Below are 69,857 nucleotides of genomic sequence, written 5' to 3' on the forward strand. Positions count from 1 at the left end.
GGAACGGCAGCGCTGAACAAGTCCACCCCAGTTTGGGGAGGATTTGAAATCCTGTTTATTGAATTATAAAGAACCTTAAAGGATAAAGGATATTGAAGTAGGGATTTTAATACTTTGTGGTATTTGGGGGAGTTATTCGATCACAACAAATCATTTAAAAAGTATTTTGTTGCTTGGGTGTTTGGTTTTTTTTTTTTGGGGGGGAGGGGCAGGGAGGGGCTGATGGTGAAGAGTTAATTGAAAAATAGGACATGGCTCTGATTGCCGGATCGATCTGGGATCCGACAGCTATAAAGAATATATTAACTCTGTAATTATATGGACAAATTAAAGATGAAGCCTAAAGGCTTTGGTAGATGCTCCATTAACTGGAAAAGCCGAGCAGCAGCAGAGCCCTGCCTGGGTTCCCTGCTCAAGGGAACCCTTGGGTGAAGTTGGCTCTGGAAGGCAGCTGGAGCTGAGCCCTTCCTTGTTGGGAGTCACACAGGAAGGTGGGTCAGTCCTTCCTAAGATCTGGGGGTGGGCAAATCTCCTGGAGGAAAAGAAGTGACTCAAAGGCCAGAAGTTTCACTCGGAGGTGGTCCCAGCACTGCCAGAGTGGGGCTGGGGCTTTGCCTCCTCCCAGCCTCTCCATCCCCCGCCGTGGTGAGCACTGGCAGGACTGGGATTAACTCCAGGGTTTGCTGGATGGGGGGATTTGCAGTTCCTAAGCAGTCCCGTTGTCTGTGATAACTTATGCTGTTCTGCTCCGTAAGAGGATTGGGCAGATTAAATGAAATCATGAGACATGCTATGCAAATTACATCCCAAATCTGATTTCTGTCGGGGATTAGGGTTAAAATATTGGGAACTGTAAATTTTTCCCTTGTCTGGTCCAGAGGTTGCCCTTTCCAAATGAGTCCATGAGTGTCCACTCAAGACCCTCAGTTGGTGTTTTCAAGCCCAGTGCAATAATAAAATAAAATGCTCCTTGGACACTTTATACAGAGCCTGGCAGCCCTTGTGCCATCTCCTGTGTCCCTTCAGTGGGATAATCTCCCTGTGGAGTCATGGAATGGTTTGGGTTGGAGGGACCTTAAAGATCATCCAGTTCCGGCCTCATCCAGGATCCCATCCAGTCCTGCGCAAGGGGATGCGGGTCAACTGGCTGCTCTGGCTTCCCCGTGTTGTTCTGGCTCATTTTTGCTGCCCTGGATGGGGGTGTTCGCACCCCCCAATCCCATTGGCTCCAGGAGCAGCCGGAGAAGGGGAAGCAGGAGCCTTTTGATCACATTAATCAAAAGTGGGATTAAAATGAATGCAAAGGGTGCTGTGAACCACGCTCCCTCCCCCATGCCCCTCTGATCTGCCCGAGCACTGGAGCAGCGTCTCTCTCCAAACCCACTTTAAATTATTCCAGAAAATGGCTTATTGCTTCTTTTGTGTCTTGCAAATTTACGGGGAGGAGGGGGACGGGACTTTTTATTTTCAGGGGTTAATCATCGCAAGGCAAGCATGAAGGTTAAGTCATAATAACGTGGGTTTGAATTAAACTTCTAAACTTCAAGCCCCTAAGGCTAATGAGATTAGAGCCTGCATACCTCTGGACCACATGAAAAGGTCACATTTGCTGCCCACGCCCCTCGGCAGCGTCCTGCCCCCACCCCCCATCCACCATATTAAGTGGGACTTTAATGAAAACTTGCAAGGATGTTTATATTAATTCCAGAGGGGGAAAAAAAACCTCGTAGCACGAAGGATGCAGGGGGATGATGCTCTGGTTAGGGGTGAAGCTCAGCAGCACCGGGGCGGTGCTGCTGGTCCAGCCTTGGGTTTTTGCAGGGTGGCTTTGCCACCAGACTGGGCAGCTGGGGATGGAGAAAGGACCATTGGGTCCAGAAATCTCCCCTCGGAGCCCTCTTGGCTCTTTGCTGTCAGATACCGAGTGTTGCCACTTCTCTCAGAGAAAGCTGGTAGGTGGGCCCTGTGAGGAAGGATTTATTGGTGCTGTCAAGGTGCTTGGTGATGTCCAGCATGGGTTTCCCCAGCCCGGATGTCTCATGCCCATCTGGGGCAGCCACATGCCATTCAGAAAGCCCTGGAGAAGAGACTCAGCATTTTGTTTACCTCGTGGACGTAGGAGGTAAAACCTCCTACTACCAGGAGAAGTGCAGGTCCTGCCAGTTTGTTTAATCTCCAGGATTTTCCCCTCCAGCCCCCCAAAAAATCTTTCTTTTAACCTATATTCAGAGGCAGTAACAGAGTTTATGCACTGTAGTTTTTCTTCCTGTCAAACAGACTAAGGAGCTTACTACGCTGCAAATCTGATATAAAAGATTTCTTTTAAAGTCACTGATAGAGCTCAATAAATAATGAGCTCTATGTCTGCAACTGCTTCACAGAGATATTAGACTATAAAAAAAATTTAAATGGCTGTTACTTACAGTTAAAAAAAAAAAAAGAAAGAGAGAGAGACCCAAACTGTGTTGCATAAAAACAATCCTGGTGGGAGAAAATGTGAAGTTCTGTCTACAGGAAGCAGAAACATTTCCAATTGCTTTCTATCCACACCTGAATGCCTAATGGGTTTGAGCTGCAAGTTTACATACATTTGCAGGAAGAAGGCTGCATTTGACAGAGGGAGCCAAGAATTTGTGCCTCATTTCCAGGAGACAACAAGAAGGCTTCACGAAGGTTTCCGTGCATCTCCTGTGCCTTGCCATGGGGCTGATAGAAGGGGACAGAGCTGAGCTCTGCTTGTCACCGAGCCGTGCAAGGGCATCAGATGCTAAGGGGTATTTTAAGGGGTGCTCAGAGACACCTGGGTTCTTTCTTCAAGGAGATGAGGAATGGCCCTGCTGGGCATCCCTCCTTTGGGATTGGGAGCTGAGGGCCCGCTGGGCTTCGGGGATATGAAGGAGGCTGTGGTGGGAATGCAGATTAAAGTGAGCACAGGGGCTGGCTCAGCCTTGGTGTTGGGAACCAGCTGCCAAATGGGGGGTCGGGAGGCAGGACGGCCCCCAAGGGTCCCCATGTGCTGGGGAGAGGGGAACTGGGAGTGCTGCAAGTGTCAGGAGATATGGGAGTGCTGGGGGGGCTGGGTACCTGGGGTTGTGGGGCTGCCTGAGCCCCCCGGCCAGCCCCTAGGTTGTGCTGGGCAGCTCTGGCTGTAACTCCTGATCAATGGGATTTGGTTTGTGTCTCTGAGAAGTCGATTAGTCCAGCAGCATCCAGCCTTAACAGGGAAATAACTGGAAGTGTAATTAAAAGCTTAGAAGAAAAGAAAGAACACAGAAGGAGCAGCATCTGCAGGGCAAAGCCTGCCCAGCTCCTCGCCCTGGCATTCCACCCAGCTCCACTCAGGGCTCAGCCGGATTTAGCCCCAGCAGCAACATGACTTGGTTGGTCTGCCTGCCCATGGTGCTGGGCCTTGCTTTTGGGGCTGTTCCTGTGGGTTTTGTGCCATGCCCGGGGCTGGCACAGCCACAGGACAGGGAGGGTTCCTCCTCTCTCTGGTGCTGCAGCCCTGGGAGGGAAACCTTGCTTCCAGGGTCTGGGTGCAGGCAGAACTTGTCTGCCAGTCCCCAAAGAAGGACTTTTTTAAAAAAAAAAACACAACAACAATACTAGTTTTGCATCCTTGCACCAGCCACAATGACACTGATGTTTGCAGCTGACACAGTTACAAAGCTGCTGCTATAAGGAGGTAGCACTGAAAGGAAAAATGGATTTTTCTCTCTATTTTGCTGCAGTTCCTTGGTTCTCTATCGAGGTTATCCCCTCTGCTTGTTTGAGGGCAAACAGCCAACCATGGGGTCTGCTTTGGGGTGCTGGGAGGAGGAGGAAGACGAGGAGGAGGAAGAAGAGGAGGCGGAAGAAAAGGAAGAGGAGAAGGATGAGGAGGAAGAAGAGGACCCCCATTTCTGAAGGCCACACTGCAGGATTGGGGCCACCCAGTCTGGAGCTGACAAACCCACACTGGCTGCCCAGATAATCAATATCCTCCTCCTTTCTAATGTACAGGAAATGTGGCTGCTTTCCCCCCCCCCCTCTTTGTTTTTGCTTTTTCTTCCGAAGGAGGCAGGCGTTGGGTGTCCATTGTAACCCGGCCTGCCCTGGGGGATTTATAGCCTCTATCCAGTTTTATTGTTGATACAGATCTTTATCTGCCCTGGGCTTATAACTGACATTTAAATTACACTGCAAACAATGAATCAATATTTATGGATTACTGGTCGAATACATTTGCCAAACGAGTTGTTATGGGATTCTGTCTCCCAGCAAACAGGACAATGAGGTCAAGGTCAAGGCTTTGTCTAATGAGAAATAGGCACAGACAGGAGCTGCCAGCCCAATATTGACTGCCTAATAGGAATGCATTTATGGCAGTCGTTTAGCCCAATGTATTGAGCCCTTTGTTAATTTTCTCATTCTTGTCATTTTCCCGCTGATAATTGTTGATAATTTAAAGCCCTGAACCCGACGTGTTTCCCCCTGCCCGTGGCAACCTGCAGGGTCCCCTCACACCCCCACCCCGGCCTTGCCTCCTGCTCCTTTTCTGCCAGCCCTGCTCTTTGGTGGGATCGGGGAGGCTGGGGGGGTTCACTGCTCCTGGGGCTGGAGATCAGCCTCAGAATCTTTTGGGAAATTCAACCCGGAGCCTGGGAAATTCCACCTGGGCTCCAGGAAACCAGAGGAGCTGGGCTCATCCCTGCCTCCACATGCCATGCTGCTGGTCCCTTGTCCCTCAAGTTACTGTGATGCCCATCCCTCCAGCTCCGTGATACCCATCTCTCCAGCTCCATGATGCCCATCCCTCCAGCTCCATGATGCCCATCCCTCTAGCCCCCACAGTCCATGCAGCTGTGGCCATACCCACGTCAGGGGAACAAAGCTACTGCAGAAGAGCTCCCCAAGGAATTAAAACACAGCAGAGGCAGGGGGCAGCACCCCCCCCCATTCCTTTTACAACACAGCCCCCCAGCTCAGCCCCAGCCCCCTGGGGAGCAGCCCCTTGAGTGGGAGGGGGTGACCTGCTGGGCAAAGTGGGAAAGGCGGGGTTGGGTTGGGTTTTTTTATGGCATTTCTTTTGGAAGCCGTGTTTATCCCCCTTGTTAAATGCCAGATGAAAAGTTTCAGGCCTAAATTAGTTTTGTCCTCTTCCCTTCGTTTATTTACATTATAATAATCCTGCGCCTGCGAATTGTGTCAATTATTCTTTCCTCTGGGCGAGCCAAGAATTCTTTGTTCCTCGCTAGTTTACAAAAGTGAAATATAGGTGAGGTTTAGGACCTTTTAATCCTCCTATGTAATTACTGTTCCCTGCAGACATCGCAGCATTTTACAATCGCTGCGTGTAGCTGCTGGGCTCAGATTAGACACACAAAGTCCCTTCACTTCATCAAAGGTTTCCTTATCTGCCCAAGACAGCGAAACAACAAACGATCCACAAATCTCGCCGGACCTGGTGTTTATTTGACCACCGCAGAAATAAACGGCGGCGCTGGCGGCGCGGGGGCCGGGGCCGGTTTCCCGGAGAACGGGGCTCGGCGGGCGCCGGGCTGGGAATTCTCAAGCGCGTGAAGGGCCGGGGACTACAGTGGGGCTTTTGAAGTGCTTTTTCCACATTTGATGAGCCCAAATGAGGATGAAACTAAAATGACACGAAGAAATAATCCCCCCATTCAGCCCTGAAAGGATTATTCTAATTACTTTGATTATTAAAGATCAGACAGAATTTTTTTTTTTCGATTTTTTTTTTTTTTTTCCTGCTATTCACCCCCCCCCCAACCCCCCCCCTCCTTCCAGCCTACCAGCAGAAGTAAACCAACCCCAAACACAAATCCTCGCTGGGAATTCAGGAACGTCTTAAGTAAACAGCGGGAACAAACGGGCTGTGTGACGGATAGCCCGGGTGCTGCCGGGGGGGCCCCTTTGTCCCGGCCTCAATAGGGGCTAAACGCCCCCCGGGACCCCGCTCGGCTCCCGGGCGAGGGGCCGCGTCTCGCCCCTTTCAGATGCAAATGCGAGCGGGGTTTGCCTTTATCTGGGCGCTGAGATGGTGGTGTCAAGCTGGGGCCGGATGAATAAACCGGCGGATTTCTGCTTTAGCGAGAGCTGGGCTGGGTGGGTTGCGCCGTGTTTCCGCCCCCCCGGAGCCGGCGGTGGGGAGGGGTGGGCAGATGGTCCCTCCAACCCACACACCCCTTCGCCCCCCTTATTTATCACCCTGCAAAGGCTCGCTGGGCGCGATTCGTTTAAGGATTCTGTTTGTTTCTGCTGATGAGGACTGTTAATTTGCGCGGCGGTCTCATTAGGCCTAAACCACCAATTAATTTCTTTTGTTCCCATTAAACGGCTGATTCCTAAACCATTCCTGCAGCCACAATGGACGGCTCAGAGCTGCAGCCCCTCCATCCTCCCTGGCAGCGGCACCGCTCCTCAGCCCCCACCCCAGCACCGACATCAGCACCCACCCCGGCACCCACCCCAGCCCCCACCCCAGCACCCACCTCAGCTGTGCACTTGATGCTCCGGGGCCCGATCCCAGCCGGCAAATCCAGGGTTAAACGCATCCATCCTTCCAGCTGCCACATCTCAGAGCTGGAAAACGAGCATGGGTGAGACCAGGGGGGTGTGAGGGATGCAGAAGCCAAAACACTGAGCTTTTCCCATCAGTTCAACAAGTTGAAAATTAGGGTTTTGGGTGTTTTTATATTTTTTTTATGCTCCACTGTGGTTTTGTCTGATTATGGGTGTATTCAGGCCAAGAGGAGCTTGTGGGTTATGTTTTCCAGCTTGGCCACACAATTTGCAGCTGCATTGAAGAGTCCTTGACTGTCTCTTAGTGATTTAATGCCAGAAAGTGTCAGCTTTTGTCTGCTGCTAACACTGGGGCAAGTACTTAGCCTTGTTTGACACTCCTGCAGCCCAAGCTGGCTTCTGAGAACTAAATACCCAAGGTGAGCAAACAGCCCGTCTTGACAAAAAAAACCAAAACAAAGCAAACAACAACAATTAAAAATACAGATGCTGTGTGGTGATCACTGCTTTGTGATGGACTCACCAAAACCTGCTGCAAGTGAAGTGTGAAGTTGTCCAGAGAAGCTGTGGCTGCCCCATCCCTGGCAGTGTTGAAGGGCAGGTTGGATGGGGCTTGGAGCAGCCTGGGCTGCTGGGAGGTGTCCCTGCCCATGCAGGGGGGTTGGAACTGGATGAGCTTTAAGGTCCCTTCCAACCCAAACCAGTCTGGAATTCTGGGATTCCCTGACAGTCTGTATCCTGCTGTGATGTCCCCAGTGTGCTGTCACCTGAGGTGCAGCCAGCACCCATGTCACGGAGTCACAGACTACCACCAAAGGTGTGCCCAGCCCAAAGCAATTAGCCCTTATAATATAACCATATCCACCTGTGGCTCTCCATTACAGCCAATTAAAAGCAGCTGTGGCCAGATATAATTACCACCAGGTCATAAAGTAAGCTTTGAGTAGGCTGTCTCTCTGGAAAGGGACAGGGATGAGGGGTGGTTGGAGGACCCTGGGTGGGGTGACAGCCCCAGCTCCCCACCGTGGCAGATCACACTGAGGGTTCAAAGCAGTCGATGCTCTCAAACAACAATTGCTCATTGTGTTTGCTGTCTTTGCCCAGATTTATGGTGTCGTTGTGGCCCGATGGTGTAAGCAAACAGCTGCTGGGGGAAAGGTTTACAGCACCCTGGGTTCGGCAGAAACCCTGGGCTCAACCCGCTAGGGACCTATCTGGGGCCAGGGGACCCTGGCAGGGTGATGTCACCTCCACACCAGGGATGGTGGTCAGCACCCACCACCATGAAGCACCCACTGGCTCTCCTCCTGCTGCTCCCAAGTCCGTGGGACCAGCCTCTCCCCTGCACCTCAGCAACTTACACACCTTCAGAGCCATTTCCATTTGTCTCCATTACCTGGAAGAAAGGCACAATGATCCTTGAAAAGGGCCCCTTGTAGGGCTGCACCACTGCTTTTTCCCACATTTCCTGTACCTAATGAAGACAAATGAATATTATCTTAACCTGTTCCAGCAATTCCGGATCCCAACCAGTGCTGGGAGAATGGGCAGTAGTAACCCTTTGCTTGCTGTCCTGCCTGCACTGAGACATCAGAAATGAGCTGAATGTCCCTGTAGGGCTCCCGGAGGAGTCCTGGCTCTTTGCACCACAAATGGGGCTTTGCTTTGTTGCTGATGAGCTGATTTATTTTGCTCCCATTGCTCTAAGGCAGGAGCTTCAGCTCCGTTCAAATCCCTGCTGAAAATGGTGTTTTGCAGCATAGAGGAGCAATGTGATCCTTGCCAGGAGAACAGCAGTAACACCATGTAACATCAGGAGACAAGAAAGGTCTTGAACACAAACCTGCAAATTGTTCGAAGCCAATGGGTTAAAGGAAAAAATTATGCCAGAAGAGATAAAAGCTGAGAAGAAGACCTTTCAGAGCAGGACATCTTGATGATGTCTTCCTGGTCTCCAGGAGGAGGTTGCAGAGGTGTTGAGGAGCTGTTAGTTGGGTGGTTGGGAGGAAGCCAAGGTCGGGTTGGGTGGTTGGTGATGAAAGACTACCCAGCCCCACAGTAACTGGCACCAACGTTAAGCAGTTGCTAAACCCAGGACATGTGGAAATCAGTGAGGCTGGTTCAGCTGCAGCCAAGGAGCTTGAAAAACAGTTGGCCAAGGAGAACGGTTGGGCCATTAATGTTGATTTTCAATAAGTCTTTGAAGACCAGGGTGGGTCCAGAGGGCTGGGAGAAAGCTAATGTTGTGCCAGTGTTTTAAAAGGGCAGCCAAGATGACCCAGGTAATTACAGGCCTGTCAGGCTGACATCGATCCCGGGAAAAATAATGGAACAGCTGATACAGGACTCAATTAATAGAGAGTCAGAGGAGGACAGTGCAATTAATGCCAATCAGCGTGGATTTATGGGGACAGCCCCTGTCAAGCTCTTGTGATATCTCCTTGATGAGATTACAACTTTGGTGAATAATCATAAATGTTCACACGACAGGTTTTGTGCTGTCCTCAAGAGCTCGTGATGGGGACACAAGTAACATGAAGGGCCAGAGTGCTCAGAGGGTGTCCAGGGGGCCTGGGGGCTGGTGCTGGGGACTGCTGGACATGTCCATGTGAGCTGGAGGAAGAACAGACCTTGTTCCTGGGGGTATCCACGAAGGAACAGGGAGCAGCAGGTGGAGGAGGGACCGGTGTGGGTCAAACCAGCCCAGAGCAGGTTGGGCTGCTTCAAAAGCACAGCCAGGGACATCTGAAACTTGCTGATTGGCCTAGGAGGAAACATGCTGCTTTCAGGATATTTCAGCCTTCTTTAAAAGCTCAGCCAATTTTAAATCTAAAAAATTGAAAACAAGCATCATTTGGAAATGCAAAGGCTCAATCCCATTTTGGAAACGTCAGGAACAAAATGTTTCAGCATCTTCAAAAGGTAAAAATCCCTGTTCAGGCTTTTGTTTCTCAGCAGGTTTTGTACCGAATGCCTGGGGCTGCTGATGGCCTTCCCACCCCAGGCCCAGGGATGCTCCAGGCACACACAGTGCCAGGGGGAATCTTGGAAATGTGGATCTGGGGGGTCTCTGGGGCTGGGGACTGGCAGGGGATGATGGCTCACTCTGGGCTCTGCTGGTCCCCAGAATGTCCCTGAGCATGTCCCCCCAGACTCGTCTGTCTGGGGGGATATGGTGAGATGGGCTCCTGCAGGAATATCCCTAGATGTTTCTGCCCCTGCTGCCCAGCCCCATTAGCCACTGAGATGCTGCTGGGCCCAGCACCTTTTATTTAAAGTATGAGGCAGGTTATAAAAAATGTCACTGATGATTTGTTTGTGTTTTCTAAACCGTTGTTAAAAATTTATAGTCAGGACAAAACGCAAAATGGGGAGGGGAAAAAAACCCACACCAACAAACCCTAACACAGCAAACAACGACAACAACAAACCCCAACCAAGCCCTGCATGTTCTAGCTGAGCCTCTCCATAAATGAAAGGGATTTGCTTTTGAGGGTGGTCCGCGGAGCTGCGTGCCAGAGCCCTGTGCGCTCAGAAGAGCGAGGATCAGGAGGTTAAGTGTTGGGAAAGGGGAGGGGAGAAGCAGCTCGGCGGGGCGGGGGGCGCGGTGCCTGCGCAGGGGCTGCGCGGGGAGGGCTGCGGGACGGGGCTGATCCCCCCCTGCCCTGCCATTAGCATGCAAAGCCGGGGGTTTTGCTTGGAGGAATTTGCGAGCTGCTTTGGGGGATTACGGGAGGGGACGCTGGCGGCTGCGGAGGGAGCGCACGGCTGAGCCTTCCCACCCCCCCTGCTGCGCCGGGACGGGGTCTGGGGGACTCGGCAGGGGACGAGGGGGATGAAGCAAGATCTTTGTAGGGAAAATATTTCTGCCGCAAGAAGCAAGCCAGCTGTAAGGGAGCACGGCTGCAGCTGACAGAGGGGCACAGGGGCTGCTGTCTCGCCAGGGCTTGCCTGGCTTCGCTCAAGCTGGGCAGGCTCAGCTCCAGTGCAGCCTTGGCCCAGCCCTTGCAGACAGCAGCAAGGGTGGTTTAGAATCATGGAATCATCACATTGTTTGGGTTGGAAAGGACCTTGAAGATCATCCAGTCTGTTATCCCAGCCCTGCCAAGGCCACCACTGCCCCATGTCCCTCAGCACCACATCTACAGGGCTTGGAAATCCCACCAGGGATGGGGACTCCACCCCTGCCCTGGGCCTGACAACCCTTTGGGGAAAAAATTGTTTCTAAAATCTAATCTGAACCTCCCCTGGCACAACTTGAGGCCATTTTGTTTTGTTCTATCACTTGTTCCTTGGGAGAAGAGACCAACCTCCTCTCAGGCAGTTGCAGAGAGTGAGCAGGTCTCCCCTCAGCCTCTCTTCCTCCAGGCTGAACACCCCCAGGTCCCTCAGCCACTCCAGCCCCTTCCCCAGCTCTGTTACCTTTCTCTGGACACACTCCAACCCCTCAGTGTCATCCTTGTTGTGAAGGGCCCAGAACTGATCCCAGGATTCCAGGTGTGGCCTCAGAAGTTTGATGGCTCAGGAGAGCTCCCGGGTTGTGTATCAGCAGGGACGTTTGCTTTGCCATTCAGACAGCTCCTGTTCTTGGGAAGGTATTTGTCAGAAAAGAGAGAAATCACATTAAAGCTGGCCATGGGGGTGTAAGTTGGCTGGTTTCAAAGGAGCATCAGTGCTTTTGGGAGGAGCAGTGACCTCCAGCACAGCCAAACCAAAGCTCCCCAGGAGCCCCGGTGCCAGCAGCGTGGCCCCCACCACATCAGGCATGTCTGCCCTTTGTTCTTGCAGTGCTAGTAGGAATAAAAAGGCTAAAAAGAAGCCCAAAGCCACCCAAGTTTGCCCCAAGGGAGCAGCAGAGCCTCACTGGCCATGCTGAGGTTGTCCCAGGGCGGCTGGGCTGGCCAGGAGCTGCTGGCAGCGCAGGGAGAGCCTGCAAGAGAGGGAGGGAGGGAGGCTGGAATTGCCCCAGATGTTGCTGCCACAGATGTCCTGAGCTCGGGGACACTGTGCAGAGCAAAGCAGCTGTGGGTGGGACTGACTCAGCCCCAACCAGGGCTTTGATGACTACAAACCCCCAGCAGTGTCCCCCTCCAAGGCAGGGTGCCTACTGTGTGCTCACAGCCCAGGCAGCATCGCTGCTTCCCCAGAGTCATGTTCCCCCCAGGGGGCTGCCCCCACTGTGGCACTAGTCACCCTGGGAGCTGAAGCTGCTGGCCAGCCCCATGCAGCTGTGACACTGCAATGTGACCTGGCTGGCTTTGAGCTTGCTTTGAAACTGGGACGTTTGCAGAAACGCTCTGGCTTTGACAGCTTTGCTTCCCTCCGGAGAGCACCTGGAGGCAGCCAGAGAGACCCATCCCATGTGCTGGCTGCTGGACCAGCCACCCCCACAGAGAAGGCAGTGGCACCAGGAGCAGCTCTGGCTGGTCCCCAGCCCCCTCAGATCCCCCTGGCAGAGATGTGACTCTCCACGGAGGACAGCTGGGACACCGAGGATGTGTCCCTGCCACACTGGGATCAGAGTGACGAGCGCTCATAAATACCACTTGGTGCTGGCTCCCCCAGCCAGGCTGCACCAGGGGATAATGCATTTATCTGCAAGTAAGGTATAAGGCCACAAGTCCAAAGCTACAAATCCTCACAAGTGAGTATTAATGGATTATGCCTCCGCAATCCATTGCATGTTCTAGTTATACAACAAAAATTGGGATAATAAAACAGCTCTTAGTGTCAAAATGTAATTAAACTGCTTCAATAGGCCTTGAGAAGAGCCCAGCTGCTTTGTGCTGCCATAAAGCATTTCCAACGGCTGCGCCATTTGCTCGCCTGAACCAGAGCCCCTGGATCCTGCCGTGGCTGCGGCGCCGCGGGGAGGTCACAGTCTCCCCCCCATAAATCAGCCCTGACGTGCCTGTGCGTGGCAATGTCCCCAGGGCCTGCCCGTGGATGCTCTCCCTGTGCTGGGCCAGCAGCAGAGCTGTGCTGGCTGCGGTGGGGAGTGGGCTTTGGGGGGGTCCCACACCCCAAAATGTGCAGGGAGGGGCTGCTGCCCAGCCCTCCAGCAGGAGAGTAAATGCCGAGTGAGCAGGGCCTGTCAATAGGCTCCTGTTTGGTGCTCCTGGGATAAATGAGCCATTAATTAACCTCCCAGCAGAAGCTATCAAAGCTGCAGGTATGAAACACCAGTGATCAGTCACCCTGTTTATCCTCCTCAGCCTCATTAGTGTCCTGTGAGCGCCCAGCGAGGTGCTGCCCGTGCTGCCACACGTCCCCAGGGCCCCACAGCTTTCCCACTCCTGATCCCACCTCAGCCACCCATGGGAACAGCCCAGCTGAGCAGTCCCACCTCAGAAGGTGCCTGCTCTGCAGGCAAGAGACATTATTCCAGAAACACAGAATCATTAATGGTTTGGGTGGGAAGGGACCTTCAAGATCATCTAGATCCAACCCCTTCCATGGGCAGGGACACCTCCCACCAGCCCAGGCTGCTCCAAGCCCCATCCAACCTGCCCTTCAACACTGCCAGGGATGGGGCAGCCACAGCTTCCCTGGGCAGCCTGGGCCAGGGTCTCTCCACCCTCACAGCAAAGAGTTTCTCCCTCAGGTCTCATCTCAATCTTTCAGCTTCAAACTGTTCCCCCTTGTCTGCTGGGGATGCAGCCTGGGACACAGGGCAGAGGAGGCTCCAGAGCTCCCAGGGGCTGCAGAGGAAGGTGTAGGTGTGTGTAGGTGTGTGTCTATCTGTGTGTGCACACACGTGCACTCCTGCACGCACTTACCTTTATCATCTCACCCATCTTCACCCCGGGGTGCTGGGGGTGGGGGGAAGCAGATTTGACTTTTATGTTTAACAATAAGAACTTTCATTGTAGCAAAACGTTGGCTGGTCAAAATTAGACTAGTTAATTCCAGAGAATTGTTTCATCTCAGCTCAACAGTAATAATGAATCTTTTTTTTTTTTTTTTTTTTTACAAGATGAATTGGTGAGCAGCCAACTTCCTCCAGGGCAACTCCTGGGTTGTGTTGATCCTGCTGGAATTTACCTTGGGGAAAAAAAAAAAAAAGAAAAAAAAAAAGAAAACGTTTAAAACTATCAAATGCTACTATTCATAACAACATGTTATTTAGCTCAGCCATTTACTGACAGCGTGCAGATGGAGCCAAGGCTTTTACAAAAAATGCTCACACAACACTTTTCTCCTAAGCCAGACACAGCTGAAAAGAACTTCCAGTCCTGCCCCCCCCCCCCAGGTTTATCCTTGCAGGAGCCAAGAAGCCCGACGGGCTGCTCGGTGAACACGGAGCTGCCTTGAAAAATTAATCTGATCTTGGCCTCTGCCTCAAAAATAAAAAGGGCTCCCCTGGAAGGCTGGGTTTTCTGCAGGGTCCCCATGGAGCTGTGCCCCTTGGTTGTGGCTTCAGAACCTCAGATTTGCAGGATTGGTCCCTGGGGGAGGTGGGGCTGGGATTGTCTGAGCAGCTGAGCACTTGGAAGGTATTTATCAGGAAAGAGATAAATCTCATTAATGAGATTTTTGAGACTTTTCATGCTTTAATAAGATTTTTCATGGATTTTAGGGCCAGGAGAGCAGACAGCAGCCGCCTCATTCAAGGTGTTTGCAGTGAGGCAGGGGCATCTCAGCCCCTGCACTCACGGAGGGACCTGGAGGCAACAGAGCATCTCACCCCAGCCCACTGCTTCCCACCCATGGGAACACTGGCTGGGAGAGGCCAGTTTCCCATGCGGACAACATCCCTTTTCTTGAGCAGCAGAGAGCCCTGAAGTCACAGCAAGTCCCCAGGTTGAAGCACAAGCAACAGCACAGAGGAGTCTGGCTGGTTACAGTGGGTTTGGCTCTACCAGGGGCTTCAGAAATGTCCCAGGTCAGCATTCAGGTGTCCCCATCAGGAGCAGCCCCATGGGCTGGCCTCAGGCTGGCCCCAGGGGGGGACCCTGATGCTTTCTCACGCTAGCACTGCAGGAGCAGCCTGTCCCCAGCAGTGAGGGCAGCTGCCTGCACCAGCACCGTGGCCGTGGGCAGAGTGGGGCCAGGCACCTTCCCAGCTCACCTTGCCCTGTCACCTGCAGAAGGGAGAGGCTGGCACCCCTCTGGGAGAGGCTCTGGGCACCCCTCCGTGCCCTGGGCAGCGTGTGTCAACACAGGCTGAGGATTTTTCCAGCCAGCAAAAGCGCTGCAGGGTTTTTATGCTGGCGTGGTGTTTGTGTTTTTTGTGCCGGGTTTGTGTTGTGTTGGTTTTTTTTTCAAGAGGGATTAAGCCAAATTAGTTTTTATCTGTTTCTGCAGTTTTCCGCTGGGATTCAGTGAAGCACCAGTGCCTGAGAAGAGAAAAACGATAACCATCGCCAGGCAGACACTCTGAGTACTGTTTTATCTCTGCCATTTGGAGTGATGACACCCTTCAAGCAGATAAACAAAGCAACGAGGAGGGGCACGTTGTTAGCTGGAGTGCGTAAGGAGCAGAATGCTCCCTGCCACATTACAGACAATGCTAATGCACAATCATTCATTATAACTCAATTACAGTAATTAAAACTGGTGGGATGCAGAGGCAGAACAGACGAAGGGAGCAGTGCCAACAGAATTTACACTCCGTGTCATCAGCTAGTGATAACAACAGCTGATGGTGTCCCCGAGCCGCCTCCACCATCTGCTCCCGAGCTGGCGACAAGGGGTGGCATGAGGTGCTGGGGAGGGGGCACTGGGTGCTGGGGAGGGGGGGGCACTGGGTGCTGGGGAGGGATGGCATGAGGTGCTGGGGGGGGGGGGGCACTGGGTGCTGGGGAGGGGGGGGGCACTGGGGGCTGGGGGGGGGTGGCACTGGGGGCTGGGGGGGGGTGGCACTGGGTGCCACAGTGACCATGTCGGTGGGGGGGTAGGAGTGGGCTTGTTGTGCCCTCTGGCAGGGCATGACATGGCACAGCATGGCAAGGCTCTGTTCCTCCTGCAGCACTGCCCACTGAGGGACCAGGGCCAGAGGGTGGGACCAGCTGCTCAGCCAGGTGGGGCTGGCACTCAGGGGGGTCACCATCCTCCATCTCTGCTGCTGGGGACCAGGACACCCAGGTTTGGTAATTCTGGGTCACCCAAAGCACAGTTTGGGCTGGCAGCTGCCCCAAGAGGGGCCCACCCTGGGGGTGCCAAAGCAGTGACCTGCACCCAACCACTGAACCCTTGGCACCACCTCTGGCCTCGCCAGCAAGGACTCTAGGACCAGCACCAGTGTGGGAAACCAGCCCAAGCCATGGCAGGGGGAGCCCAAAGGGTAAGGGCACCCCAAGGGTAACAGCTATGGAGTGCACCCCAAAGGGTAATAAGGGTTACAAGGTGCACCCAAAGGGTAATGGCACCCAAAGGGCAAGGGCTCGGTTTTGACGCTCAGCAGCTGCTGGGATCCAGCACAGCAGCACGATGCTCACGGAAGGAAATCACTGCCAAAAAGTGGGCAATGCCCCCAAAAGACACTGCTGGCTGAGTGTGCCGGGCCGTGACCTCCTGGGCTGGGCAAAGACCGGGGTGCAGCCGGGTGCCCCACCGCAACACTCACCCCCTCTGCCTGCAGGTGCACGAGGTCTTGACCTGCCCCTCCTGCTGTGTCAGTGCAGCATCTACAAGGCTGGACTAAAAGCATGTTGAAAAAAATAAAAGCCCTTATGAATATACAATTAAAATAAAGATGAGCGTGCGGGGCTCAGAGCACTGTCACTCCAGAGCAGGGGCGCGGGGCTGAGAGCGGAAATGGGCCTGGGAGAACCTGCGTGGGGCTCCAACACCTCCTCCATCAGCACTCGGGGAAAGGTTGTCGTCAAACCTAATTAATTGCAAAGGGCAACAGTTTGCTGGGAACTGTTGACAGCAGAACCTCAGCGGATGCAGTGCCCGAGGGGGCAGAGCTGGGGGTGGTGCCAGTGGGAGCTGCTGGGCCCTTCCGCTCCCCTGCTCTCCGAAATCTTCCAACAAAGGATTTCTTGCCATTTTTATCTTTTAATGGTCCCCTGTGTAAGCCCCTCATTCCACCCAGCTTAAAATCAGATTTAAATGCACTCGAAACCATTTCCCGCTGTACATTACCGGGAAGCCGAGCAGTTAAAAGAGTGCTGCTCCTGCTTTTTATTTCTCCCTCGCAGCAGGCTCTGTCATGTTCAATACATCACAGGGAGCCCCCGTAGGACGGTACATATGTCCTAGTTCAAGAGAAGAGCTTTGTCTCTGTCAGGGGCAGCCAGGATGAGAGCACAGGAACGTTAGAACCCGTCTCCTGGGGGTTGGGAGCCACCAGACCCCATCCCTGAGCATCCCACTCCCACCTTGGCACCCCCAGGTTCCCTGCTCAAGCCCTTTCACCATCCCCAAGCCCTCACTGCCAGCCTGCAGGAGCTGAAACCGAGCAGCCAGGTGAGGCCCTGGGGAAGAAAAAAGACATTCTGGGGTGCAGGGTGTCCAGGGACAACAGGGGGGACGTCCACAGAGGAAGGAGCACAGCCCGGGGCAGTGGGTCCCCGGGGGACTCCACAGCAGCACCCCAGGAAGGGGAGAAGCTGAGGGCCAGGGCTGCAGGCAGCTGCTCCCATGGGTCCCATGCTCAGCTCCTGCTCCAGCTGACCTCTGCTGTCCTTCCCAGGGCAGGGGGGTCCCTGGGCCAGGGGCACCCTGTGCCCCCAGCGCCAGCACACAGGAACAGCCCCTCGCTTGCAGTCATGAACAACTCAGTGCAGGTTTTCAGAGACCAAATGGTTTATAGACACTTTGCTTTCAGTTGAGCTTCATTACATTTACTTTTTTATTCTTTTTTTCCTTTTTTTTTTTCTTTTTTTGCTCTTTTTTTTTTTTTTACAAAAACCAGTTGTAGTTATTAACAGCTGTACATATTCTGCTACATACTTTGGTGTAAAGTGGAGAGCTCTGACTCCAACCCTCCGGGACATGCAGGTCCTCTTTTTTTTTTTCTTTTAGGTTTTTTTTTTTTAATTATTTTAAGGAAAATGAAGCACCAACTTGCAAACCAGTGACCACAGGGGACACAACCTGGGGGTGACCTCACTGCTGGGGGAGTATGCCCTGGGGGCAGTTCAAAGCCATCCAGCTCTTTCCAGCACCCCCTGACATCAACACAAAGGGGGGGGAGGATGCTCCAAAGGCCACGGGGATGGAGCCTGCACCCCGGGCTGAGTGCACAAGGGGACAGAGCTGTCCCCCCCCCGCCACCTTGGGGACCAAGCCCCAAACCACACACAGGACAGTGCCAAAGCCCTGGGCAGGTGCCAGCACAGGGCTGTTGGCACGAGGAGCATTTTCAGTCATTTTGCAGAGCCAAACCACCCTTCAAACCACTTTCCCTACACACAAGGTCCATCCATGAAGGCAGCAAGCACCAAAGAGCCCCACTGAGCCCACAGCCCTTACCTGCAACATGCCCGCAAGTTTTCTTTTGAACAGAAAAGGGCAAAAATCTTACTTTGATGGGGAAAAAAAACATCATTTCCCACCAGATCTCTCCTTCCAACCCCACCTGGCCCAGAGGGATGCGATGCTGAGCATGCATTCCAGAGCAGCCAGGTACCCACCACCTCCTCCTCTCCGCGGTCTCTACTACTCACCTTTGCAAACCAGGCAGTTCTCACCTGAACCCTAAAAAGCATTATTATTAGCATTTTTGACCAGATTAAAAAAAAAAAAATCCATAAAAATGTAGTATAAAAATTCTCTTCCATATGCTACAATACAGGGTGAGCACTTCTGCTACACAAATACTTTTATTTCCCATTACGTCTTTTTTTTGTCTTTTTTTTTTTTTTTCCTTTTCCCCTGTAGTACAAAAGGCTGAGTTGCAGGCCTGTGCAAGGGAGGGGGTTTTCTTCATCAGAACCTACACACCAGAAGACACAAGACCATAGACAGCCCACAGGACCCTACCAAAGCCAGCCCCTTCCTTCCCACCCCCCCCCCACCACACACAAACCCTACTTGTTAGCAAACTTGGCTTTTAAAAAAACTGTATTTTAAAGGTTATCAATTCTAATTTCTTTACTTTCATTTGAATACAAAACACATAAGTTGCTATTATCTTTCGTGGCTCCCTGAGCTGAATTTACTATGCTTTCTTTGAAATCACTCCTCATTGCTTCTGTCCGAAGACCAAGAAGGGCTTGCGCAGACGATCCCGCAGCGTGGGCTTCCCCTTTGCTTCAAACATACGAGCACAACAAAACGAAAATAATAATAAAATCCATATATATATAAAAAAAAAAGGAAAAAAAACAAACAAAAAAAAACAAACAAAAACCAAAACAAAGGTGATTGTGTTGCTGATGTCCCATCAGTAGCCGAGGATCCGAGCCAGCCCCCCGGGGTCCCAGCAGCGTCCCCACCATCACTAACACACCGAACAACGCACGGGTACGACAGTAGGAACAACTTTTCACCAGTGGACACCTCTGCTCAGCCTGGGCACGGCAAAGTCACGTCCCCACGGACGCTTCGGGGTGGGGAAAAAAAAAATATTTGAAAACAACTAAAAAAAAAAATTAAAAAAAAAAAAAAATTGCCACCACCAAAACCATCAGTGGAATTACAATTACAGCAGACGAAAAATACACAACTAGTGTACCGGGAGGGGTCCCCCACCCTTCCAATGCTATTTACTAGTCCATTATTTACATTTTTCACAAGTCTTATGCAGGATGCACCAAAAAAAAAAAAAAAGTCACAATAAAAAAAGAAGTCCTTTATAGTGCCACCAAAGCGCAGATGGAAAGAACCAGAGAACCAAAACCAAACCAAAACAAAAAAAATCAAAATAAACCCCAAAACCCTAAAACCAACCGGAAAAAAAAAAATATATCTCCGTGTAGGGCTCCAATGTGTGCCATATTTGCAGACCTCCACATAAATCCGTGTGTGTTTGCAGGCAGAGCCCTGCCAGAGATGGCTGCTCCTTGGCTGAGCCCCGGGGGCCCCCCAGGGCAGCCCCCCAGGGCAGCCCAGTCCCGCCGGTGCCGGAGCCGCCAGCCCTGCGACACAATCCACCGTTAGTAGATGACCTCGTAGACTGTGGCTTTCTTGTCACCAGAGCCCGTGACGATGTACTTGTCATCCGCTGAAATGTCACAACTTAAGACAGACGAGGATTCCTTGGACTGTGGAAAGGAGGGAGGGGAATGAAAACCCATCAGCTGAGTCTCCCCCCCCCTTGCCAGGCTGCGGCAGCATCCACGCCAGTGGAATGCCCTCTTCCCGCATGCTGGGTACTGATCCCAACATCCCAATTGGATTGACTGTGGAATCCCAGAATTGTTTGGGTGGGGAGGAAGCTTAAAGCTCATCCAGTCCAACCCCCCTGCGTGAGCAGGGACACCTCCCACCAGCCCAGGTTGCTCCAAGCCCCATCCAACCTGCCCTTCAACACTGCCAGGGATGGGGCAGCCACAGCTTCCCTGGGCAACCTGGGCCAGGGTCTCATCAGCCCCAAAGCCCAGAATTTCTCCCTCAGATCTCATCTCAATCTCCCCTCTTGAAGCTTGAAACCCTTCCCCTTCTCATTCCATCCCTCCCTGCCCTTGTCCAGAGTCCCTCCCCAGCTTTCCTGGAGCCTCTTCAGGCACTGGAAGGTGCTCTAAGGTCTCCCTGGAGCCTTCTCTTCTCCAGGCTGAACACCCCAACTCTCCCAGCCTGTCTCCAGAGCAGAGCTGCTCCAGCCCTCGGATCATCTCCATAGCATCCTCTAACACTTGCAATTTTCCCTTCCCCAGGTCTGGCAGCCTCCCAGGACGATGCCAAAGGGGGGTTCAAGGCTCTGCCCACCCCCCTGCCCCGCCTGATGCAGATACCTGGAAGATGCTCGCTCCGTAGGGCGTCCTCCAGGCGTTGAGCAGGTTGTCTTTTCCAGTACTCACAAACCATTTACCTGTGCCCAGGAAACACAGCGTCAGCAGCCAAAAGTTGCTGCTGCCTGTCCTCTGCCCCATGGTCAGCATCACTGAAGCCACCAGCCCCCCACCCTGCCCCTGGAGGCTTCCAGCTGCTTATCCTCAGAAACTGGGGATTTTGGAAAATCTGGAACAACTAGTCATCTTCCAGAGATGCCTGTCCCAGCCCCTCTCCACCAGGATGGATCCCAGTGCTCCCACACCAGCAGACATTGGTTCACCTTCCATGAGGCCATGCGGCCATTTCCAACCATGATTGGGATCATTTTACCAGGAGAATCCTCATCTCCACCATCCGTGGGCTGGATCCTGCTGGAAGCCCCCACACTCACCCCCACCACCATGCCATGCACCATCCCTCCCTGCCGTGGTCCTTGTGCCATCCTCAGCTGCCACCGAAGGAGCTGGGGAGCCATGCTGAGGGCCAGAGGTTCTCACCACAGTAGGCGAACTTGAGGGAGAGGACACAGCTCTCGTGGAGGTGCAGCTGGTACTTGTCAGGCTTTGTGTGGTGTAGCACTTCCACGTTGCTGCTCTCCATGCCCACTGCCAGCCACTCGCCTGTCGGGCAGTACCCCAGCGAGAAGATCTGTGGGGGGGGAAGACAGAGAGGGGCTCAGGGGGGGTTTGCACCCTTTGGGTCATCCCCATCAGGGAGAGATCACCTGGGCACCAGTGGAGCTGGGGCTGACCCCATGGCTTTCCCTACAGCCCTGGAAGCAAATTAGAAGAGAAGGAGGGACACAGCATGGTCCCTGAAATCACTGAGTGTCCCCAGCTGCCAAAACACAGGCACAGCAAAGCTGGGAGCCAGTGGACAGAGAACATCTCCTCCTGCAGCACCAGCTCTTGCCCTGGTTGAGGCACCAGCCTCTTCCAGGGACAGAACTTCTGTCTTTGGTCAGAAAGTACCTTCCTGGCATCCTCCAGAAGAGGAAAATTTGGCACGGAAGGCAGTGAGACTAAATAAGCTCTAAGCAACAGCTACTGAAAATCCCAGACTGGTTTGAGTTGGAAGCACCTAAAGACAGCCCCGTTCCAACCTCCTGCTGTGGGCAGGGACACCTCCCAGCAGCCCAGGCTGCTCCAAGCCCCATCCAACCTGCCCTTCAGCACTTCCAGGGATGGGGCAGCCACAGCTTCTCTGGGCAACCTGGGCCAGGGTCTCACCAGCCTCACAGCAAAGATGATGCAGAGGACCATCCAGAGGGATAAACAAAGCCCTGTGTGTGGGGTCTCCACTAGGAGCTGCACAACCAGGCGGGGGCGTGGGGGCCGAGGGCACCCCGAGCTTACCTGGGAGGTGAAGTCGTGCTGCTGGAGCTGCCGCCCTTCCCGCAGGTCCCAGGAGCGCACCGTGTTATCCAGACCCCCCGTCCACAACTTCGTACCATCGTGCGAGATGTCTATGCAGCTGGCACCGTCTGTGTGGCCTTGGAATTGCCTTTAAGCAACGCAAACAGCAGGTAAACCAAGGGGAAGGCAGCACAGCATGAAGGCTGCTTCCAAGGGAGCTCGTGCTTGGGCTGTGCTTATGAGGTTTCCCTGCACCAAGCACACCTAGAAACCTGGCCAGGGAGCATCTTTGGCCAGGGGGCACCAGCCTGTAGGGCTTGCTTACACACAAAGTCTGCCTTTTCCTCAGGAGAAAAGTCTTTTGGTTTGGAGAAAGGTCTGGACAAAGTCTTGAGAAAAGGAGGCTGAGGGGAGACCTTCTCACTCTCTACAACTACCTGAGAGGCGGTTGGAACGAGGGGGGGTTGGTCTCTTCTCCCTAATAATCAGCAACAGGTCATGAGGAAATGGACTCAAGTTGTGCTGGGGAGGTTTAGACTGGGTATTAGAAGAAACTTCTTCACCAAAAGGGTAATTAAACAGTCGAACAGACTGTCCAGGGTGGCGGTTGAATCACCATCCCTGGAGGTGTTCAAAAGCCAGGCAGAGGTGGTGCTGAGGGGACGTGGTTTAGCACTTGGTAACTCCATAACCTTACAGGCCTCTTCAACCAGAACAATTCTGTGGAAGCATCAGGAGACAGCATTCTCCTCACCATCCCCAGGGTGTTCAGGCCAACAGCATGGCCAGTAAGACCCTGGCTTTGGAGCAGAGCAAGGCCTGGCGCTGCCAGCCCACGGCCACTCACCTGACGAGGGTCTGGTTGTGCAGGTCCCAGACGGCGATGTTGCCATCGCTGCAGCAGGAGAAGCAGACTTTGGCGTCGGGGCTGATGGCCAGGGCGTAGCAGGCGGGGGCAGAGGAGGTGAGCTCGGCCTTGATGCGGGGCGTGGGGGAGGCCAGGTCCCAGATGGTGAGCGTGCTGGCCTCCCCCCCCACGATCAGCGTGCGGCCGTCGGGGAGGAGCTTGCAAGAGCGGATGTAGTTATCTCTGTTCTGGAGGGGGAGAGATGTCAGCAGGAGGGCAGGGAATGATACACCAACAGCAGGGTGGTCACTAGCATCCTGGCTTGTGGCAGCAATAGGGTGGTCAGCAGGACCAGGATAGAGATCATCCCCTCAGTGCTGGGCACTGGTGAGGCCACACCCTGAATCTTGGGGTCAGTTTCAGGACCCTCAGGACAAGGACACAGAGGGGCTGGAGCGTGTCCAGAGAAGGGCAATGGAGCTGGGGAAAGGGCTGGAGCACCAGTCTGAGCAGGAACAACTGATGGACCTGGTGGTTTTCAGCCTGGAGAAAAGGAGGCTGAGGGGAGACCTTCTGGCTCTGCAACTGCCTGAGAGGAGGTTGGAGCGAGGAGGGGTTGGTCTCTTCTCCCAAAGAAGAAGTGACAGAACAAGAGGAAAGAGCTTCAAGTTTCCCAGGGGAGCTTTAGATTGGATATTAGGAACAATTCCTTCCCCAAAGGGCTGTCAGGCCCTGGCCCAGGCTGCCCAGGGCAGGGGTGGAGTCCCCATCATGGAGGGGTTTCCAAGCCCTGTAGATGTGGTGCTGAGGGACATGGGGCAGTGGTGGCCTTGCCAGTGCTGGGTTAATGGTTGGAACTGATGACCTTAAAGGTCTTTTCCAACCAAAACAATTCAATGATTCTATGACTAGGGGTGAGGGAAAGCAAGGAGGACACATACTTGGGGACCAGGAGCAACCCACTGTGACTTGCTTTGCTTGTGCACACATGAGGGATGCTTACCAGGCAGTCCAGCTGGGAGATGGGGCTCTTGCTGCCCGGCTGGCTGATGTCCCAGATCTTCACGCAGCCCTTGCCCCCGGTGTAGACGTGCCTGGTGGGGTTGCTGATGGTGACAGCACACACCACCTCCCCGTGGCTCAGCGTGTTGATCTGCCGGGCGTGCCGGGGGATGCCGGGACCAGCCAGGGCGTCGTGGGGAAAAGGGACCGGCTGCATCTGCCCGTCAGCGCTCACGTGGAAGGAGTAGGCTCTGCCAGGGGTGGGCAAACAGGGGGATCAGCCCCAGAGGCAGGGGCTTGCTGCAAACCCAGGGGGTTGGGTGGCTGCCAGGCGCCACTGCTGCTTCTCCAGGAGTTCAGCTGGAGAGCCAGCCCTGGGTGAAGCCCCACGCTCACCCCCTCCTGGGCATGCTCACCCCCACCCAGTGCAGACAAAAAAATCCAAGGGCTTACGGCTTCCCTCCTGGGATGGAGGCCAGGCTGGAGGGCAGCCCAGGGGCTCTCATGGGCGGGTGCGGGTCGAAACCAACCTGCCAAGAAACACACAGGTGGGTGAGGCTGGGCAGGAGCCAGGCACACCAGCAGATTCCCATCTTCAGGCAGGCACAGGGATTCTCAGCAGCTCCCTCTTTCCCCTTGCTGCTCAATAGCTAGCCCTTATTTTTTTCCCCGGGCAGAAAGGGGAATGAAAGGTTTCTGGTCTGCAAGGACCAGCACATGGACATGCTCACCCTACCCATGCTGCTCCCAAGCCCCTAGGGAGAGGAGCAGCCAAGCTGTGCTGCAGAAACCCTCATCTCTACATTAACAGCAGCATTTTGCTTCTTGTTTTGCCTGTATTTTGCTTTAAAGTGTACAACTGGAACAGGCTGCCCAGAGGAGCTCTGGCTGCTCCATCCCTGGATGTGTTCAAGGGCAGGTTGGATGGGGCTTGGAGCAACCTGCTCTGGTGGGAGGTGTCCCTGCCCATGCAGGGAGTGGGACTGGATGGTCTTTTAAGTTCTCTTTCCCACCCAAACTAGCCTGGGATTCTGTGAGCTGAGTGACTAGCAAGAAGACGGGGTCGGGGGGCTGCACAGCCGGTAAATCCCACCACAGCAGCACACATGGATCACCCCATGGGGAAGCATCTCCCCACCCAGTACCAGCTCTGACAGCAGCCGTTTCAAAACGTGGCCAGTGAGGAGCCCTGGTGTCACAGCCCCCCTCCCAACACATCCCCCCTCCCCTCCCCTGGACCCTCCCCACACGCCCCACCCCGCCGGGAGCAGAAAAGGAGCTAAAAGTGCTACGTACAGCTCCAAAGCTCACCATTGGTGACCGGCCGTAGGCAGCGGCGGCGGCGGCAGCGGCGCTCATCTGGGGGGGGATGTTGTGGAGGCCGGCGTAGGCGCCGGGGCTGGTGAGCGAGCCGTTCATCTCGTGGTGCCCCATCATGGCAAAGGGACCCGGGTAGGAGCCGGCGATGGAGATGGGCGTCCGCAGGGCTGAGGCTGCAGGGAGGGGACACAGTCAGAGCCCCACAAGCAGCCAGCCCCGCTCAGCCCAGAGGAGATGGCAACAGATGGGCCTCCCTCCTCACCCTGTTCCCTGAAGTGGGGACCACCTGAGCTGCTGGTGCCTCTGTCCTCTGCTGGATTAGCTCCCCAATAAACCTGAACCCCCTCCCCAAGCTGCTGCCTTCCCAATGGGTTGAAACTATGACGGGGACTGGAGCAGAGCGGTGGCACCAGGGGACACCCAGGGGACTGGTACCCATGCAGGGAGACCACAGAGTACCCAGGGCACAGGCACCCACCCAGGGGACTGCAGAGTACCCACCCAGGGGGTCCATGCCACTTGGCTTGCCAGGCATTGGCCGCAGCCCCGGGGTGCTGCTTGTCCCTGGGGTCGGAGCGTCATTCCTTGGCGTCGGAGTGTTTGACTTCAGCCCGGGCGTCGATGATTTGTCATTCTGGGTGGAGAAGGGATTGGGGAAAGGAAAAAGCAAATATGAGGTTCATCCGCAGCCCCTGCTCAGCCAGCCCCCAGACCCAGCAAGCACCCAGCCCCCTGGCAGGGCAGAAAGAAGGACGTACGTGGCTCAGGTCCTTAGTCTTGGAGGAGGGAGTGCTGCTGGAGGAGGCAACCGAGGCTGGGCTGTTGGGCGCGTCCCCCTTCTTCATCCCGCGGGCTTTGTCGATGCCGTTCTCTGGGGGGGAGTGGGCTGGGCTGACCCGGGGGGTGGCAGGGTCCTGCGAGACAGGAGAAAGCATTGGTACCCTGGGCAGTGTGTATGTGGGGGGGCTCCCTCCAGCTCCTCCTCCGGGCAGGAATTGGGCCAGGGGGTCCCCAAAGCTCAGCCCCCACCATACCATGGGGAGAGGAGGGGACCTGCCAAAAACAGCCCACGACTCACCTCGTTGGAGACATCGACCACCAGGTCATCACTCTTGTCACCATCGCTGTCCTGAAACACAAAGTGAGTCTCAACCTGCTGAGAGCTGCCAAATCCCAGGTGGGAGGGGGGAGTCAAATCCCTCCCCGCCCCCCTCCCCCCAGCAGCAGGACACCTGTCACCCATGCCACATTTGGGCAGTTTTACCCAACCCTGCGTTTCCCCCACCCAAAGTCCTGCCCGAGCCTCATGCCAGCGTGTCCCCACACTCACATATCTGCTCATGCTGTCCTTCTCCTCCGCTTTCCGCTTCTTGGAGTCGATGCTATACTCCGTGGAGCTCCGGTGCTTCTCGCTGGCCCGCAGGCTTTCCGAGGGTGAAACTGAGTTATTCTGCAAGGACAGAAACAACTTCGGAGTCGGAATCAGAAGGAAATGGGACTTGACAAGCAGCAGCTTAGATGGTGCCACAAAAGCCTCATCTCTACCATCATCTAACCCCCACGGGGAGCACCAGTCCTGGCTCCATCACCCTCTAACCCCCATGGGGAGCACTGGAGCTTCGTCCCAGCCCTGGGCAGGGGTTTGTACAAGGGCTGGCACCCACGGGTGCTTCCTCTGGCATCTGCAGAGCCACAGAGCCAGGGCCTCGTCCCTGGCGCTCATCAGGGAGCAAAGGAACCGCTTAATCCCGATCCCAGCTACGCCATGCCAGCAGTTGGGCTCTGCCGAGCCAAACGGCATCCAAAAACCTTTGGAAAAATCCACGTGATGTGGAGCAGCAGAGCTCGGGGGGGGAAGGTGGGTTCTGCATCCGTTCTGAGCAGCAAAGCCCAAGAGCCTTTCCAGGAAAGCCCCTCACAGGCTGGGATTGGGTCAGGAGCAAAAATGGCAGCAGAAAACCACCTCAGGAGAGCCCAGCCCTGCATCGCCCCGCGCTGCCCTGCAATTAATTTTTCCAGAGCAGCAAAAGAAAACGACTGTCATTTCGTGCCTCGTAGCAGAGCTGCCACCCCTGCTAAGCAGGAACGTCCCCCGAGCTCCTCTGCTGCCTTTCTTTCCCGACTGAAAGGGAGAACTAAAGCAGTTCATGTTTCTCCTCGGTACCCAATAAGCAGCTTTGGATAACACCGGGGTCTTTCTTCTCAGGCAGTCATGCTGAAAAAACCTCGCAGCTACCAGAGAATCATGTCAAGCATTTAGAGGCATCGATCCATTCAGCCCGCCCTGGCCTGCTGCCAAGGAACTAAATATTTTTTATTGCACAGGCAAGGCCAGGAAAATATGAATGACTAACTCTTGATTATCGTGCGCGTTAAACCTCCGCGGGGAATACCCGTGTTTTATTTTATAGAGAGGGAACCTCCCCATCTCCGACAGCCCCCCCCCACCCCCCACCGAAGGAGCAGGTTAATGATGTCCAATTCCCCTCTCCCCCCACCCCTTTAAATGGCATTTTTCTTCCCATCCGCCCCCATCTCTCAAAAGGCCCATTTTGTGGGCTCAGGGATGGCAGGAAATCGCTGCAAAGCCGCAGCTCAGCCGGGCTTTGTCCTGCCAGCTTTTCCCCCAGACAGCAGCATTGTGCACCCCAGGACTGGGGGGCATGGGCTGAGCCCCCCCATGGGGAGGACAGCCCCCCCACCAGGCTCCTACCAGCCTCTGCCCACAAAAAAACCCCCACAACAACCCTCTATTCATAGCCTTCTCCATCCATGCTCAGACACTAAACCCAACCAAAACCAGCACCAAGACACTGGGGACACAAACAAAAAGCAGCCACGCTGGAGGTGACACTGTCCCTCCACCACGGTGATTTAGCTGGTTAGTTAACTGCTTGACCTTCCAAGTCCTACTTAACACGGCGTAATAGCCAAAACCCATCCCGACAGATTAGATGACCCAAGATAATAGAAGAGTGATCAGGAATAAAATAGCTTTCCTAATCACCCAAAGGATTTTTTTTTTTAGCCCTGCAGACTTGACTGTGCTCATTCACGGGGCTTAGTCAATTGAAACCGAATCTCAAAGATCTGCAGCAATCAAAAAAAGATTTAAACCAAATCTCATCACCGGCCCAGAGGAGGCAGCTCCGCTCACCCCGGCACAGCCAACAGCTCTTCCAGCCAGGGTGGGGCTTTTTCTCCCTTTTTTGCTTGCTTTTTTTTATTTTATTAAATAGGACCTCTGCAAAAGACGTCCCTGGAGCTCACCCCCTGAAGTCTGTTTTTTAAAATAATAGATAAAGCAAAACCAGGCAGCCTCCAGGAACTGAGAAAGAAAAAGAGGTAATGGAACTTACTGCACTTGAGTCTCGCTCTTTTAGAAGCAGCCGGTGTCAGAGGTGAGGTCACAGACAAAACAAAGAGAAGAGAGATAAATAAAGCAAGTTAGAATAAGTCTTAAAACAGAAAAATAAGCCTAGAAGCTCCTCCTTGCACAGTCTCCTGCCTTAACTCAAACCTATCTGGGCTCTCTTCAGCTTTGCTTCCACATTCCTGTCCCCATCCATCCGGCTCCCGCTGCCTCCTGCCCCATTTCTCTTTGTTGATGTGATTTATTTGGCAAAGCACACAAAGGAGAAATGCCCCAAAACACAAAATAAATGGCATTCTGCACCCAAAGTCACAAAGCCAGGAGAAGGTCCCAACTGCCCAGCTCTGCAGTCACATCAGCAGGAGGAGGTTTAACCATTAACAGGGGCACCAACAGCCCCATTTTCCCTGGGATCTCCTGGTAAGTGGAATCCATACAGAAAAAACTACATAATTGGGTAATTGTTACCAACAGCTTCTTCTCACTGGCTTTAACAGGGTGGAAAAACACACCAAACCCACCAGGAGAAGAGCCCAGCTGTGGATAACTGCCCTGCACACAGTGGTACTTGGGGAAGATCTCAGTGTGTTAATGGACTGGGGGAGTTGCCAGGAAAATCTTTAATGCTGTGGTTTGCAACCAAACTCATGCACCATTTCTTCTTCTAAAAATACTGTCTTACTGCTATTAATGACAAAAAACCAGCAAGTTTGGTAGTGGATGTTGCTGGTTTCCAGACTACTGAAAACTCTAGACAGTGATGGAGAGGAGGAGGAGGAAGGCTGCTGCCTCAGCATCCCAGCAGGGCTAAATGGGGATGTGGGATTCCAGGGCTGGAGCATCCATCCTACGGAGACAGGCTGGGAGAGTTGGGGTGTTCAGCCTGGAGAAGAGAAGGCTCCAGAAAGACCTTAGAGCACCTTCCAGTGCCTGGAGGGGCTCCAGGAAAGATAGGGAGGAACTTTTTCCAAGGGCTTGTAGTGAGAGGACAAGAGGTAATGAATCAAAACTGGAAGAGGGGAGACTTTGGCTAGGCATTAGGAGGAAACTCTTTAGTGTGAGGGTGGTGAGACCCTGGCCCAGGTTGCCCAGGGAAGCTGTGGCTGCCCCATCCCTGGCAGTGTTGAAGGGCAGGTTGGATGGGGCTTGGCAGCCTGGGCTGGTGGGAGGTGTCCCTGCCCATGCAGGGGAGTGGGACAGGATGGTCTTTAAGTTCCCTTCCCACCCAAACCATTCTATGATTCTGTGATTTGCAGCCTGACATAATCAAAGCCTGTGAAGAAGGAACTCTGGGACACACAAGCAGCTCTGCCCCAGAGCATAACCTGCCAGGGTCATTTCTCAGGGCAATTTGCATTCCCTGGCCTAAATGAGCAAAGAAAGCCTGCAGACAGGTCCCCATATCACCTCTCACAGACCTCACAGACCTGGAACTGCTCCCAAGCAGCATCCTGACCCCAGCCAACAAGAAAAGCAGGGAAAGCTTTGGGATCTCCTGGAAGCTGCTGCTGGGAATACCCCACAAGAGCAGCATCACCTCCCTCAACCACCCCAGCTGAGCCAAGAGGTTCCAGCATCCCTTAGGGAAAGCCACACCCCTAAGAACAGAAGCCCATTCCTCGAAGCCCACTCTCCCAGGGAAGGGGGGGGTGGGAGCGGAGCCAGGCCTGGACCAGAGCATTTCCCGCGCTGGGGGACGTGGCGATGACAGGGACGGCCCCAGGGACAGCCTCACCCCAGCCCCTCGCTCTCACCTCTGTGGTCCAGGTCATGATGGTTCTTCTCATCCTTGACAGCGAGGTGTGCCTGGCTGCCCAGGGCGCCGAGGGCCAGCAGCCCCGAGCTGCTGCCGGTGACCGGCGGGATGCCGGGAGGCTGGAGCCCCGAGGGATGTGGCGGCAGCTGGACCGGGGGCCCGTGGGCGGCGTGGGAGAGGTGCTGGGCCTGGAGCTGCTGCTGCTGCAAGGAAACCACCAGTGAGCCGGGGAGGGGGCAGTGGGACCTGGGGGGGATTTGAGGCATCAAGCCTGGCGGCAGAAGCAAGCGCCAGGAAGGGACGTGCCCGGTGTCGTCCCGGGAGGGCAGCGAGGTGATGCCCCGGGAATCTGCCTGGAAGGAGAAGCCCTGTTAGCAAGAGGGACAGAGGGTGACAGGGCCAGGTGGCACGAGTGTGTGCAGGTCACACACAGCCCAGGCTGGACTGCAGGAGTCATCCTTAACTAGAGGTCATTCCCAGCACGGCTGCAGGCTTGGCTGGCTTTGCTTTTCAGTAGATAGTAAGCAAAAAAAAAATAAATGGATGCAGAAAGCAGCTCTGGCTGGAGGGCCAAGGGCTAAACCAGATCAGAGAGAGAAACCTTGAGCATCTGGGACCCTCCTAGGCCACCTCAGAAGAGAATGTCACTCCCAAGACCCCCCTAGGCCACCACTCCAGCAGCTCCTCCACCCCAAGGACACCAATGGTCCAGCCAGGAGGGTCTTGGAGCTGGTGCTCACATTTTCAACCCTCCTGCCTGCACCCGCCTGGGCAGCACCCTCTTGTCTGCTGGTGAAAGCTGCATTTGGGCAACAGACCTGCAGCAGGAATCACAACCTCAGGGGGGACATCTGAGCTGCAGAGGAGGCCCCCACACCTCCCCTGCATCCCCACAACCAGCTGGGATGAGGTTTTCCCCCCATGGCAGAGTCTATCATCAGACCAGGCAGCTCCCTTGCTGGGCTGTGCACGGAGCTGGATCCCACTGCCCAGGGAGCAGACACATCATCACACCGTGCCCAGGGACAGACACAAAGCAGGAGAGGGCTCTTCCTGCAGGGCACAGAGGGCTTCAGCCCCAGTCCTGCACCCTGACAGCCAGGGAGCGAGGGGCTGCTGCTGTTACACACAGCCCAGCTCAAACCACACTGGGAATACACCAAGATTCTTCTCAGATATAGGGGATCCCTATATTTCCATCAAAGAAATTTGAGCAAATCTTGCTCAGCACTACCAGGGGACATGCCTGGGTGCCCCCAAACTGGCTCATACTCTGCAGCACTGGGGTGACCCCAGTACAGCCCGACGGGGTGGGTGTGACACCCCAGTTCAGCCCAACAGGGCAGCCCACGGCCCACCACACATGGGGGAAGCAGAAGGGGATTAACCTGAGGGGTCCTGCACCTGGCTGTGCCCAGGGCACAGCACAACCCCAGCGTGCAGGGGGGGTGGCTCCAGAAGTGCTCCTGCCACCCCCTAGCAAGGCTGGTGCCCTCCAGCCTGTAGCCCCCCATGCACCCACAGTGCAGCAAGGGGCTCTGCTGCACCCCCAGAGACACTGGGGGGCAGGCTGCACACCCTGCATGCCCTTGGGTGCACGTCCTGCACCCTGCACACTCCCTGTAGCCCCCCTGGTGCACCCCCTGCACTCTGCAGCTCCATGGTGCACCCCACACACCCCTCGGTGCACATCCCACACACCCCCTGCACCCTATGGTCTCCCTGGTGCACCCTGCACACCCCCTGGTGCACATCCTGCACACCCCCTGGTGCACATCCTGCACACCCCCTGCACTCTGCAGCCCCCAGTGCACTCCACACACCCCTTGGTGCACCCTGCAAACACCCTGCAGCCCCCCCAGCCCGGCTGCAGGAGCCAGGATGCAGCTTTTTCAGAAAAAGTCCCACACCAAGGCCATGTCTTCAGGGGAAGCTCCAGTCCCACTCCTCTCCCCACCAAAAGACCCATTTCAGGGAGGGACAACTCACTGTCCCAGGCTGATGGGCACAGCAGGACCCTCAGGGCAGGGCTGGGTGCAGGAAAAGGGGGTGGGTGAGCCCAGGGTGGGCAACCAACAGCTGCCAGGCTCTGGGGAGAGGGAAATCCCCAGCTGGGATCAGTCGGGAAAGGCAGGAGCTGCAGCTCCAGGAAGAGGAGATCCATTATCTCCCAACGCAGCTTCTTCCAGGCAGCACAGAGCCCTGGGCTGGGGCAGAAGCCAAGCACAGGAGGCCATTAGACCTCGGCAGCACCGTTATCAATCACCGTGTCCTTGGAAGGAGCTTTTTGGCTTCTGCTGGGCTGCTCCATCATCAGGGCAGAGCAGAGGGGGCATCTGCAGGGGCTCCAGTCAAGGAGGGGTTCTCAGACCGGTGGGGGTGCAAGGATGGGGTGCAGGGAGCACCTGGAGGGGTCCCCAGCCCCAAAGGCCCAGCCCATGGTTCCACCACCACGCTGGTGCAGAGTGTGGCCACTGCCACCCCCTGTGCCAAAACCAAAACAAGAGTAACAGAGCCTCAGCTCCTGAGGAAATCCAAGAGGCTCCTTGCAGTCCCAATCTCGTGTGATTTCCACCCATTTAAGGGAGAGGCAAGGCTGGCTGTTATATCAGAGCAACGCCCTGGGAACAGTCCCTGATGGTTTCCCAGCACCACGCACTCCTCTCCCGCAAGCTTTCCAGCAGTGCCCATCCCTGCAGGGCTGGGATGGACACAGATCCAATCTTTGATCCAACTTCCATGGTGGGCAGAAACACTGGTGCAGCACAATGCTCCTCCCAGGAGCTTTCCAGCCTAGATTACACCCTCCACAGCTGCAGGAATCCCAGAGAAGTGGGACACGGTGTCATGCTGGGGTCCACGCAGCAACATTCCAGCCCAGTGATGTCCATGGGGGTCCCACCCTTGGCACAGCCAAGGGGACAAAGTAGCTCCACCATGAGCAAACGTGGCAGCACCCGGCTGGGGCTGGGTGGGGAAGGCACAGAGAATGACCACCCTGAGCCTCACCCTCCAGAAAACAGCTGGTTTCTTCCTGTTTTTTAAAGCTGACAGCAAATACATCCATTCAAGGGCTCGGTGAGCTGCAGGGCTGGCCCCAGGGGTCCAAGCCCCCCTTCAGCAGCCCAGCTCCAGTGCACGGAGGTAGAAACAAATGTCAAGACATAACATCCCACTGTGACCCAAGGTAACATTTAAAGGTGGTTTTCTCCCCTTTGGCAGGCAGGAACTGCTGAGTAGAATCCATTTGGAGGGTCTCCTCAACAAGCAGCTCCCATTTGAAGCCTGGACCCTCTGTCCAGCGTCAGGGCTGGGCTGCCCACGGCTACATGGAGTAGAGAAGATCATCCTTCAGGGCTGCAGGCTTCATCCCAGCACCACAGGAAGGACCATTGTCCCAGGCAGGTCACTCCCACGGCAAGGAGAAGATCAGGAACCCAGAACAGAGGGTGTCGGTGCCACAGGATCCCCAGGCTCTGCTCCAGCTCCCCACAGCTGCCTCACTATTGGTGCACATCAGTCCAAGGAGCATTCCACGTGCATCCATCCTGCGTGGCACTCAGGAATCACATCCCAGAGACTCCACAGAGGGGGTAAAACCCATCCAGGGCTCCATGGCACAGAGGGATGTGTCTGAGCTCAGGGATGCTGCTCACTTGGTGTCTTCTCTGCTGGAAATCCCACCTTCCCCCCTGCCCCTTGTTCCCTGCCCCTGGAAAAGGTTGGGTTGTTGCAAACCACCTGGGGGAGGGCAGGCTGCACTGCGCCCACCCAAACCACCCCAACACCTGCACCCAGTGAATGTCCCATGCCTCAGCCAGTGGTGTGGACAAGGTGGGGTGCTCAGCTCCAAGCAGGATGAGGGTCCTGCCCAACAAAGCCATGCAAGGACCTGGAGCAGCTTTCCAGGGCCAGGGATGCTTCCCAGTGTAAACCATGCTCAGAACCCCTCAGGATGCTGCACTGGAGCCTGCCAGGACCCCAAACTGGACTGATGCTCCTGGAGAGGCCAAAGCCAGCCCTGGGTAACAGTGGGGACACCAGCACTGCCCAGCCCCAGGTCCAGGCCAGGCAGGAGGAGCCAGCTGGGAGATGCACAGACAGAGATGTTTTCCTTCTGGAGTCCCCTCAGCATGTGCCAGACAAATATGGTGAAGATATGAGGAGGTTATGATTTACGAGAAAGGCTGGCAAGGAATATCTCGTATGTAGAGTGTTTTTAATTGGATTATGTACATCATGCTTCATGCCTTTGTTAACCGATTTAATGGTTCACCACTTAAGTTCACCACTTGCGTTAAATTTAGTAAAGTAGTCTAATCATTTCCAGAGCTATAACCAAATCAAGGGCTCAATTTCACAGAAGCCTGAAGCAGAGGAACTGTGAGACAATGGCCTAGATGCATAAAATTAACAGTTCTTGACCTCAAAGGGGGCAAAAAACCGAAAAGTTCTAATGATCTTGTGTGGTTTTGTGTGTGTGGCGATTTTCTCTGCAGCACCTGCACCGAGATGCTGGTGTGGTCTGTAAACAGAGTGACTGCCTCTGGCTGCAAGGCCTGGCAGGGGACAGTGTTGGTGGCCCAATCCCGTGGGACATGGTGGGTAGGACCGTGTCACGCCCCAGCGTGAGAGGAACAAACACACACAGGTGACCTGCCCCACCCCAGCAACCCGGCAATAACAAACCAACCCTTGCAGAAAGGGAAGGAATTCCATTTGCTGGGAACAAAACCAGCCCCAAACCCCTCTCGGTTTCAGGTCTCAGGGGGCAGTGGGAAAGGTGCAGCCAACCCCCAGCAGCAGGAACCTGTGACCCAAAGCAGCTCCACATCCACCTGGAGCACATCTGAGATGAGCTCTGCCTTTCTCTTCAAGCCACTGAAGCACAGGGCACTGCTTGCCAGCCCCTGGCCAGCAGCCATCCCGGGTCCCCCCATCCACAGGCACAGCTGGAGATGCTCCCTGCTCCCATCCCATCCCAGCATCCATCCAGATCCTCCCCACATTCCCCCAGCCACCCAGAGCTCCTGAAAGTCCATCAGGCAAAGCGATTAAATGGCTGGCTGCTTAATGATGGGACGACACTCGCTCTGATCCCAGGAAGCAATTACCTTGAAAATGGGGGTCACGGGCCCTGCTCATTTACCTTAATTGAATTCCAATATCTGCCTCCAGCTGCCTGGGCTCCTGGCTGTGACTTAAAGCAGCTCAGCACAGCCAAGCATCTCCCTCACTCCCTCTCTCTGCTATGGATGCACCAGTTCACATCCCAGCCTGCAGGGAAGGTGCAAGGTGCAGGCAGACACATGATGCTGCCTGCCACCCCAGCACGGACCCCATGACACACTGTCCCATGCCCAGATCCCTTCCACTGCCACACAAGCTCCACCACAAAGAGCCCAGAGCACAATTCTATACTCAAGGCTACCCACAAAACCCAAAAAAATGTATATAAGAGCAAGTTAAACACAGAGAATCACAAAGATCCTTCTAGTTCAGGAAAGAAGAGCAAGCAGTTACTAAAAAAAAAAAAATATAAATATTATAAACCAGTATTTTCTGGAAAACAAGCATTGAAACCCAGAGCCACCTCCCCAGGATGCTGGTTGGGTACAAGCATGTCCCTGGGCTAAGGGAGCCCCAACAGAGGGCAGGTTTGCTGCAGGACTGAGACCCTTACGTCAAGTAAAGAGACAATAAAAATCATTAGTCTTAAAAAAAAAACACCTGAGATCTGCAAGAGAGAGAGAGAGAGAAGAGAGAGAGCCCGGCAAGACAGGAGCGGGTAAGTCAATGCATGGAACAACAACTCTGTCAAGTTTACAGCACATTTCACATCAACAGCACACGCAGAGACATGCCTGGGCTCAGGGGCTGCAGGGGGGCTGCTGGGCACCCGGCCCTGCTCCCAAATGCTCCCCACTTCCAGGGAGAACATCCAGTTTGGCTGGTGGAGGCTCCTGGTGCTGCACTAGCACCCGGGGAGGGACCCTGGGCTGCCCAAGCGGTGCAGCGGTCCCTGCCTCCCTCAGAGACAGATTTTTGGAAGGTTTGGTAGTTTGGGGGAGTTTTTAGAAGTTTTGGGGGTCACAGGACAACCAGGGTGCCACGAGCCGCCCTCCTTTAAGCCTGGCTGAGCACAGGATTGCCTCTGGTTATGGTAAATGATAGGAATAAAAGGGATATACACACGGTGAGAGGCAGATTGGGAAGTCCACGTACCCCGATGATAGCATTCAACTCCGTCATTGTCACTTGCTTGGCACGCTCAACAGCCTGTGCCACTTGCTGTTGGTGCTGTGGGGACACAGCCAGGTCAGAGCTGGGCACAGGGCACTAAGCCAAGACATCACCCCCCCTCCTCCCAGAGCTGGTCACCCCCTTTTTTGGTCTGCATTTTGTTCAGGAGAGCAGCAACCTGGGCACATCTCCCTGCTCCACAGACCACAGGCAGCCCCTCACAGCTTTTTTCACTCCACAGGCTCAATGCAGACCCCTCATGGGGTCTGGTTCTCCCCCATCCCAGGGTTTTCCAATGTGCATGCAGGATCTGCACCCCATTTCCCACAGGACACCTCAGAGCAGCCTCACACCCAAAATATGGGTTTGGTGGGAGCAGGTCTGTGCCCCCTCCCAAGACCCCCTGGCAAGACACAGCACTGCCTTCCTGGGAACTGCCCCTCAGGAGAAGCAGCATCTCCCACCTGGGGTGGGAAGACATCCTTACCTCTTGTGACAGAAAAGGCATGATCTGGGCTAAAATTGTATTCAGTCTTTTAGCAATTTCTGTCTGAAAAAAACAAAAAGAAGAAAAAGCAACAGTCAGTACCCAGCAGCGTCCAGCAGCAACGTGCATCCCTCGCCAGCCCCTTCCCTGCATCCCCCTCTTGTGCATCTCCTCCTTGTCCCCTTCCCTGCATCCTCTCCTGGCCACACAGGAGGAATCAGGAACACGCAAAAGAGGCAACAAAAGCACCTTTGTGCAAGCTCTGCACTCAGCAGCACAGGGACGTGGCCCTGCTCCCTCGGGACACTTTGGCCCCTTTCCCACCACAGGACCAAGCTTTTCACTGGCAGAGTTTCTTCAGAAGAAACCTCCACCAACACCCACCACCCCACGGGGAAAGGGTTTGGCCAACAGCGAGGGCTGGTGGGCGCCTGCTCTGATCTCAGCACCCTCCAGGTCCTTCCCCACCCCAGAACCAAGCCGTCGGCTTCCTTCCTCCATCCTCACATCCCACTCAGGGAATTTAACCCGTAACAACTTCCACCCATCAGCTCAAACCACGTTATTTGGGGGCTTTAACAACAAACCTACGCTGCGTCAAACCGCGGTTCCTCCAACATCTCCATTCACTGGGAAGAACATTTTCCCGGAGCGATAAAGCCCGGCAGAGGCTGGGCCAGGAGGTGCCACCCTGCCCCGGGATGCTCCAGCTCTGGCACACGGAGCTGCCCGGATCCCTGCCGTCCAGCTCCCAAGGGTTAATGCCGGCTGCTCCGGCGGGCCCGGCAGCTGTTAAAACAGCTCCTGCTCCAACTCAAACACGGCCGGTTCGCGCCGCCACAACGGCCGGAGCCCAGTCCTGGCGCGGAATCAAACGCCCAGAAATTCCTTCCGACGGGCCCTGAGCAGCTCGTTATCAATACCACAAGTGATTAACCGGCTCTCAGCTTCAGCTTCCCCCCTGGCAAGGTGCCGCCCCCCGCCCCGTGCGCTCCCCAAATCACCACCTGCACCCCGAGGCTTCAGCCCCCCACAAAAGACATGCCCTCCCCCCCCCCCCCCCAGGATGCACCCTACAGCAGCTCGGGTTTTTCATCCCAGCCCCAGTGGGTGCCAACCTGGAGAGGGGCTCTCAGCTCCACTTGCTCTCAAACACTGCAAGAAAAAAATCCAAACCATAGGATCATCGCATTGTTTTGGTTGGAACAGACCTTGAAGATCATCCAGTCCAACTGTTAATCCAGCCCTGCCAAGGCCACCACTGCCCCATGTCCCTCAGCACCACATCTACAGGGCCTGGAAATCCCTCCAGGGATGGGGACTCCACCACTGAGCAGCCTGGGCCAGGGCCTGACAACCCTTTGGGGAAGGAATTGTTCCTAATATCCAACCTAAACCCATAATTTGGAGTAAAAAAGACCAACACTCAACCCTTGCTTGGAGGACGTGGCCAGTGGTTGGGGCACACTGGTTACTACAAGACCAACCCAACAAGCACAACCCATGTGCCCTAGGAGGACCACAAGCAAGGAGTCGCCAGGAGAACCCCCATCACCCCCAGCCTAGACACAACCCACTGAGCCCAGAGATGGGGGACCTGCTGCAGGGGGTCCCCAGGAGCCACCTGCAGCACCTTCGCACGGGCATTGCTAGCTTTCCCTTCAAAGCAACAGGGATATTTCTGGCCACCATCTTTTCCGAATGTGTCCCAGTGATCAGGTTACCCCTGCTGCTTTTATTAGCCCCGCCAGAGGTCAGGGAGCACGACAAGGCATCTGGAAGTGACCCCGCTTTGGACTCCGGGACCCGGTGCCACAGCCACCGGCATGATCCTGGACCCAAAAGTGAGGACACAGGATGGATGCTGGAGCCACAGCGCTGCCTGGGAAGTGCTCTGCACCCACCACCCACCCACAGCTCCGTGCCCACCCAGCAGGGGTACCCGTGCAGACCCAGGCCAGGACGGGCTCCCGGGACACTGCGCCCGGCCTGGCGCCCCAGCAAAGCCACTTCAAAGGGACAGCACTGCCACTGATAACACGGCGCTCAGTGATAGCTAAACCTCTTTAAAGGCCTTTTTGGCACCAAGGCATCGATTAGATTATATATAAACTGCAGCTCCATTAAATATTTATTCCTTCAGATGAAGCCTATTGGATTCTGGACACAACAAGCACTCGGTGTATTGCTGCTCCAGCACGGTCGAAAGAGCCCTGCGAGCTCTTCCTTGCCAGCCCCCAGCAAATTCTAGAACAAATTCAATCTCTGTTTGAGGGGAGAGCAGAGGTGCCAGCACCAGCAGTGCCTCCAGCTGCACCTCCAAAAAGGTCATTTAGGTGCAAAAGATAAAAAAGCAGCATCCAAACAGGCAGGAGCCACAGAGGAGGCAGGGAAAGGTGCTGGGTTTTCCCTGCGCACCTTCAAACACTAACACAGCCCAGACAAACAAGGTCATAGAATGGTTTGAGTTGGAAGGGACCTTAAGGATCATCTAGTTCCAACTGCCCTGCATGGGCAGGGACACCTCCCACTAGACCAGGTTGCTCCAAGCCCCATCCAACCTGCCCTTGAACACTGCCAGGGATGGGGCAGCCACAGCTTCCCTGGGCAACCCGTTGCCTCCAAATTTAAATCCAATTCTGCCCAAACTTCCAACAGAGATTTGAGGAAAAGCTTAACACTCTGCAAAGAGAGAAACTTCCCACATGGGATTCAGTCAGCAAGAAGATATTAGACGTCCAAAATATTATGTTTACAACCATGAGGTTTCCTGTTAACACGAGATTCAATGATCTTTAAATATTTGTTCACTTTAACTTTTCCCATTCCCCCGCATATTAAACTTGAGTTGTCCCCACAAAACATTTAATCGGGAGTGAAAAGGGATCCTCCAGCACACCAGGAACAGGGGAGGGTTTCATGCCTGACACCTTTCCCCATAACAGGGCTCATTCATCACCTCGTCCCAGAGCAGCAGAGCCCCCCGAGCTGCTCCTGCCAAGAAAAACCTGCATTCCCTGCCGCGGGTTGCCATGGCAATCCCAGCCTCCGCATCCCCTTCCAGCGCCCTGCATCCACGCTGGACCACGGGGGAGGGGGGCAAACCAGTGGTGGATAGAAGACTTGGGGGCTGCACAGGGCACCCCAGGAGAGGCACCCACCCACAGGAGCAGCACCAGCACCCATGGGAGCACGTCTCTGGATGCTCACCCTGGGGCCACAGGATGCTGAGGGCAGCTCCATGTGCCTTGTTAAAAAGAGCAAGGAGTCAGGAGAACGTGAAATCCCAACTAATCCCCCACCACCCCCTGCCCCTGCCAGGAATGTGACCTGCTGCTAGAGAAGAAACACTCTGGGTGATGTTTCACGAGCGGGGAGGGATCGGAGAAAACATTTGCACTGGTTGTAAATCAAGAGCCAGACTCACAGGCTGTGAGTCCTGTCACTTCCTCTTAAAATGGCCAGGGCAGGTACCAGCACCCAAAGCACTTGAGGGCATGGAGAGCTGGAAATGAGTCAGGAGCCAGGCAGGCTCGGGCTGCAGCACCATGGTGGCATCGTGTTAAACAGCTGTGGGGCTGCTCCCCCCCAGCAGCCTCATGCCCCTCAGCCTCCCCTCTTTACACCTGGACATGGCAGAGGGAAGTTTAAAAATAGTACTGTGGGATCTGCAGAGCAGAGGTGAAAGGAGCAACCTTAAAAATGGCCCAAAGCAGCCAAAGGCGAGCACAGCCCCAGCCCTGAAGCAGTCCCCCCCCGCCTTCTCCCCTCTCAGTACGAGATCCCAGACACAGCTCTGGGTAGCTGAGATGCTGCTGGGCCAAAACAGGTTAGTCCTGGCCTCAGCTGAGCAGGCAAAGGGAGCTGCAGGACTCCCCGACCCCACCACTGCCCTAGGCTGATTCCAGCACCCCAGGGCAGGACCCTGAAGTCCAGGACCAGCCCCACACCCCTCCTGTGCTCCCTGCCCTGAACCATGCTCTGGGGATGCAGGTGCTTCCAGAAACCAACTCCACACAGGGAGCACCCCCAGCCTTCCCAAAGGCACAGAGCACCTGCAACCAACCCACAGCCTGAGCAGGACAGACCTTCCACAAACCTACATGTGGTTTTGAAGCAGGTCACACCAGCGCAGGCCACCCCAGATGCCATCTCAGAACAGATTTTGGGCCACACCAGACCAACCTGCCCTTGCTTATTGATTGGAACAGCAGGATGCAGGCTGGAGACACAGGGTTGAACACACAGAACGGCTCTGCTGACCCTTCCTCCTCTTGAAAAACATGCCAAAACATTATAAAGACTTCCCACTGCAAGCCTAATGCCCTGGAGCAACGGGGCTGGGGGGGCTGCTGAGGGGGATGATCCATGGGATGCAGGAATGGGGTGTCAGCATCACCTCACACAGGACTCCCAGGGTGAAGCACCCTACCCGTGAGCCCCCACCTTTCTGCTTGGCTCCAAACCCACCACACACACCCAGACAAGCGTTTCCAAGATGGGTGTGCACCAGCAGAGCCCTTCCTCAGCCACCCCCTGCGCACCCCCCCAAACCAGCCCTGGAAAAGGGCGGCAGGGGCGGTCGGAGACAGTCCAGGAGTAAATCACACCACCAGTGAAGCACCAGAAGCATCTGTTGAAACCAGGATATTGTCTCTTTAAGCACATGAAAATAAGGCCCTTGAGCAGTGTGGTTCTCACTCCGGCGCACAATTATGGGTACTTTCAGCTGTCTGCCGCTATTTCAAGTGCTCTCTCCAACCAGGCTGTCAATGGCATGTTGAAAGCTATTTGTGGCTGCTATCATTATTAGCAAAGTGGAGAGCTTCACTGATGAGAATTAAATTCGGGGAGGGGGTGTGGAAGGGCGGGCCACAACCCCTCATTACAGAATTACTACCAGCACCCGGGCTGCGGGCGGGCAGAGCTCACCCAGGACCCCCAAAACCTACCTAGGACCCCCAAAACCCACCCAGAGCCTTCCACAAAGCCAAGGGGAAGGAGAGGTTAAGCTGACTGACAGTTCTTTCCTTCTACCTTAGGAGACCTGACAGTATCACACTAACAAATTACTTGGCTTCTGAAGTATTTAGCAAATTATTACCTGGCACTCCTCGCTAATGAGCATGACAAAGTATACTGTGTTCTTGGAATATTCTAGAAAAAAAAAAAGAGGGGAAAAAAGCATGCTGCTCTTCCTGTGGAAGCATCAGGAGGGTTTAGGTCTGATCCCGGAATTAAGTGTTTAAGCACAAATTAAACCAAAACAACCAAGAAGTGCTTATGCGAGAAGTTCTCAGCCACAAAAAAAACCCCAAAAACCAGCAGAAAGGTTCTCCCCACTGAGGTGTCCTCTTTCCCCCCAGAAAATTAGTTTTTTTCTAGAAATCTTTTCCCCCCTCTGATTGCGTTCAGTGATTATCGCCAGAGATCTGAACAAAAACAATGCCAAAACAACAGGGGAGCAAAAGTTTTTGTAAAAATCAATTAACCTTAGCGGAAAAAAAAAAAGGTTTCACTCAGGTTTAAAAAGAAAACTCCCCACCAGCCTCAGGTTGAAGGAAGCTGAGCACTTCATGCAGCAGGAAGGCTGATGTAAGGAGCAATTCACTGTGTTATATGCAACAAAGTGGGTAGTCACTTCCTAAATATTTCCTTGCATATGGAGTTGTTTATGAAACGACTTTTTTTTTTTTTTCCCCCCCTTAACCAGAAACAAAACGCAGAAGAAAGAAGGGGAGGGAGGGAGGGGAAACCAACACAAACCCACCCGCGGCCACATATGCACACACTTAATATTCAGTGAAGAAGAGATAATCTGTTATATAAGCCCACAGACAGACAATCCCCTTTTGCTTAAAGATGAAGTATCCATCAATGTTTGTCTCAAGCAGATGTAATCACAAGCAGTCAAGTCTGGAGGGCAGGACACTGCATGAATAATTCAAGCACTTCAGTCTACTTGATTGTGTGCAGATAAACACAAGTCAACCGCTAAACAGGTCAGCTGATAAACTTGTTTGTTCAGGACTAGCCACCCTCGACCAGCTGCGGGCAGGACCACGCTGCAATTAGCGCCGGGATGCCTTTGGGGGGCTGCTGCAGCCCCAAAGAGGGGGAAACCCCTGCTCGGGGCCCAGCTCTTCCAGCCCTCCGCTCCCTCTCGCCCTATTTTTCACCTGGAAATGTGCTGGGAGCAGCTCGGGCCGCTGTTTTCCCCCAGCGCTGCCAGATAGAAGAACGCGACAGCTTCCCCTCCGAACTGCCCCCGGCCCGGCCCTAGGCAGGCAGCGTCGTCCCCGGGAGCAGGGAGAGCAGGCGGGGGGATCTCGGCGCAGGCTGGAACCATCCAGCCAACACCTCTCCGTGCAAGGCAGCAAAAGCTCCCCGAGAGACACGGGGAGCCTGCCGGGCATCCCTGGGATGCTGCTGCCGCGGTGTGGGAACGGCCAGCCGGCAAAACCCAGGCCAGGGAGGGCAGCGGTTGCGGCTCTGCCTGCACCAGCCCCACGGAAAACTGCTCCTGGGCATGCCGAGCTTCCTCAGCCACCCGCTGTAACCACCCCAAGCACTTGGCCTCCCTCGCCACTGGGAAGACACACGATGTGGTCACACCGTAAGACGGAGCCGGTGGGCGGGGGCCCCGTCCACACACCGACCACGCCAGAGCCCCGGTGGGTTCCCAGCCCCACACTCATCCCGTGGCACAAAGCACCTCAAGTCAGCTCTTGGCTGCGAGCCTGCCCTGGTGGAAAACACCCTTGCACATCTCGGGAAACAGCAGTTGCCTCCACAGCTTCCATCCAGAGGAGAGGCTCGGTATCTTGCTGTATTTATTTCAGCATCTCCCAGCCTCTGCACAGAGCGAAGCTGTTCCAGCACCCAGCACCCAGGGGGCAGAGGCATCCCCTCTCCTGAAACCATCCTGTACCAAGGCTTGTGTTACTCCAGTCCCTCCAGCATTCCCAACAGGCTGCAAGTTCCATGTCCCTCTGGACACAGGCAAAACAGGGACAGGGTCCTCACAGGAGGCCACCAGAAGCCTGGGCAGAAGTCCTGCATTCAGGAGCATTCCTGGCCATACCAAAGGCAAAACCCGTGCCCGAGGTTTCCCTGAGCCACACACCAGCCCCATGTGCCCCTGCTTGCCCCGGGTAGGGGGCATCCGGGCTCCTGCACAGCCCCCCCAGGGCTCCCCACAAGCAGCATCCCCTCCAAGAAGCCTTCTGTCCAGGCAGAAGCAACAAAGAGAAAAGACTCAGGATTATCTGCACAGAAGAAGATATTTTTAAAAAACTGTAGACTAAGCAGTAATTATTTTTGTTACCCTGTGACTATGTACGAGAAAGCTAAAGGGAAGTGTGTGCTAAGAAGCAGAGAGGCAGAATCACAGACACGCTGCTCTGAATCCCATCAGTCAGCAAAGACACTCTCTCACCGAGGGCTGTGATACTGCTATTAAGCAAAACCACTCTGGAGCTGAATGGGGCTGATTTGCGAATTGCAAAGTTGATGTCAACTTCTATCTGCCTTAAGTTCTTAATTAGAACTACTTCTAAAACCAGTAAGCAGCAGCAGCACAAATAATCAGGTCTAATCTCAATAATAACTTTATTCCTTTAAGTTTTACCATCATGTGCCCAGCCTTTAGGCTCTTTAGCTATAATCTTATCAAGGTAGCACACCACATTCTGCTATGGCCTTCTATATTTTTCCTTCAGGCAAGTTAGATATTAGAGGAAACAACAAAAACAAAATAAACAAACCCCATCTACCCAACATTGCTTCGCCTTCCAGATGCAAAGACAAATCTGTGACATTGAGCAACATACCAGAAGATATGGGTATCCCTGAAGATAATTCCCTGCTAAGTCTCATGCTACAGCAGGGCCAGTATCAGGGGTATGACCTTAGAAACAGCTGCCTTGCACCAACAACAAAACCAGAGGAAAACACAAGAGATAACAGTATTTTCCAAGCGCTGGGAATGCTCTATTCCAGGTACCGAGCACCCAGCATGGAAGGCAGGGCTATTTTCACCTCTTCTCATAACCAGCCTTCTCAAAAATCTAAGTTTATCCTGAATACAGGCAAAAAAACCACCCGCCAGGCTGCCATCAACTTGCATTCCCAATATAACTGCCAGACCACACCATCCCACCTGGAGTCACATCCCTGACTCCAGCACTTATTCCCCCATTTAGTGCAATCAGGGCCTATTTTATCTCAGGTTGAGAAAAGGCCAACAGGAGATCAATCAATCCCCATTTTCCCCCCTTTAAATTACTCACCTGTTTGTGCATTTCAATATTCAAACCATACGACATTTCATAGTACTGGGGAATAAAAAAAAAAAAAAAGGAGAGAGGCAACAAGAATTTGAATTAATTTAACATAAGGTATTTGCATAAGGTCATTACCAGAAAGCAGCCCGGTCAAAACTGTGCTTAAAGCATTTGTAGCCAAGGAAATTATGCCTTATAATAAGCAGCTGTTTATAGGGTTTAACTGGCATGCATTTAACAGGAGGACACTCCTTTTTTACTCCTGTTTTCTCCTCCTAAGCTACTTAGAAAAACAAAGAGGCACAGAGCTGTGTGACAGGCGTCTGCACAGCCCTGGCAGAACAGGTACAGCCCGTAGTCTGGCCAAAAACCCAGTTTCTCACTGGGGGGGGGGGGTGTGTGCGTGGATTTATTCCTCCCTTTTTGGGTCCAGCAGCGCTGCTGGGAGCCCTGGGAGCACCCTGACCCCCCCCCCACCCCGGGAAAAGGGGTGATGGGTCCTGCTAACCCGATCAGCAACACAAACCATCCCACACCTCAGGGTCCCGCCATGCAAATTTTACCAGGAAAAAAAAAAAAAAAAGGAAAAAGAAGAGGTTTTTGCACCAACCCGTTTTCCACCCGGGTGGGGGGGTTGGAAGGCACCCGGGTGGCCTCACCCCGCACCCCCCGGGGCAGAAAGGGGGACACAGCCCCGCTCCCCCGCAGAGCGGCAAGAGGGGCAAGCCCCGGTGTCCCCCCCAGGGTACCCCCACCCCCAGATCCCGGAGCCGCCGCTCCTGCCCCCCCCGTCCCTCCCGGGGCTGCAGAAACCGGCAGAAAGGGGTTAACAGGAAACTTGTGATGGCGCTTCCAGCCGCCCCGGTCCCCGCTGGGCACGGTGGGCAGGGCAACCCCCTCCCTTGCCCCAAGCCCGGCTAGCAGGGTCGTCCCCCACCCCGACCCCCCACACACACACCCCCACCCCTTTTTCCCAGCGCCCGGCTGCGCTCCCAGCTAATGACATTTACAGCCTGATCCGAAATCTGATTAAAGTCTCTTACCATAACGTAATGGCGCTGCATTTCTGTCTTCTCGTTCGCCAGCTTATCATACTCCACTTTCAAGCTGGGGAAGAGGCGGGGAAGGGGGGGGGTGGGTGGGTGAGGGGGGTGGGGGGAAGCAGAGGGGTGAGACCCCGCGGGCAGGGAGGGGAGCGGCGCTGCCCGCGGCCGCGCCCCGGCCCCCCCAGGCACCCCCCCCGGGGCTCACCTGTGGTACTGGGCTTGCAGGAACTGGAACTCGTCCTTGATCCGATCGCAAGATTCGGCCACGGTGAATTTGAAGCCCGGCTGGCCCGGCTGGTGCGGAGCCTGCGGGGAGAGGAGCTCAGCGCTGGGGGGGGGGGGGGGGGGGAGCCGGGACAGGGGTGAGGGGGGAGCGGGACTCACCGGGTGCCGGCCCTGGGGGTACATGGCAGGGTTGGGGCGCGGTCACTGGAGCCAACCGCGCCGTGTCTCGTTACGGCGATCACGACGTGCGCTGCTGCCCGGAGCGCTCCCGGAGAGGCCGAGAACTGGAACAAAGAGACGAGAGGAAAGTCCGTGCGGGGGGCGGAGGAGCGGGAGCGGCAGGAGGGGGGGGGGGGGGGTACAGGGGAAGGGGGGTGGGGGGGTCCGGCCGGCCCGGCTCGCTAAGCGTTCTGTGTGTGTGTGTGTGTGTCCCCGTCTCTTCCGCGCAAAGCTCCGCACCGCCGGAGAGGCGCTGCGCGCCCGCGGAGCCCAGCCCGGTCCAGCCCGGCCGCCACCGCCGGGGCCAGGTGCCGACCCCCGGGGGGGCTCCCCCCTGCCGGCACCGGCAGCCGCGCAGGAAACAAACAAACAAAAAAAACCTTAAAAAATTCAAAATCATCCCTCAAAACAAGGGGGAAAAAAAAAAAAAAAAAAAGGGTGAAGGAAAAAAAGCAACAACAACAACAACAACCAACAACAAAACCCAACCAAAACAGCCCCGGCGGAAGGAGGATCCCGCGGTATTCCTGCTGCCAGGAGAAGGGGGAAGCAAAGCCAGGAACTAACGCCGGAGCACGACGGCCATGGAGGAGAGGAGGAGGGGGGAGGAAGGCCGTACACATCCGACTTCCCGGGCGCCGCGGACATGCGAAGTGCGAGCGGTGCCTCCGCCGCGGCTCCCCCCGCCCCGGGGGCGGCCGTTCAGTTCCGTCCAGCCGGTATCGCCGTAACTCCACACGCCATGGCACCGCTCCGGGAGGGGTCCTGGGGACGGAGGGGTCGGGGGGTGGGGAGGGGGGGGGTTGGGGGGCCCGAGGGCGGCGCACGGAGCCCCCCGCGATGCCGCCGCGGAACGAGGAACACGCGGTCGGCGCCGCCGCCGCCAGAGCGATGGGGCGAACCGGGAGGGGCGGGGCGGGGCCGGGGAGGCGGGGAAGGGGGGGGGGGGAGAAAACCGGGGCGGCCGCTGAGGCGCTGACCAATAGCGAAGCGGCGAACCCACGTGGGGAGAGGGTGAGGAGGGCGCTGATTGGGCGCGGCGGGCGGCGACGTCACAATGGCAGGTTGCGGAGCGCGCAGCGGCGCCGCTGCCCCGCCCACCGGTTTAACCACGCCCACCACGTTAGCTCCGCCCCTCCCTCCCTCCCCCCCCCCCCCGCCCGGTTCCCCCGGCGGCGGGACCCGCCGAGCTCGGCCCCGGTTCGTCCCGTTGGACCGGCCGCGCTGCCGGCTGGGCGGGCCGAACCACCGCTCAGCGGGGCCGCCGTGTCACCGCCGCCCAGCCCGGGGCTGGCGGGAGGGTGAGCGGCCCTTTCTGCCCCCCCCCCCCCCCACCTCCGAGCGGCTTTCACGGGGGGACACGGATAACGTCATTGCCGTGACACCCTCCCGCCAAGCGGCTGCGGCGCCTTTCGAGGGGTGACACCCGGGCTGGGGCCGCCTGGGACGCGCCCCCCCCGTTATAACCGGGGGGCTGCGCTCCGGGAGGGGCTGTGGGGCGGGGGGGAAACCGGCACCCCGGGACAGGCGGGGAGCACCCCCCTCCGAAGCGGGGGGCCTGCCCCCCAGGAGCGGCGGGGCACCCCCGGGAGCGAAGAGCAGCGCCCCCAAAACGGGGGCAGCCGCGACCCCCCGGCCGGGCACAAAATGGCTGCTCTCGCTGACGTCACACCGAGCCTCCCCGCCCCACGTGGGGCAAACCCCACCTCCTCCCTCCCTTTAACCAATCGGAACAAGCCCAGCGGCCTCTTCCTCTCATCCCATTGGCTGAGCCGGGCCGGGCTGCCCGCGGCGGGGAGGCCGCTGTCAATCAAAGCCACGAGGGGCCGGCGCGGTGACAAACGCCGCTGCGGAGCCCCCCCCCGTGTCCGTGTCTGCGTGTGTGTGTGTGCGTGTGTGTGTGTGTGTGTGTGTATGTGTGTGTGTGTGTGTGTGTGTGTGTGTGTCCCCGCCCGCCATGGCGGCTTAATTAGCTCGGGATGGCTTTTCCTCCCAGCTCAAACAATCTGTCACTGCCGCGCGGCGGAGGCAGCCGGGCATAAAAAAGTAAGCAGAGGCTAAATATCAATTTGATTTTGTGTATCAAAGGGATGCTGGAATACGGGGGGGGGGGGTGTGGAGTTTCTCCCCAGTAATGAAACGGAGCCCTGAGAATAATAAAAGGGTGGGGGAAAAACAACACCCTCCGAAAGCCGCCCCCCAAGCCGGTCCCTCTGGCACGCAGGGTAATGCCCCTTCCACCCTGCGGGCGGGGGTCTGGGGTCCGTCCCCCCCCCACGCCGCCGGTGGGGGTCGGAGTGGGGCCTCCCCGCTGCACCCCAGGGGTGAAGGGGGGGGGTGGCGGTGCGGGGGTCCCGCAGCCGGTGCGGGGACAGGGGTGCGGGGAGGGTTGGGGGGGCTCGGAGCTGCCCACCCCCCCCGCCTTCTCGAGGTCCCGCCGCTAATTGGGTGCGTTCCGGCTGTTGACGTGACAAGAAGTGTCAGGGCCGGGCGCTGCCCATTGGCCACCGCGGGCGGCCCCGCCCTGTCCCCACGTGGGGACCGGCCGGAGGGGCGGGAGCGACGGGAAACCCGGCACGGAACCCGCTCCCGGAGCCGGAGCCACCGCGCTGCAATCACAACACACACACCCCCCACCCCCCCCGGCTTCTCCTGCCCACCCCCTCTTCACCCTTTCGGCCTCCTTTTCCTTCTAGTTTTTAAATTTCTCCTCCCTTTTGCTTCTCCTCTGCAGAAGCAGCAAATTCCCTGGGCTGGAAGGGGCGGACGCACATGGTGTGGGGGGGGCACATCGGGGTGCCAAAGCCTCCCTGGGACCCCAGGAGACCGGCTGCTTGTGTCAGGCCAGCAGCAACCGGGGGAGCGCCCGTGCAAGCCGGTGGGGGTCAACACGGGCCCACGGCGCTTCCCACCGCCCCGGGCGGGGGGCTCCTGGGACCGCCTGTGCCCAAGCAAACGGCAAAACAAAAAAAAATCAGTGGCAGCCGGTAACTCTGAAAATATGAATGTTGGAAACGGTGCTTATTTTCCCCGCGAAGTGCTCTCTCTGGCAGTTTGTTCTCCCGAGTGCATCCCAGGCGACATCTATTTAGTTGAGAAACGTGAAGGGTGCTCCCGGTGTCACAGGGTGTCATCGATCCCAGGAGGATGCTGGAGCAAAGGCAGCAGCACCTGGAAACCCTTCCCCCGGGAGCAGGAGAGGGGCTGCCCTTCCTCCTCACCCCGCTCCTCCTCGCCACCCGCAGGGCCAGCGGCTGCCGCAGCTTCCCGCGGGCTGATGGAGGACGGAGGGATCTGGGATAATTCTCCAAATTGTTGCACTTTGGCCTCAGCCGCGTGTTCCTGGGTTTGCGGATATTTGTTCATTTCTCATGGTCTGAGGAAGGTTAATTGATCTTCCCCTTGGCAGGCCCGTGGTAACCCGGGGTTTGGTGCTGCTGGGTGCTGAGCCCCTGTGCCGTCTGCTGAGCACTGACATTCCCTGGAGGTCCTCGCTCTGCGCCCAATCGAGCTGAAAATGCACCCAAACCCGGGGTGATTCCAGCAGTGGGGCTGAGCCAACCCTTCTGCCCGAGGGGCTTTAAGTCAGTGGACATGGGGACAGGAGCGGAAAGCAGCGGTTTTGCACTGAAAATTCACTTCATTGCTGAAAATAGAACACATTAGAGGAGCTGCTTCCCTCCCTCGGTGATACTTATGGACAAATTCTGATTTTTATTTAATGGTTTCCCCGAAAAGGTTGTAATTTTCTTCACATTCCCATCCAGCCGTAGCTCCCGAGCTGTTGTGGTGAACTCAAACGACCGAGAATGCCTCTCGTTAATTGCTATTCCTCGTGCTAGGACTGTACTGAAATAGCAGATGTTTTATTTTAGCTTATTAAAACTCACCTGATTGAAAAAAAAATATAAAAATCCATTAGGGGTGAAAGGAAACGTTCTGGCTCCTATTGATTTAAAATCTACTTAAATTGATATTTGCATATTCCAATTATAAACCATTATATTTTTCCTATAAGTTGTTTTTTTCTTCTTCTTTTTAATGATCCTAGAAAAGGCCTCAGTGGCAGAAGCCACCGTGTCCTCTCCCAGCCCACGATGCCTTCGTCACCACAGGCCGGGGATGCCACATCCCTCCTCTGGGGAGGATGAGGGGAGGCGAGGAGGGGACAGGGATGTTCCCATTCGCCTGCTGTGGGGGAAACCTCGGGCTCAGCTTCTGGGCAGGGGGTGTTGTGACACCCTCCCGTCCCCACCGCGATGCCGCCCTTCGGGGAAACCGTCTGAGTTGCCCTTCCTCTTCCCAAACGGCCTCTGCGGGGAAAAAGCCGCCGTGCCCCGGGTCCCGCACGGGTCACCCCGGCTGGCCCCGGTGCTCCGTGTCCCACGGCACGGCTGTGAGAAACAGGAGGGGAAGAAACCGCAGGGTGAGGCTTGTTGCAGGTGGTGGGGGCTGAAGGTCCGCACAGACACACACTTTTCACCTCCCAGCAGCAGCTTCCCAACGACTTCCTCGGACCAGCTGGATTTGCTGCTCGGGCGCAGAGAAGGCGGCGGGGGGCAGAGCACACAAACACACACATGCACACACGTGCACACCGATGCACACCCTCACGCAAGCCCCCCCCGGCCCCTCCCGGTCCCCTCCTCGCCCCCCCGGTGCCGAGCCCGGTGCTCCCCTGCGCGGCTGCGTGACGGCGGCCGCTCCGAGCGCTGCCTTTATCGGTTGACAAGCGGGTCCCGGCCCCGGTCAACAGCGTGTGTTTACATTTCAGGTGACACTATCTGCCCTCCGAGCAGGGCAGGACCCTGCCTGCCAAATTTCCTTTAGCTTTCAAGTTTATCTAAACAAGGCTTTCAGAGGCGGGCAGGCAGCGCAACGCATACCAATGCCCGGCCGCAGAGCCAGCACAGCTACCGGGGCACGTTTGTTTTGCTTTGTGGGGAAGCTCGTCTTATCTGCTTTTGGCAGGAAGGTTTTACAGGGCCCCCCCCGGCAAGAGGGTTCAATCCTGGAACCGCTTCCGGCACCAGCATCCCCCGCAGGGCTGGGGACAGCAATAGCCTCTTGAAGATTTGGGTGTTGCTGCTGCCGATGCTCTGAGCACACGGAGCCAGCCCGAGCAAAGCACCTGCACGACATACCGAAATTCTGCAGGTTTTCCTTTTTTTTTCCTCTTCAGAGCAAATCCAGGTGAAAAAATCAGCCCACCCAAACCTGCACAATGGCAGAGGATGGTGGGAAAGGGCCTGAATTCCTGCTGCATGGATCAGAGCCCTGACCCGAGCCTGCAGCCGCCGGGCTCCTCCTCAGGCCCCTCGGCAGAACTTTGGGGTCAGGAGCTTTCTCTCTGCTCCAGAGCAACTGAAAAAGAACCAGAACACCGGGCCGGGTCCCCACCAAGAAGGTGCCGGGACTTTTCCGAGCCTGGGCAGCCCCACGGGAAGAGCGTCGTTGCTGGTGTTGCCACAACAGGCCCCGATTACCCCGTCCTTTCACAAGCAAAAACTCCCATTGACCTCACCCTCATCCGCGGGATTTGCTTGAGCAATCCAGCCCAGCCCAGCCCAGTGCCCGGGAGGGTGGGCCGGGGGCAGCCAACCTGCTCCGGACCTGCTGCAAACTCCTCCCAGCACCGAACATGGGCCTGAGCCTCACGAGAAGAATTTTTCTCCCCGTTGTTGGGACAGGAGATGTGAGGAGATGAGTAAGGGGTAGGGATGGAGGTACAAATGGTGCTGGAGGCAGGGAGAGCCCCAGGATCTTTTGGATCCAGGCGTCCCACCTGCCAAGGAAGCCTCAGCCCCTCTGTCATTTGTAAAGTTTTGGCCAACAAGTTGGGCCCAACGCGAGAAGCAGGTGGAGGGATGGGGCCCAGGACCCATGAACAGGATTCAGCTGCAGCTCAGCTCCAAATCCAGCAGCTCCGGCACTGCCGGCTCCACCAAACAACTCTCCGTGTCCAAACCACGATGGGGCAAATACGGCATCAGGGAAATCTCTGCAGACAGGGACGGGGTGTTCCTGCCCCTCTGCCTGTCTCCCTGCCCACACCCAGCCCCGCTGCAGCCCCGTGCCCTTACTTCCATTTAAAACCAGGCTGGGATGTAGGAGGGAGTGGAGAGCCCGGCAGGGAGAGCAGGATCGGCCGTGCCCGTGGAGCTTCCCCGGGCACCGGGGCCAGCCCCTCGCCAGCCTCCCTGCGGGCAGAGCCAGGGTGCTCAGGGATGCTCAGGAGTGCTCAGGGATGCTCAGGGATGCTCCGGGTGCTCAGGGATGCTCAGGGTGCTCAGGGTGCTCAGGGATGCTCCCGCCTGGGGAGCCCGGCCCGCGGGCGCTCACCTGCCCTCCCTGCCCGGAGCGAGCAGCTCAGCCCAGGCGTTTGCTGTTCACTGTCTAATTATAGATATTATATTGCAAATGGCTTTTGGGCCTGCTAATGGTATTACTGGTGTTATTCTTCTACTTGTTAATTATAACCAATTTGTTTGGGATGCCTTCCCAGTTTTCGTCTGTAATTGCTCTCTCCATTCCCTGATGACTGTGACTCAGCAGAAACTCCTCAGTTTCGCTCAGGGATGATATTACTCTTTGTCTCTCCTGCCAAGCAGCCGGCTGCAGCGGGGCTACCGCTCCCGCCCCGCCGGTGGCCACCCTGCAGCCCGCGGCGAGCGGCTCGGGCACCCGGCGGGACCCGGTGGCGGCGGGGCTGGCGGCGGGGCTGGCCGGGGAGGGGACAGTGGCCGCCTGGCTGCCGGGCTCCCTGTCCTCCCGTGTGGCAGCGCCTGCCACAGCCGGTGGGCTCGGCGCTGGGGATGCTCATGAGCAACTGGCTGGATCACGGCTGCGGCCCATAAACCATCCCAGGATCCTGCCTGAGACAGCCCGGCCGGGCTCGGTGTGACTAAAAGCTTAGCTAAGGCATGAGGAAAATATTAAACGGATTGTTTTCTTTTTATTATTGCTACATTCTAAAGAAGTTTGCTCTTCTCCTCTCCCCGGCATTAACTGCAGATAAGTTATTTGGAAAGAGAGCATTTCACCAGAACAGCCGTTCAAGTAGCCTAATACACACATTAGAGTCTATTTGCACTTAAAAGAAGTGGGAGGTATTAAATCAGCCTCTGGCCAGATAATCATTGTATAAACAAGAGCTGTTCACTCCTACTTGATAGCACTGATAGCAAGGGAAAGGAAAACAGCCCTGCAGTGTCATGACCAACCTGACCCGACATGTTTTAAGTCTGAGGAAAAAAAAAAACCAAAACAAAAAACAACAAACCCCTGCTAGTTCACGGCTGCCCGGGCGCTGGGAGGTGGCTGCCAGCACGGGCTCTGCGGGCAGGGATGTTCCTCCTGCCTGCCCAGCATCCAAAACCTGCCCTGCATCTCTGCCAGCACCTTCCCACACCGGAACCTTGTCCTGGGAGCAGCTCTCATACCTGAGGGTCCAGCGACAGTGTCACAGAACCCCAGACTAGTTTGGGTGAAAAGGGACCTTAAAGACCATCTAGTCCTAATCCCTGCATGGGCAGGGACACCTCCCAGCAGCCCAGGCTGCTCCAAGCCCCATCCAACCTGCCCTTCAACACTGCCAGGGATGGGGCAGCCACAGCTTCCCTGGGCAACCTGGGCCAGGGTCTCCCCACCCTCACAGCAAAGAACTTCCTCAGATCTCATCTCAATCTCCCCTTTTCAGCTTCAAACTGTTCCCCCTGTTCCATCCCTCCCTGCCCCTTGTCCCAAGTCCCTCCCCAGCTTTCTTGGAGCCCCTTCAGGCACTGGAAGGTGCTCTAAGGTCTCCCTGGAGCCTTCTCTTCTCCAGGCTGAGCATCCCAACTCTCCCAGCCTGTCTCCAGAGCAGAGCTGCTCCAGCCCTTGGGTCATCTCTGGGGCCTCCTCTGGTCTCACTCAAACAACTCCATGTCCTTCTTGTGTTGGGGACCCCAGAGCTGGACCCAGCCCTGCAGGGGGTTCTCACCAGAGCAGAGGGGAACAACCCCCTCCCTTGCCCTGCTGGTCACACTGCTGAGGATGCAGCCCAGGACATGGCTGGTTTCTGGGCTGCTGACATGCTGGCATCAACAAGAGAAGCAGTGTGGCACCTTTGCATGTTCCTGGACCTGCTTAGGCCACTGGCAGCAGGGGACAGTGAAATATCTGCAGCCCGGACACTGAAGGTGGGTCTCCAGCCAGGGTCCCCTCCTCCAGCACAGCTCCACACAGGGCCAGGCAGATGGAGATCTGCACAGCTCTGCTCGCAAACCCGGGTATTAATGAAATTTATGAGTCAGAGCGAGCAAAAGAAACTGTTTTCAGCTGACTTCACTCACCACTTCCTCTCCTCTCGTTCGGCTCTCCCAGCAGCCCACTTATCTTCCCCCTGGAGCCGTGCCCACCCTCCCCGGCCCCATCCGCCTCTATCGCTAACAGCCCGGAGCCTTCAGCACCAGGATCGCTTCTGAGTTTGCTCACTCACTCACTCAAGCACTCTCGAGTTGTTCTCTGTGGCTAATCAAATGTCAAAACAAGCTACCCCTGTGATTTTGAGAGCTTTTAAACAGGAAGACATTTACCACTGATACATGAAGCTGTGCACATTCGTCTGGGGCTCAGCCTGGGACGGGTTTCAGTGATCGCTCAGGACTGGTTTCCGTTGCAGCGAGTGTCTGCTGGGTTGGAGCTATTTTGTGGTCTCTCTTTGGAGGAATAATGACTGCACGAGTGGGTGGCAGCAATCCCACCACTCACCCAAGGCCAGTACTGGGCTCCCCTCATGGGGACAGGGCTCCTTCCTCCTGCTGGTGGGCAGGGGACAGCAGCACCCTCCGTCCCAGCACCCTGCTCCTCAGCTGACTGAAGCATGGTTTATGGCCGGACTCTAAAATCATGTGCTTCAGGGCCAAAGCAGTGAGCTTTCAGCACCTGCAAAGTGGTAACTGCTGAGCTGCTCAGGGGTCCCCAGGAAAGGGTCTGGGACCTGTCAGCTCCCATGCTGCCTGCAGCAAGGTGTAGTATCTGCAGAGGCCCCCGACCCCCACGGGCTGAACCAACAGCTGCAGAAGAGCAGGAACGTGTGGAAAGGAGAATTTTGATTTCAGAGCAGCTTGGTCAGGCTCTGAGCAGCTCTGAAACCAAAGCTCTATGCAGGAACCTGCTCTTCTACAGCCAGCTCCGGCGTGTGACTCCCCGAAGGGTCCCACACAGCCCGGGTAGCCCTGCCTCCCACCCTGCAGCATCTCCTGCTCTGGGGAAGGGGTCAGACCTCCCAGACGCAGGTGGGGGGGTGCCAGAGGGCCCCCCTGCCCCCATCCCCAACACACCCCTGCTCCGTGGGGGGATCCCAGCTCCCCATACCACCCACGTGGGATGGCAGGCACGGCGTGGGGCCCGGGCTGGCGGGGCTGGGCAGGCTCCAGCATTGTGCAGCCGTTGTGCAGCCGCGCTGCCTCGTGCTCGCCAGCCCCGGGAAGGAGCTGCTGGGAGCCCCAGCCTTGACAAAGGGCTTGGTTTGCCCTGGCAAGGCACAGCCTGGGGCTCTTGGCAAAAGGGGCCAGCGATCACGTGCTGCCCGCGAGGAGGCAGGAGAAATTTCATCAAAGCAAGAAGAAAATGGAAGAGGTGGACAATGAAGAGCACCTTGTCACCCCCAATAACACGTGGCTTTTATCTGCAGAGGTCTTGTCTTGAAAGCTGCCCAGGCTGAGAGATGCTCCCTTCCTTTTGGGGCTTTATGTCAAGGCTGCATGCGGTGCCAGGGCAGCCGCCCAGGCCTCCTCTTCTCCAGGAACAGGGTGGCAGCACCCACTGGAGGGGCCATGTCTCAGCGCCAGTCCAGGACACCCAGCTCCAGGGGGCTCCAGGAGCAGCAGCATCCAGCCACCACATCTCCCGGCTGGATGTGGAGCACCAGCTGCTCACAGGAGCTGCCAGGTTTGCACCACTCTCTCCCTGTGTTTTCTGCTTTCCTCCCAGCACATCTCCAACGTCCTTAGGAAAAAAAAAATAAAATAAAAATACCCACAAGCTTCCTGAAGACTCTGCAACAGTGAGAGATGCTTCTGTTGCTCAGTCTGTTGCTGGTGTGGAAATCAAGCATCTCCCTCCTCGGAAGCATTTAATCAAACATGAAGAGCACACGCACGCACGTCAGACCCAGTGGCCAGCCCTGGTGCTGCTGCCAGCCAGAACCCAGGATCCACACCGAGACAGTGCCTGCCGTGTCTGTGAGGGCAAAGGTGGCTCCTAGGGACAGGGACATCATGCAGGACATCCTGCAGCACTGGAGGACAGAGGGGACCGAGGCTCGTGCTCGTAGCTGAGCCCAGAACATCACCCTCGCCACCTCCCAGCTGCGGATAAACCCCAAGCCTGAGCTTTCCTGCTTTGCTGAGGGTCTTTCCCAAACCTCCCCCACCGAGCCCTGGGGCTGGGGCCACAGCACCCCACAGAGCCCTGCTGTGGGGACAGGCAGGGACAATGCCCGCTGCCACTGTCAGAAGGGTGTTGGGAGCAGACAGGCACAGGCTTTGTCCCAGCCTGAGAGAAGGAGAAATGCTGTGGGTTTGCGTTCAGACAAATGAATGGATTTCACTGTTTGACCAACACTCTGGAGAATGCCAGTCAGCGTGAAGTTGGCAGGAGGGCTGACACTTGTCAGCTTTGGTTTATAACCGGGAAAAGCAGCCAGCTCTCCGGAGGAGAGTGACGCGCGCGTTGCTGTGCGCGTTTGTTCTCGGAAGAATGTGTGGCAAGAGAGGAGCAAGCAAATACTTGGGCCTGCTACATGACAGAGGACTTTGTCAGCTAGCCGGCAAGTTTTAGAAGGGCTTCACACTTTCCAGAGACAGCCGGGCCACTGCCTGGAGCTGAGGGGGGAAATGCAACAGTATGAGCTTTGGGAATAACAGAAGAGTTACTGTGGCATCCCTAAGGAGCCCTGGAATGACGCTGAGGGAGCTGGGCTGGGGAGCAGTGGGGTTGGCTCTTCATGGGCAATCTGCACCCCAAAAAGGACCTCAGCTTCAGTGCATAAGCTGTGGTGGGCAGGAGTCCATTCCCCCCTTCCCTTGCCCAAACAGGGTGTCTTGTGCAAAACCTGGGAATAACAGGGCTGTGAGGAGAAACTGGTGTCCTCCCAGGCTGGCTCCGGGCTGAGCTCAGATTTCCAGCCTGGCTAGCATCAGTGTGGTGTTTTGAGCCCTTCTGCAGCCAGGGCCAGCACCTATTTTTATTTAAATCCATCATCTTGGCCACATTTCCCATGCAAAAGCCAGAAGCTGGTGCAAAAGACATGTGTGATTTGCTTTGTTTTGTTTCCAGAGGCTCTCCAGCCTGCAAAAGGGGGTCCAGGTTTTTCCACCTCCAACAGAACAGCTTTTCCTGCACCATCTATTCCTGACAGTTTCTTCGTGTTGACAAAGCCTTTGGTCAGGGAAGGTCAAATGTCTGCTGGGATTGTTCCCTCTTCCTCAGCCTTCTTGCTTGCCCAGGGATAGGGGGATGTTTGAGGGTGTCCAGCATGGGAGAGGGGCAGTCCTTTTGACACCCACCCTGCACCTGTATCAGAAGAAACCTTGGGATGATGCTGCACCAGGAGCTCAGAGCCCAGCCTGTACAACAGCCCTGACCAAACAGACCAGACCAACTCCAAATGAATCATCCCAGGGGGTGGAGGAAATCATCCAGCTCTCTGAAAGGGCAGCAATTTTTTTTTCCCTGAGTGGCTTTGGAGCAGGTTGGAAGGAGACAGGAGCATTAGAGAGCATCCTGACCCACGGTGGTGGTAAGGGTGGTTCCAGGCAGGTCCTCACTTTTCTCCCAGCAAGAGAGTTTCTCTCAGGCCCCGCAAAGCTCTGCCTGGCTCCTGCTGCTGCTGCAGCCCAGCTTTGCTGTGGGCTGGGCGGCCCCTGAGCAGAGGTTCAGGAGTCTCCACCCAATCCCTGATGAGTGTTTGCCCTCCTTGCCGGGCAGTTTGGCACCATGGGCAGCCTCTGCTCAGGAGCTGCCCCAGTCTGGGCAAGATAAGGGCGTTGCAGGCCAGCTCTGAGGCAGGATGACAGAGCTGTTTGCAGGCAGCTCCTCTGATCTGCCCAGCTCTGCAGTTCCTCCCCGAGCAACCATTAATAACCCCAGTCATGACGGGGTGCTTTGCCATCCAGGGATTTAACAGCTCTCCGAAGCCACAGGAGCGAGGCGGGAGGTTTCGCGCTTCACCCCGGTTGTGCAACGCGCCCACGCCAAGCCAGGAGCCAAACCCACACCCAACCACGGGCACAGCTTGCCCAGCCCTCACACTCTGACCCTGACCCGGGGCCAGGCTGGGGCTCCTTGGTGAGACCACAGTGGCAGGGTGCTCACGGGCCGGGGCAGGCTCCCAGCAGGCTGCTTCCCTGCACGGGGACTGCATCATGGAATCATGGAAACGTGGAGCCATTTGGATTGTAAGGGTCATTAAAGCTCATCCAGTCCCACCCCCCTGCCATGGAGGGTGCTCTAAGGTCTCCTCAGAGACCTTCTTCTGACTCTCCTTCTGACATCTTCAATCTGGGCATTGTGATCTGCCTGGCTTGCTGAAGTGGATACATGGAGGAGGGACACCAAGCTCTGTCTGCCCAGTTCTGATCCAAGCTTTCAGCTCACCCCACTCCACAGACTTGTTTATCCCTCCGTACTGCAGCATTCCCAGACATCTGCTCAGGCTCTGACTGGACAGGAGGTCCTTGGTTGCTCATATATACCTCCCTGTCCCCCTCCCCATCACCCATCTGCAGCCCCCATCACTCTGTCGTGGACCCCCAGGCCACTCCCTGGGCTGTGTTGGTCACAGCCCCCTCCTGCTATAAGGGAGCATCAGTCCTTAAAATATCTCTGTATCATTAGTTACATCTAATTGAAGGTGCTTTGAACGCAACCTCCACAACACACAAACCAAATGGGAAATGACATACCATCAAATTGATGCCCCCAAACCATGATAAATGACTGGTTAGATGATTAATGTTTCTATTTCTTGGTTTAAGAGAGAACAATGCTGCCTGGCCCAGCATTTATCTGGTTTGCCTGCAAAAGGTCACCAGGCATCCTCAAAGTAAATAGGACTCTTGCCCCACTGTCACACCCTCAGAGGCATCCTGGCTCTGTCTGCTCTGCCCACACTGCAGCCCAGGCACTCAGGGATGGAGCAGGGTGAGCAGGGATGACCCTTCTCGGGTCCCTGCTGCCTCCATCCTTCTGGAGATCCCCAGCTGCCTTTGGAAATCATTCCCTGATGAGGCAGTTAGGAAGCTGGTCGTTAGAATGGTGGTTTATTAGACTGGGGTTTACACATAGCACCACAGACGTTTGGGTTGGAGGGACCTTATAGGCCATCTAGTCCTAATCCCTGCATGGGCAGGGACACCTCCCACCAGCCCAGGCTGCTCCAAGCCCCATCCAACCTGCCCTTCAACACTGCCAGGGATGGGGCAGCCACAGCTTCCCTGGGCAGCCTGGGCCAGGGTCTCACCACCCTCACAGCAAAGAACTTCTTCCTCAGATCTCGTCTCAATCTCCCCTTTTCCAGCTTCAAACTGTTTCCCCTGTTCCATCCCACCCCTGCCCTTGTCCCAAGCCCCTCCCCAGCTTTCCTGGAGCCCCTTCAGGCACTGGAAGGTGCTCTAAGGTCTCCCTGGAGCCTCCTGCAGGCTGAACACCCCCACTGAGGGGGTGTTGCAGGATGCTCAGACCAGGCCAGAGGACTCACCGCTAAGCTGGCTATTTTCTTAAACCATTCCAAGCCACTTCTTTAGTATTTCCAGAACTCTCAGCCCCTCCTGTGGCTGGGGCAGCTCTCTGCTCCGCACCTGGAAACGGCCCCAAGTTGCTCTCAGGTTCAAAGCCCTCAGCCCTCTGATCCACCGCCTGTAATTAGAGATAATTGACGCCAGCGTGTTCAAAGGAGCCCGAGGATGGGGGGAGCAGAGGAGCTGCCTCTGCTGCTGCCCGGTATCCCCCCCCCGGCCCTGGGGCTGTGCCGAACCCCCCCCGCCCTCCGTACCCGCCCAGCCCAGGCGTGCGGGGCTGGTGCGGCAGGTCCCGGGGCTGCCGTGGCGATTCCTGGTGAGATCCGCATGGGAACAGCAAACCAGGGCAAGGACGGCCCCGACATCCCCCAGCTTGTCCCGACACGACGCTCATTGTGTGCTGAGATTAAAGTCTCCTGCTCGGTAGCAGGAAAATGCAAATAACTGTTTAAACGAGCTGTTAATTGTTAAACCACATTATTTAGGGGTAATAATCACTGGAACACCTTGTACTGCTCAAATGAGGCCAAGAGCTCTCCAGTCATGGGCTCCACAAGAGGAGGATGTGTTGTGTTTATGGGCTGTGTCTGATGGAAATGAGCAGAGACGTGGGCATGGGGGGAAAGAAAGGATTTTGGAAAGGAAAGTGGGAAAGGAGAGGGTCCAGGGGAACAGCTCTGGTGGCTGTGGCTTGGGTCCCATGGGGATCCCATGGAGAGGGAGATCTCCATATGGAGAGGGAGATGGTGGGGATGGAGAGGATGATCCCATGGATGGAAAAGCTGATCCCACGAGTGGAAAGGGCTGATCCTGCTGATGGAAAAGGCTGATGGTGCTGGCTCAGCCACACACTGGGAGCTGCCCTGGCTCGTGGCATTGAGGTTGTGGCAGGTGCTGGCAGCTCTCCCTGAGGCCAGGGCTGTTCCCAGCTGGTTGCCACCACGGGAGCAAGCACCTTGCCCTTGCTTTGCCCCGAGACCCCTCTGGTCCTGCCTCATTTCATGTTTGTTTGGCAGGATCCCCAGGCCTGGAGGCCATTGTCACCCCAAGGGCTTGCCTGCAGGGTGGGTGCTGTCAGGAGCCTGGCCAACCTGGTCTCCTTCAGTGCCCTGGTGATGGCATCAGGACTGACACAATCCTTAGCAGCTCAAAGCCCTGAGAAATCCCAGTGTGAAGGTTTGGTTTGTTTTTTTCTTTGGGTTTTGGGCAGACAGAGAAACCCCCAGGCAGGCAGCAGCTCACTTCAGAGCTCAGCTTTGACATCCAGGAATTCAAGTGTATTTTGGATTTGAATCCAAGGTGGCTGGGGCCACGAGCAAGATGTAATTTAAAGTCCAGATCAGGATCCAATTGTTCTCCAAGTGCAGAGGTTTTGGCACTGAGGTTTTGGTTTGGTCCCAGCTTTCATGGCAAATTGAATAATCATATGAGGGAGAGGAAAGGAGAAAGAGCAAGAGAGAAAAATAACAACTATAGACAGTTCTTCCAAAAGTGGAAAGAACCAGAACACGTTTTGGCTTCAGCAGCTCTGAAGCGGAGTTTCCTCCCACAGCTGGAACAGCCTTTTGAACAATGTTTTCCAATTTAGCTTTTTATTAAAATGAAGCCGTGTCCTGATGGAGCTGCCCAGAGCTGCCCCTGCCACCACGGAGCTGTCCCCACGTGCTGCCACCACCATTCAGAGACTCATAGAATCATAGAATCATTGAGGTTGGAAAAGACCTTCAAGATCATCAAGTCCAACTGTCCTCCCTACAGCCCCTAACCATTAAACCATCTTCTGAAACACCACGTCCACCTATTTTTTTTTAACATTTGCAGGGATGGTGCTCCCTGGGCAGCCTGTTCCAAGGCTTCACCACTCTTTCTGTGAAGAAATTGTTCCTAATACCCAATCTGAACCTCCCCTGGTGCAACTTGACCCCATTTCTTCTTGTCCTATCTGGTCACTAAGGAGAAGAGGGCAACACCAACCTCACTAGAACCTCCTTTCAGGGAGTTGTAGAGAGCAATGAGGTCTTCCCTCAGCCTCCTCTTCTCCAGGCTGAACAGCCCCAGCTCCCAGCTTTGGAGCTCCCTGTGGCACTGGCATCCCAGGAAACCTCCCCTCATGGCTCCAGAGGCCTCGGAGAGAGATCCCTGTGCACAGATATAAATCCCCTACTGCTGTGCTCACTTTCTAGCCTTGTATATCTTTTAATTATTCCCATGTTTATAGTTTGCTGCACCTTAAAGGATTTTTCCCCTTTAAATGCATGTTTTCCTGACCATTAGTGCTGCTGGTTGTAAAAGCACAGATGAAGAGCTGGAGATGCAGATGAGCCCAGCCCCAAAATCCATATCTCTTTTTTCCCTGTGGTGCTAGGACCAGCCCTGGCTCAGCCCCATCCCAGATCAGCCCCAGGGCCAGCCATGCCCAGCCTCATCCCAGATGGGCTGCAGGACCAGACTGGATCAGCCCCATCCTGCCTCAGCACCAGCACCATTCCCAGCTCAGCCCCATCCTGGATGCCTCCAGGACCATCCCAGCTCAGCCCCATCCCAGTCTGGTGAAGTTCATGCCCACAAGCAACCCTGAACCTTCTCAGCCTCCTGTCACCCAGGACATGTCCCCAGTGTCCCTGCAGCCAAGGCCTCAGAGCACCCCAAGCCTGGCTGGGAACACTGGGGAGTTGCTGAAGTCCAACTAGGCCAGGAGCACCCACCCCAGGGTGCCAGCAGCAGCCCCGGGCACGTCCCACACCTCACCTGTGGGTTTTGTTTTCCTACCAAGGCAGTGGCAGGAGGGGAACCCCCAGCCCCCCCCCACCATTTCTCACTCTGACTCATCCTGCATCCTGCCCCGTGCCTGGCTGGAAACTCCCGTGTCACTGGGTGCCCTTGCAAAGGGAAGCTTTGGGGTGCAGTGGGGTGCTGCTGGGAGGTACCTGCTCCCACAGAGCCCTTTCATCCCTGCACCACATCGGGTTCCTTCTTACCCACCACTTCCCTGCCAGGGATGGGAGGTTTCTGTTAATCACCTACCAACGATTAAGTCATTGGCCCAACTACTCTCCTGCTACTTTTGCAAGGACTTAGGCCACTATAAAATCAAACAGCATGAATCTTAAAGATTTACACGGTGCTTTTTTAACAGTTTTCAGTATATTTCAATAGTTAATAAAACTAAATGCTGCTTTGTGTAAAAGGTAATAGATTACAATCTAGTGTGTTTTACTAGCACTCAGTGTGTTCAGCTAACACCTAATACTTTCACGTTGGAATCTACGAAAAGCACTTTGTGGAGATTAAAAGCAGATTTATCACAGATGTGCCTCAACATTATGCTTGGCTTGAACCATTAGACTCCTGGAGTTTAAAGGTTAGACTTTAATGACTTCAAGGAAGTCGGTTACTTTTTAAAGCTTTAAATAAGCAGCTCAGATACTAATGCCATTTACAAAACAGGGCAGACTGGTTAAGAGCTGCTCAGAGGATGCAGGAGTTACCACTTCAATGTCTGCTCTTTGAAGCAGCTACATCTCAGCACAGTAGTTTAACCCTCATGCAAATTAATAATATGTTATTTACTAGATGAAAGTGTTTCCTTGCAGACTCTGGTGGCAGAGCTTTGCTGCGCTGCCCGGATCGCCGGGGGATGGGAGGGATGAGCTGCAAAAGGGGCTGTGGGATTGCAGGAGTCCGGGGGGCAGGGGGAGGGAAGGGCAGCCCCGAGCCCCCGGTTGTCACACAGGGAAAATGCTTCTGGCCCCCATGTGCTCCTGCCAGGGTCAGCCCCCATCACAGTTGCCACTGGAGGAATTTGCTGCCTCTCCCACCGCTTACGGAGCTGCTGTGGCTCCTGGTGGAAGTTCTGCTGCCTGCTCAGGAGCATAGAAATCAGTCACAGAATCGGCTTTGGTTGGAAAAGACCTTTAGGACCATCAGGTCCAAACATTAATGGTGCAGACAGGTCTCCAGTGTGGTTTTCCCTGCCCTTAGGTGGTGGCAGAGCTGGGGCTGTGAGCACGGCCAAGGCACAGTGACAACCTCCACCCAGAGCCACTCTTCTGTCCCCACAGGTCTCTGACAGGCACTGCCTGCAGCTCCTGGGAGCTGGTGGATCCTAGGAGGCTCTGTTCCTCACCTGGGGATTCAAATCAGGCTCAAACCCATCTTGCAGAGCTGGGACGATGAACATCTGCTGTGGGTCCTGTCCCCACGGGGGGGAACTCGGCCTGGATGATGCAAAGTGAGAGATGGAGCAGGGTTCCTCTCCCAGGCCACCGTCTCCTCACCTCTGAGCTGGGGGTTGGTCCTTTCTAGGGTCTTGCACACGTTTCTGCCAGGGCTGCAGCCCCACGGCACTGCCAGAGCATCGGCTGCACTGGGGAGTGCACTTTCCAGCAGCAGATCAATGAGCCCTTGTCCTTGTGCTCCACACAATGACTCAACTTGTCCTTTGACTGGCTCAGGCAATGCTGAGCGTTTTCCCCCCATTTCCAGCTATTCCCAGTTTCGTGCCTAGTGTGAGTGATCAGGACAAGGCCCCAGCTCACAGCCCCCCCAGCTGCTACTGCTGCTGCCTTTCCCCAGCCACTGCCTGCACGCACAGGCATCCTACTGAAATCCTGCATGAAGATTTTCTTGGCCAAATCGCTGGAGTCGTGAGATGACTGCAGAAAATTATCCTGATAATGCCTTAAAACCCAACTATTGATCTTTATAAATACCTTACGTACATACAAGGCACATATACCCATTTACAGCAAGATATATATTGTCATTTCTTCTGTCCTGAGGGCAATTACTCTAATTAAACACTTACAGACATGATTAAAATTTAACCCCAGTGACGCTAACTGAACATTCAAGGACATATGTAACATGTTTAGGAAAGTACCTCCATGTAGGGTGACCGGTGGATAAATGACATTATACATCTGACTAAAAGCACCCTCATGGGAGGGGCAGACAGTGGTGGGAGGGAGTGGGTTTGGAGCAATGAGCTCAAGATCCAGGGAAGAGGAAGAGCAGCTCAACAGGCAGTGAAGGTCAAGGAGAAGTGGTTGGGGCTTGGACCGTGTTGGGGTGAATTTCTCCTCACTCTACTGGCCTGTTTGGGTTTGGGGGTTTGTTTTTTTTTTTTCATTTTTAAGTCTAAAAAGATTTAAAAAATCAAATTGTTAATAATTTACAAGGTAGTAATGAGAACAGTCCCTCTAGAGTGGGATCTGGGCACTGGGGTGCTCATTCCCAGGCATTTTAGGAGGTCCCAGAGTGCTGGGACATCAGGCACAACCCCAAATCCAGCCGCCAGCAGATTTTCACCATCCAAACCCCAAAACGAACCAGAAGCAAAGCCTACCCTTCAAATGGCTGTTGACACAGGATTTTTTTACACAATTGCAGTAATTTGTCTGGTATGCTTGTCCTTTTTCATCTTCCTCCTTTTCAAAGCCACGTTGCAGAAATACAAGGAGCGAAGTTCCCATCCCGGTGCCCGGCTGAGCCCAGCGGCGCTGGCCCGGCCTGGCTTGGAGGTTGGTGGGTGCTTGGCAAGTGCCAACAGCCCGACCCGCTGCTGCAGCCCGGGTTAAACATTCTGCTCTTTGATGGGGATCTTTGAAGTCACCCCAAGATGCTGCAATTAGCAAGAAATAACACGCAGTGAACAAACTTCATCTTTGAAGCCCTTCCCAGCTGGCGTTCAGCAGTTGCTAAAGGTTTTCCATTTTGCAACGGCCTCGCCTGGATTGCAATTGCAAAACAATTTGCTGCTGTAATACCATGGCCTCGGAAGATGAAGGAAACCGTAAGATTTCTCCAGAAACTGTATAAAAAGGAGATATTCCAAACGTGAGCAGATTATTCGATCGCTGTGTGCACACCTGTTGATAATCCAATGGCTGGAGCTGTAAGAGGCTGCATATCCCCTCCAAGGTGCTGCTTCTCCATAGCTGCTGGTGGCATTACAGGCCACCAGAAAGGCTTGTGCCTCACGGGGACATTCTCAGCAATGAGAAGAAGTAGGACTGAAAAAATAGACCCAGGCAGCCCTTGCATGTGTGGAGCCATTTAACAGCACCTCAAGGGTGTCCACAACTCATGTGGGTCCTCTGGGGTTCTGTGTCAGTGCTGCTGGTGTGGGGTGATGGTGGTGTTTGGGGTGATGCTGGTATCTGGGAGTGATGCTGGGTTTTGGGGTGATGCTGGTGTGGGCACAGTGTGCATTGGTCACAGAGTCTGTCCATGAGGAGAGGCGTGAGCCAGCCTGGTTGGTAAAGGCTCTGTGAGGTTGGGATTGGGGTAGGACCAGGATTTGACTGGAAGCAGGCAGCCCCAAGCCCTGCACACTGGGAAAGGCACAGCCCCCTGCCCTCCATGACTGGTTTTTGGGAAGCACCAGCCAAACCCGAGGTCACGCTGCTGCCCCACAGAGCTGCCTGGTGTGCCAGACAGTGGGATCCTGCACCCAAATCCCTCCTGCCCCTTGCACAGCACTGGAGACCCATCTCAGCAGGCTCAGACAAGGCCACTCACTTCCCTGTACCTGCAGGACTGGGCTCCTTCCTGCTGGGACACTGTGCTGGGAAAGGAAGGACCAGGCTGGAGCCCATCCCCTGCGCCTGGCACCTCCCTGCCCGCTGTGCTGGGAACCAGCCCTTTTGCTAAGGAATGCAGATGGGAATTTGCATCGGTCCATCATTAGGCACTAGCTCTTATTTAAGGCAATAAAGGTGCTTAATTTCATAGGGAAAACTTAATGGAGCACTTAGTTCCCATGTACTGATTCCCTGACATTTTATAGTCTTTGAATGTATGACTTAATACCGGCCAGGAGCCTGAATCCCCAGGTTCTCCAGACCCTCTCAGGAAACCAAATAAAGCCATTTGGAAAAAAAAAAAAAAAAAAGATAAAAAAAAAAAAGAAAATAAAAGAAAAACAAAAGAAAAAAAGATAAAAAAAAGAGCAGGTGTTGTGGAAGAAGATGCAAATTCTTCCTTCTCATTAATTATTGTATTTATTCCACAATTCCACCTGTTCGTATGACATCTCTCCCTTGTGGAGACTTCTCACAGCAGATTAAAGTGCCCTTTTATCATTATTCTGAAAGGCATCTCATAAGGGAACATTAGTTCTCCTACATTATTCTCGCATGTTATAAAAAGTGTCTTTTTAAAATATTAGACAGCAATCGAGATTAATTTAAGCCACATCAAACATGCACGGCTGGTTTGCTTGGGATGTCGGCCCCCCCAGCACACGCCGGGAAGCAACCGAGCTGCAGGGAGATGCTGCTGGCCCAGGCTCTGCCCTGCAAACTCCTGCCAGAGAAACTCAAGAGGCATTTTTGACCATTGGAGGAAGACGTACCCCAGTGCTTGGGTCCCAGGGTGGCATCTCCCAGAGAGGGGGGGGCCCTCAGCCAGGCATCTCCTCCACACGCCCAAACACCTCGGGGTGCCGGGCACCCAGTGCTGATGTGGACACAGAGCCAAGGGCAGCATCGGGGCCAGGAGAGGAGGTCCCTCACCCATCCTCTTCTGGAAAAATCATTTTTTTGGCATGAATTCCATCACTACTGCTGCTTCTGCAGCCCAGGCCTGTGTCCCACCATTGGGAGATGCAACTCAATGCAACTTTGTCTCCCAGTGGCTGGATTTGGGCAGCGCTGTTGCCCCTGGAGGAGCCGTGATCACAGGAAAAAAAGTCACAACCACTTCCCCAGAGCAGCAGAAACCCCTAATCCTCATTCCTTTTTGTCCAAAATTATTCCTCTGGGATCAGGAAGTTTTTAGTCCTTTCAAATATAAATTGTGCCTTTTTTATGGGCTGGGCAAACAAGGACTTGGTGCTGGGATCTGGGGGTGATTTTGAGTGGCAGCGTTTTATCACCTCCCATCAGAGCAGAGCGATCTCCCTGTCCTGCTGCCCGAGGGGCTGGATTCAGCCCTGCTTCACTTGGCATTCCAGCCACATCCTCCTCACCGAGGACCTATCAGCCAGATACCTGAAAACACATTTTCAACTCCAGTGAGCAATTGACTTTCAAAGCTTGTGATGCCTGTCAGCGTGTCTCCTAGGGCAACAAACAAACTCTGGAGAGCAGCGAGCTGGGCTTCCCGCAGAAAAAAAAGAGAGCAGGAAGGTAGAAGAAGATCCTGCTTGTATTTTAACACTATTTAAGGGCTGTGCAATACTTGGAGGAGAAAAAAAAAAAACCATAACAAACCACAGCTGTGGAAGCTTTGGTCTGTTTTGCTTGATGGTGCCTTGTCACAGGAGCATCCTCCTGGCTCTGTGCCTACAGGTACTGGGAGATGCTGGTCCCCACACCTGGGCAGCAGTGGGATCAGTCCCAGCACCAGGCTCAGGATGAGCCCCCCCGGTTGTCACATGGATTGTTGGATTGTTAAGACATCAAACAGGTGCCTAAAGGAGCCTCGGTTCAGCACCTGCCTCCACAGGGTGCTCTGGGGGAGGGGACAGCAGCAGCTGGATCCAGAAGATCCCCCCTTCTCATGGTTGGGTGGAAGCACAGGGGGAGCTGGATGCGGGGGTATTCCCCCCTTCCCATGGCTGGGGGGAGGTACAGCAGGATCTGGGAGCAGAGGGAGGGCTAGATCCAGGGGGGATCCCCCATTCTCATGCATGGGGAGAGCCCCACAGTGCTCTGTGCCGTGGGATGAGCTGCTGTTGCTAACAAGGCCTGTTTACATGTCAACATTATTGCCTGGCTCCTTGCAGAGTGACACAGTCTCTGCAAAGTTCCTGGTATTGCTAATATCTTTATTAGGGGACTATCCAGGCATGGATCTGCCTGAAACTCCTGAGCACAGGATGAAGACCAATCCCCAGGTTTCTCAGCCGGTTTTGCAGGATGGTGTGTGACACTGCCTTCCCTCCCACGCCTGCACCAGCTTTCCCAGCCTGGGCAATACCTTGACAGAAACATCAAGGTGGCCTTGTTAGGACACTTACCATGTGGGCTGCCTCAAAAGTGTCCGTAGGTGCCCCTTTCTGCAGTGCAAAGGGGTTTAACACCAGCAGGGGCGTGCTGAGATGCACAGCACGGCGGGGCTGGCTGGAGAGGAGGATGCTGCCAAGGAGTGAGAGGGAGGGGACAGGAGAGGGGACAAAGCCAGGCATCAGCGAGGCAAGGGGATGCAGGCTGGTGTCTGCTTTTCCACCAGGACACATAAAGGGACCAAGGTGGTGTTGGGACAGGCCCAGGGGTTCCCAGGGATGAGCACCCCCAGAGCAAGGATCCCAAGCTCTCCCCATCAGCCCCTGTGGGACATAGGGATGTGGGAGCTGGAATGGGGCTGGGGGCAGGACAGAGGGACATGGAGGAGTCCCAGGTCCCGGGCAGAGGTCTCAAGGTGGCTTTCCCAGCACACAGGAGACCGCAGAGAGCATAAAACCAGCGTGGAGGAAAGAGCAGCGTGGCTCCGAGCAGAGCCAGCGGGGTCGGCTGACACTCGCTAAATGGTTCATTGAAATTCTTAACTTATTAAAAAAC

The 69,857-nt window shown here is 55.3% G+C and overlaps 1 protein-coding gene across 7 annotated transcripts; it reads right to left on the bottom strand.

Annotated features, from left to right (window-relative positions):
• Positions 1 to 17,299: 17,299 nt before the first annotated feature.
• On the bottom strand, positions 17,300 to 47,339 carry TLE3 (TLE family member 3, transcriptional corepressor). Of its 7 annotated transcripts, none has more exons than XM_051628857.1 (21): positions 47,187 to 47,339; positions 46,508 to 46,632; positions 46,329 to 46,429; positions 46,121 to 46,184; positions 45,084 to 45,128; positions 36,793 to 36,855; positions 36,288 to 36,362; positions 30,061 to 30,262; positions 28,293 to 28,309; positions 26,264 to 26,383; positions 26,012 to 26,062; positions 25,692 to 25,847; positions 25,435 to 25,567; positions 24,925 to 25,106; positions 24,067 to 24,143; positions 23,615 to 23,864; positions 22,612 to 22,859; positions 21,765 to 21,912; positions 20,907 to 21,057; positions 20,370 to 20,446; positions 17,300 to 19,679 (listed from the first exon to the last, which is right to left on the bottom strand). In XM_051628857.1, the coding sequence occupies exons 2-21, from the start codon at positions 46,529 to 46,531 to the stop codon at positions 19,572 to 19,574; spliced, it is 2,292 nt and encodes a 763-aa protein (XP_051484817.1). In that variant the 5' UTR covers positions 46,532 to 46,632; positions 47,187 to 47,339; the 3' UTR covers positions 17,300 to 19,571. The 7 variants fall into 7 exon arrangements, with proteins under 7 accessions (XP_051484817.1, XP_051484815.1, XP_051484816.1 ...); XM_051628855.1 differs by having other exon boundaries at positions 24,910 to 25,106; XM_051628856.1 differs by having other exon boundaries at positions 30,061 to 30,265.
• Positions 47,340 to 69,857: the final 22,518 nt, after the last annotated feature.

Source organism: Apus apus, chromosome 10, assembly GCF_020740795.1.
Source record: "Apus apus isolate bApuApu2 chromosome 10, bApuApu2.pri.cur, whole genome shotgun sequence".
Lineage (NCBI taxonomy): Eukaryota > Metazoa > Chordata > Aves > Apodiformes > Apodidae > Apus > Apus apus.

What these genes read in the sequence shown, in the direction of transcription:
- TLE3 (XM_051628850.1), bottom strand. Translation starts at nt 46,531, where the DNA reads ATGTACCCCCAGGGCCGGCACCCG. An exon ending in TCTCCCAGCTGGACTGCCTG is followed by an intron (nt 22,860 to 23,614) that starts GTAAGCATCCCT and finishes CTCCCCCTCCAG; the next exon opens with AACAGAGATAACTACATCCG. An exon ending in CCTCAAGTTCGCCTACTGTG is followed by an intron (nt 20,447 to 20,906) that starts GTGAGAACCTCT and finishes TCCTGGGCACAG; the next exon opens with GTAAATGGTTTGTGAGTACT.